Source organism: Rhinichthys klamathensis, unplaced genomic scaffold (assembly GCF_029890125.1).
Source record: "Rhinichthys klamathensis goyatoka isolate OS25496 unplaced genomic scaffold, OSU_Roscu_1.1 h1tg000021l_1, whole genome shotgun sequence".
In the NCBI taxonomy this organism is placed as follows: Eukaryota; Metazoa; Chordata; class Actinopteri; order Cypriniformes; family Leuciscidae; genus Rhinichthys; species Rhinichthys klamathensis.
The window spans coordinates 4,367,019-4,439,107 of NW_026606572.1; positions in this window are offsets into that span (position 1 = coordinate 4,367,019).

Consider the following 72,089-nt stretch of genomic DNA (forward strand, 5'->3'; position numbering starts at 1 on the left):
AGAGAGAGAGATTTTAATGCAATGAAATAATCCCACAAACAGCTGTCAATATCAAACAAATATAATATATTTAATTTTAACAGTTTTTTTAATCACTGTATATAAAATGCATTGGCACAATCATCAGAGATGAGCCAGTCAAAAGTAGTTTATAACAATTGCATCCCTTATTGCATGTATATTTGTTTGTTTTTGTTGTGGGTCACTTGAGGGGCAAGAGAAACCCTAGGGACATGGTGATGGGAGGACAAATTTTAATAGTTTCGCATTCCCCCAAGACACATTGCATTCACTCTCAAAGATCTTTGCAAATTAACGCAAAGTTTATTGATGGAGAACGCAAAACTTTTGTGAGAGAACTAAATACATTATATAAATATATATAATTTTATTTTTCTCCCATTTCATATTTTTCCTTCACCATGTAATTTATATTTAAAGAAAATTGAAATTTGGAAATGTTTGTTTATGTTGTTTTCTTTCTCCTCAAATAAAAACACTTAAAAATGTGTATAAAATCATTATTTCAGTATGTGATACATTGTTTGACATGATTGAGAATCTCTATGTAAATACATTTAATCCACCTCTGTGTGACATAAAAAAAATCTATGTAAACACATGGTATATTGGCTGCTAAGCAGCTTCTATACAGTACCGTAGAAATCGCTCTAAACAGGCCAATTTTACCGTAACATAATTGGCTCATAACGCCGTGAGGGGGTGCTCCATTTATTTGGCAGCATTGAAACAACCACTAAAACAGGGCAAATATCATCATGAGAGGGTGCACCCTTGCCCCAGTGTAGATAATGACAAATTGCAACAAACAAGCTATTAGTCTTTAGAAGTTCAGAACATACCCCGTTGTCAAGTTATTGTATGAAGAGATAAAGTCTTAACCACAGATTTTAAAGAGCCAAGTGTGTATGTGAAAACAACATCAGGGTCGAGCATTACCACGCTGTCTGAGTGAGATGGAAGATACCGTATCATTTCATCAGAGCCATTAAATAGTGCAGAGAAATATAAGCCAAATCTGATCTTTATCTTAAGCAGATCTTAAGCGTGACGATAATATGGAAATTTCCCTTGGTAAAGACAAAAGGAGAGAGTAAGAATGTCACCTTCATGGTAACATGTGATCAAATATTTGCCTGTAGAAGAGAAGCACAGTCTGATCCACAGGAAACTTAAGAGACATTAGGACGAGAGGAGGTGTTCAGACCTCCCGACATTGTAGTCAGTGCTGATTTAGAAGATCTATTAGGACCTGACAGGCATGTAACTGCAAGTGCAGTCATTAATTTTCATTTAGACATCTGAATATACCCTCTCTGTTCATTTAATGATGAGAAACGATCCAGTTTTTCAAGGATTCTGGTTAATTTGGTTGATTTAATATTGATAAATTGTCACCATAGGCCACCCTCATACCTTTGTGGGCAATGAGAGACTATTTCCATTCCACTAGTTCTTTAGCAGATACACACAAAAGACTGCTTGAAAATAGAGACTGAATTAATTCAATTACACAATTTTAAACAGCCTGTAATTAGTTGAATGAAGACATTTATGTCATAATCTCTCCCTCCGCCGTTATGTTCTGCCATTTTGGAGTATTTGCTCGCGGTAGTCCTTTAGTGAGACTATCTAATTCCCTGTGTTTGCGTACCAAAACACAAATCCTTGACCATATTTTATTGATTTGCTTTGAAGGCCATACATTGTAGCAAAAAATAGCTAATGGGCACATCAACATATACTAATACATTTATGCTAATTCTAGTGAGAATAATTACAGTTTCTGTCATCTCTTGCCAAAGGCACTGTTCAATGCAACACATATAGTCTCCCCGTGGAGCCCAACCCCCCACCCCCACACATGCAACAGTTATTTTAGCACACAGACAAGTAAAAACAGAGATGCAGATTGCATTTATGTGAGAAAAAATGCAATACGGAACAGTAATGTTCAAAGACTTGCAGCTGATAATATACTCGTCCACAGTGCATTACATGAGGATAGCAGTGTGAGCCAGATGTATTTTGTCTTGTGATTCTTGTGATTCTATAATTATATTATAGTTGTATTTCAGCATATACAATTTCAAGCTCTGCAGATTTCTGCAGACCCCCATCATTCACAAAGTTCTACAGATGCCCCGCTCCTTCCATATTTGTATATTAAATAATTAAAATATATTATATAAAATATAAAAATACACAACTTTAAATTTTGTGTTCTTTTAAAGGGGTCATAAATTGAGAATTTTTTTCTTGATCTTTTGACATATAAAAGGTCATTGTACTATAAAAACATCCTGCATGTTTTCAGAACTCAAAACTACCTTGTTAAGGTCCTTGCACACTGAGTCCGAAATTTTCGTATGCGTTTTTTCGTATTTGTGATTCAGTGGCTCTGAATTGTCAAAAAACCATTCACACTGCTTGCTACGGATGCGAAAAACACAGAAAATCGAACCCGATCTGAATTTTTTAATGACGGACGAAAGTTTCGGAGGCAGTGTGCAAGCGTGAGGTCGTATTTATTTTTTAACGTGCGAAAATTTCGGACGTGAACTCAGTGTGCAAGGGCCTTTAGTCCGAAAACAACTTGTTTGGGATTTTGTCACATTATTATGTTATATTACGACGGAAGATGAAAACTAAGAGGTCATGCCGTGATAGTTTTGGCCACATGTCTTCAAATAATACAAATTTGCAGGTCAGAGTTCACGAAACTTAAACTTTGGAGCGTAGCAAAATGTGAAACGTTTTTGCATTAACTTGCATTTCCACTCACCCGCACTTGCATTCGTATGAATGGACGTCAATGGGAAGACAAATCCCCACATTAAAAAGCACATTCCCAAATTCTTCATTCAACATTTAAGCTATGTGTTTCTGTTCTATAATTTTAATTTATTATACTTTTTTAGGCAACATCATTGTTGTTGCTTTGCTCAGATTTGTTGCATTGTATGTAGCACTTAAAATTAAATATATACAAATATATTCTTATGATTTATATTGACAAATATAATTTTTCACTATTTTTTGGATTCATTTCCATGATTTTTTAGGTCTGAAAATCATAATTTTAAAATGAATTTCATAAAAGTTTAATAAGATAGTTAAGTTTTTTTTTTTAAAGAAACTACTTCACAAATGTTTAAAATGATATACATTTTACTGTACATGAGAAAGTATTCACTCATTCCAGCAGTCTAATAAAAGCTGATTTATTTTACATGAAGCGGTTTGCCTCATGGGGGCAGCCATGTTGAGATCACATGATCAGTTGAACTTGTCTACAGTACCTGCCTTATCTAGTAGGGGTGGGAGAAAAAATCGATCCATCGATGCATCGCGATTCTCTCTCCAACGATTCTGGATCGATTCTGAGAATTCCAGAATCGATTCTGAGCTTAGTTTTTAACCAGATGTGCGATGACGTTGAGTTTGCTTTAGAAACACCCGTATTCTGCTTGCTTCCAATTCCTCACACACATACACCACTCGAACCTTCCGTAAATAATCTTTCATAAAGTTCGGAAAGGTTGAAGCGAATTACAAGGACATTCACAGGCTTCATTGCACAGGATACGCTGTGAGAGACGCGCGCTTTCTTTGATGTTACACTTGAAGTGTGCTGTCTCGCCCGTCTGTATTTTCCTTACAAATGCTCTACGAAGTCATCATTTATGTGGTTTGGAATGCAGTGGACTTAGTATTTAAAATATGAACCTCACTAACAGAAGGCTGCTTTCAATTTCAAATGCTGACGCGCGCTTTGTTTGTGAGACTGCTCGCGCATGCGGCTGTGCGACTCCGCGACTCCGTGTAGTGGTTTAATGTAGCCTACTTGTGCAAAATTAACGTAAACACAGCCAGTTATGTCTTAAAATTCTTAACATACAACTGTTTGTAATTTGTAAATTTGTAATTATTTTTTAAAAAGTACTTAATTACTTATGTAAACTAATGAATTAATAAGGGGGGGGGGGGGGGGGCGGGGGGTTGGAGGTAGATAAAGAATCGTTCTGGAATCGGATCGTGACTCCCAGAATCGGAATCGGATCGGATCGTGAGGTGACCAAAGATTCCCACCCCTATTATCTAGGTAACCACAATGCCCTAAAGCCCATTTATCTTTTGCAATTCCCAGATTACATTTTTGCTAGCTGAGATTAGGCCCTTTCTAGACAAAAAAAAAAAAAGAAAAAAAAAAAGTGTATCACAAATAACAAGTATTTTATTATATACTGGTTTTTTTATTATTATTTAGGCCCTCCACTTACTTCACCAGTACTCTGTAATCCCGCTGATTGTCTCAACCTGGACAAGAGAGACATTTTAGAGGCTCTTTGCAGCACAGTGGTCACAGTAAAGAGCAGCAGTGGGTGACGAGCAGTGGTCAGAGATTAACTAGAAGTCAAGCAAGTCACTACAGTAAGAATCACAGAAATAAACACATCATTCTCCCAGCCGCACTATACATCACCCTATTCCCTATACATCTGAATTAAATCTCAACCCACAAACACTCAAAACATAAATCTACATCAGTAATAAAGAAATTCATCATTGTAGAGGCACTGTAAAATTAAGAAGCTCTCATTTCATAAACACAACTGATTCACACAGAAGTAGGTCAAACCATAATACTGACTCTTTAATAAATTGTGCTCTTAAATGTCAACTCCCATAGTGCATTAAGATGAAAATACTTCTTCAGCACACCATCAAATTGCCCACAGAGGGACCCACTTCCTCCTTTCCACATATGAATGTAGCATGTATGCTAGCAGCAGCTGTCCTCTAAACAGCAGGGGCTGGAATAGCACAACTCAGGCTAGAGTCATTAACTGAAGCACAGCGGTTAGCTAGGTCAGGGTGATGTGAAGGGCAAGGCCCTCATCCTAGAGAAGCCCAGCAATGTGTTGACTCCACACTTTCATTCAGTCAGTGGGTATAGGCACCCTATCAATAGCAGATGAGGCTAATACACCCACTGTAATATTTTAAAAGGCTTGATAAGTCCCACACTTAATGCAACGCTTGATTTCGCAGCCAAGAAGCCAAGGTTTATCCACACTGCAGATGTGGTTTCGCTGGCAGACTTAATAGCTTTAAGTGGCTTGGTATTATTCCCATTCAAAGTGCTGACTAAGCCACAGGCAGAATTCCTCAACTGTTCCAGGATCAACCCCTGCAGCAAAGCTTCTAATGTAATTAAAGGGTAAAAGCTTTTGAAAACAAATTCTACTCTGTCATGATTAGGAGTTGGCAAACCTGTTTACATTGAAATATTGTCTATCTTTAAGGCAGTGGAGAGACAAAACATTCCCATTAACTCATCCTTAAGCAAACGTTTTCCATTTGAGCAGCACTGGGAAAACGGAGCTAACAATCTCTCCATGACATCACCTCACTCATACAACCTCTCCTCAGAGACAACTTAAGCTTGCGGATCAATTGAAATAATGAATATGTATTTGTAGCAGATCAGTCACTGCCACTTGTACAGCTTGAATGAGAAAATTAAAAGTTGGTGGTGGGGGTGAGGGGAACAAATAGGCGAAAATGGCTTACTTGGACGTCGTTCAAATAATGTTACGGGTGATACTAGAGGAATACGCAGCAGAGGCTGGATTTTGGCAGCAGTGGCTGTAACAAAATCCTTTCTAAGTCTAATCACCTGAATAAATTAGATGGATATTGATTTGTTTATATTAGCATTTTGAGTCTCATAGGGTCATTGATTTGGCGGACAGAAAAAGGTTCTGAGGTCAGTTTCAATTAGCATATGGAAGTTGCTTGGTTATTCAGTGTTTATAACCCTCCAAAACAATACGCTGAGGACTTTATCAGGACTTCAAACATATGGCCTTTAGTTCAAATGAAATATGGAAAGGTTGGCTTGGATTTTGAGTACACAAAAGTACCAGCCACTTACTGTAATAACTTCTGAGAGTGAAACTATTTTAGCATGAGTAGTGCAAGTGACTTTAAGGATTCTGACCAGGCAAGTGGAACACAATATACTGCCATAAAACGTCCAATACAACATTTACATAAACAGAAAGGCACACATGATGTATATGCCTCGTTTCCTCCGAGCTGTATGGTACAGTACAGTTTTTGCCGTTTCCATTGTCAGAAGTTGTGAATGGTACCCTAATTCCGAACTGTACCGTACCACTTTTTGGGACCCGTTGGAGTACCTAGCACAGTAGTCCAGTACTAAAGGGTGGAGCTAGACTCACTGCAGAACGATGATTGGTTGACAGAATCGTTTTTGCTACAAGGGGAATAACAACACATGAGGGGGCCATTTTTTAAAACAGTTTACAGTAACACCATACCGTTTCTTCTTGTGACAAACAGCCACATGCCGAGAAGCAAATACAAGATCTTCTGTATGTCCTCCATTGTTGTTTACTGTGTTTTTTTCTTCTTCGTGCGAGAGTGACATTGATCGCTACTTTCCGGCATACACCACGCCCATCAAGGAAGGGTACTGTTGGCGGTGGAAACGCAATCCGGATTAGAGTTTACCGCCCCGAATCGTACTGAACTGTACTGTATTGTCCTGTACCGCTCGGTGGAAACGAGGCATAAATGTGAGTCTAAAGCAACTTTAATACACTATGTTGCTGCATCTGTAAGAGGTTCACTAGGTTTTGGAATGTATGGAAAGTATCTGGAAAGTATATTGCCCTGTTTAACTACCATATAAATGAATGGTGGGTAGCAACCAATCAAGATGGTTCTCTCAATAAATGATAAGGAGGAAGAAACATAAACTGGGTTGAGAAAGTGGATTTTCTCTATTCTTTCCTGAGGCTGAGGGAAAACTCATTCCTGAAATCCTTCAGGGACATTTCAAGCATGAGATATGCAATATCAATAGCCCTCATCTCTTAACTGAGAGCAATAAACCTCTTCCCATTATTGCTGTGTCAGCAAAAAAATCCAAGGAGAGACTCATTATGAAGTATTTATATGTATGATATTATTATTATTTCATTCATGGCATTAATATCCTTTGTGATTTCCCCAGCAGCTGTCTTTTTCCAGATAACCAACCCAATATCAGCAATAATATCCTTCAACTGGCTAAATCAAAACGTTTGGGCACATACAAAAGTTCCAAAAATGAAATTAAAACTTGCCAAGGGTTTGTAGATGAATTTCTTCCAACAAATTTCTCAAAAGAAGTAAAATGTACGGTGGCCGAGAGAGCTCAACGTGCTGCTTATTGCTCGTGAGCTTCCCTATGCTCTACTCCCTTCGAAGGGCAGATGGCAGAGCCCTTAAAGTGGGACTAGTATAAAATAGTGTGCCATTATGTAGCCGTGTGAAACGCACTTGATGAAGGTGCAACAAAAGACAATGTAATTTCCTCATTATTTTCACCTGGGATGTTCCCATGACAACGCAGCACGGTGTCCATCAGCTGAAGAGCTGTTCTTACTACAAAAATATAATGCTGTTAACATAACGGTTGCAAATAAATTTTTATTTTTACTTTACAAAAAAGCTTTTACAATATGCGTTATATATCTGTGTGTCTCAACTTTAAAACTTTGGACCCTACATTACCTAACATTTCATATAACTGTAACTGATGTAGGCCTATAGATAAATATATTTCCTTCATGTTCTTCTTCTCTGTCTTTTTTATTTATTTATTTTAGTTTTCAGCTCATTGTTCTTTTCTTATTTGTATTCTGATGACATTGAAAATATTGTTAATACATTTTGTACATTGTATACAAGTTGTATGTCATAAAATTTTTTATCTCTGTATGTATGCAAAAAAAAAAAAAAAAAAAAAAGTAGAATTTTAAACTGTAAGCACCAGCACGTCCGCACGTCCCAGCCGGGTTCGTCACTTATTTGGTTCCCCTGGAAACATTTCCGTTGTGGTCTGTGTTATTTGCAGCGCGTTTCTGTATTTGTGTTGTGAGCTTTTGCAGCGCGTTTCTGTATTTGGTGGTGTTGTGAGTATTTGGAGCACACGTGTGTTGTGAAACTGATGAAGATGTTTTCTTAATTCGCGGATGTTTTTTCTATTTGCATGTGGGGGTTTTTTTCTATTTGCATGCGTTTTTTTTTTTCTATTTGCATGTGTTTTCTTCAGTTGCAGCTCGTTGGGCTCTCTCGGCCACCGTAAAATTGTGACAAACTGAACCACAAATGAAACTGTGATTCAGGCTCACAGTAACATCTACACAAATGCACATAAAATAACACAAAACACATCTGTGGACACACACACCTAACGCAGCTCATCCTGTTAATGAACCAAATCAGAGAGAGGAGGAGGAGGCTACTAATTAAGCTGCAGAATTGTTTTCTAGAGACGCTTACATTAATTAAACTTACATGACATCAAAATCGGCATCTGTCATATATCATTGAAAAGCATGAGTTAACACTTATGTATGAAAATATAATTATCAGCTTTAACATGGGTAATATTAGCTACAGTATGCATTCATTTAAAAGATTTACTTTTTGTTTAGTATGTTAAAATGACAAAAGGTCAACTCAAAGCGACAAAAGCACTTAGATATTCTTTATTAATCACACAATACAAAAGGTCAGCAAAATGTCAATTCATTAAGATTGAGCCATCTTGATTTGAGAGCTCTCAAAAAAGAATGTCATTAACATTATACCACACTGTAATGGGTTTAAGATCCAATTAGAGACATCACTAGTGCACATTGGGAATCAAGATCCCAGTTTTTTGTTTTGTTAGACTTTTTATGTCATAACTATAAAATGTTTCTCATAATTCAGACTTTTTGATGTCATGATGAGACCAACGCATTTTTTTTTTCTCATTGTTTTTTCTTATGTGGCAAAAATGAGTTAGTACAGACCTGGGCAATGTACTGTTCTGCATCTGGAGCCAAATGCAAATGTTTACAAGCATGAATGTTAAATCTAGGCACATAAATACAGGTACTGATGCATAGACCGACCTTTTAGGAGTTGAGTGACTCATTGCTCCCTCACACCTAATAAACTGCTCTTCTTACTGTACTGCATGAGATTGTGTTGTCCTTGAGAAATGTGTTTTTCCCGTTGATGATAAAATAAGGAAAATCAAACGTTTTTTAAACATGCCCAGACTAAAACTAAGCCCCTACATAAAAATATTTTCATACAGGTGTAGTGTTATATGTAATTAAAAATCATTTTATTTATGAGAGATGGCAAAATATAGTGGCTAGAGTACCTGAATAAGACGTCAAAAATTAAAATTAGGCATCTATCAACCGAATGCACAGTCCATCGCAATGTGCGTTTCCAATGTAGACAGCGCTGTTGATTATAATGGCAACGGCGCGAGCTGCTCGAATGCGAGCACGACTTGTTTGAGTCACCAGCTCTAGTTAACACCTGTGTTTTAAAGAAATAATTCTCCCAAAAATGCTAATTCTGTCATCGTTGTCACCCTCATGATTTTCCTTTTTCTGCAGAACACAAAATGAGACATTCGAATCTAGATTATAATTATTATTTTTTAAGGGAAACAAAGGTACATAAATCCATTTTATTCAAGTCTTCTACCATCAAACCTCATTAGTTTATGCGTGTCAAGTTACAAAGTCATGGCGCCATGGCACGAGCACCAATGAGGTTTAATGTTATTGATGTCAGCATATTTATTGAGCATCATTTCCAGCCAAGCTGACAATGTGTCAAATTATTTGAAAGTGTTATATTATACGTAAAATGCTAGTTGTGAAATTAGTCTTAGTGTCAGTGTACACATAAAAAAAAAAAAAAACCTTCGAAGAATATGAAAAGAGTTTAATTTAAAAATTCTCAAGGCCAAAAGTGCCCATAGTTAAAGTAGGCATGAAATGAAAGTTGCACTACTTTTTTTCCTTCCCTTTTGTGCCCTATATCCGAGTGAAACGGGTTCTTGAACAAGAGAAAAATAGGGTGGGACTTGATTTTGTCCATTGGGAATTGATTGGATGGTTGTGGTTCGCTATTGTGATGTCATGTGAGTGACAGGTTGTCACGCCCTCATGGCATTAAACACATCAGAGAAGAGAAGAGATTTCGCTGCAAGAGGGAGGGGAAGTTATTTCAATCTTTGATTAAAGATCATGAGGGCACATGGATTTTAAAAATAGAATGATTTAAAATAATATAAGATTGCGCCTAAATAAAACAAATAATAAATGTTGATTTCATGGTGAATTTAAAGTCACCATGATATCAAAATGGACAATTCTTATTTTTTAAAAGAATGTTAGTGTTTTGTTTTTTTAATAAATGATTTATCTGTGCACATCATTCTTTAAAAAATACATGCTCTTTAATCAAAAACATTTTAGCCATGTTAGATTATATCATAATTACTTACTAACCAACAGAGGCATTTTAAGGTGATAAGAACTTAATCAAGACATTCCAAGCAGCACTTGTGAAGGATGCCCTTGCTACACAGCAGATGGTAAATACATGCATGACTTCACAGAAAATCTCCTGAACCTTAATGGATTGTAGCCTCAGATGATCTTAGTAAAAAATCTAATTCCACAACTGACCCAAAAGCAGCCAGATCATCTACATCTGTTTGCTGTCCTGTCATTTCCTCCCCCTTCATCTTCATCAACACACACCATCAGCGTCAATAAGTATCTTGGCTACTTAAGAAAAAGAAGCATTTATTCTCCAGATACACTGTTTGTACACTATCTCCAATGTGTGATTATGAAGATGTGATTTTAGATGGTAACAGCCTTTAGTCACAATTATTTTGTAGTGGAGAATGCATCATCAGAACCATAATTATTGAGAAAAGGAGGCAAGGCAAGCCTCTGAAAAGCACTCAGAGAGCACATTTATATGGAGATAAAACATCACCCCTGACATTCCTGAAAAGGGACATTTACAGTACATCACTGCTATATGAGTTCAACCCGTCACCTTGAACTGTGATCAACTGTGAGCGGCAACAAAGTCTCTTTCAGGCAGCACTTGCAATCTAACGACAATATTGAGAGTTTGCATGACGAAGAAGCAGTTGAAATTCAGTCTAAATCACATATCCCAAATAATTCAAGATGAATTAATGTATGATAGAATTAATATCTTAGAATTAGTGCTGGGAAACGATTAATCCAGATTAATCGCATCCAAAATAAAATGTTGTGTTTACACAATATGTGTGTACTGTGTATAATTATTTTGTATAAATACACACATATGCATACATATTTAAGAAATAGTACATATAAAGCACCATTCCTTCTGTGGCCTGTGAAGATTTCCAGTCACCTGGGGCCTCATTTATAACCGTTGTGTACGCACAAAACAGGCCCAGGCATACGCCACTTCCGACGCATAAGTTGTGATTTATAAAAACAAACTTGACTGGAAAATTTGCGCACCTGCACGCAAACTCTGACCCATGCGTATACGAACGTTTTGGAGATGCAGCAGTTTGGCGACACCGATGGTGAGCTGGAGATAAATGTCTTTTTGGTCACTTTTATACAGAAAATCTAAAGAAAATTATATATAGAAAGATAATACAAATATAATTTCACTCACCAATCACTTGAAGCAAATATCGGTAACACTTTACAATACGGGTGCACTAATATGCATTAATTCATGTTTAACTAATGCATAGATAATCATGAGTTAATGTATGACTCATGAAGAACTAAACCATTAATTAATGATTACTGCATCAGCAACTAATAAAGAGTCTATATGATTAATAGATTAAGTAATACATGAATTGCTATTAATTCAATGTGTCATTGTGTATTAATTCCTTAATAACATATTTTATTAACTAATAGTGTAAATTAATGTGTTAATTACCACAATTAGTCAACGCTATGCACTTCAACTTCCAGTTGCTTTAATTAATCATTAGCTAATGATTTGCAAAGGTATCATTATGTTATGACTTTACTTGTTGAGGCACATCATTAACTAGTCATTTAGTATTTGTAGTAATTTACACATGAATTTGCACTAACAATGAAGTAATTAATCATGTATTAATGCATATTAGTGTACCTGTATTATCTGGAAGTTGAAATACAAGGCTTTGGCTCATTCTGGTAATTAATATATTAATTAACACTATTAGTTAAACAAATTAGTTATTAGGGAATTAATTCACAATTACATATTTAATTAATAACAATTCATGTAATACATTAACCATACAGACTCTTAATTAGTTTCTAATGTGGTAATCATTAATTAATAGCTTAGATAATCATTAGTTACACATTAAATCAGTATTATCTGTGCATTAGTTAAGCATGAATTAATGCTTATTAGTGCGCCCGTATTGTAAAGTGTTACCCAAATATCCATCCCTTCTTAACTGTCCGCGCCAGCGAGCGCATTGGGCCGTTTAGTGAAATTGACGCATATAGCCTAACGGCAGATGAAGTAAAACCGTACATATTCATTATGAGTCCTAATCATAAATACAGTGCATGTTCACAATAACATTTTAAATAAATAAAAGAATGATTTAAACTATGTTTTACTTCTGATATAAACATTTAGATTAAATATGCCATGACGTCACTGAGAAGTTACAAAATTTATCACATTCAATAAATAGAAATATTTGTTGTGGATGCAATGCTTTTGAACACTTTTCCTCTGGCATGCTGTGTTTTAATGTTTTAACAACTACAGAGATAATTGCTTATGATAATAGCAGATTGTCTGAGGAAATAGTTTTGTGCAAATAATGCACAACAAGGTCTATGTTTCCATTAAAAATATAAATCAATTAAAAATACTATTTGGCCAGTGGAAAAGATTGAGAAAAACTTTCTCTGAAATGTATTTTACACTAGGCCTATTTGATTTATTTATTCAAAAACAAGGCAAGGATAGGCTACTAAACTATACTACCCGTATTTCATATTTTGCTAATGTCTTGTACCGTTAAAGGAACAATATGTAAGAATTTTGTAATAAAATATCCAAAAATCACTTGCACAGTGTGATATATTTCCTGCAGTTGTGTACTTACAATATCCCAAAAGTCTCCAAAGATTTTTTATTTTAGAGAAATTCCAATTTTAAATAAGTGGCCGTCCCGGAAAGAAATGTCGCCTGTCAATGACGCAATATCCGCGCTATCCTCGGTTTCCGTTCATACTGCCACAGCCATGACGTAACCATGGCGACAGACGTGGACAACTCATAGACAGTAAGGGACAACTGCGTAGTGCGTAACTTTTAGCGGCACGCAGTTCTTGTTTCTTTCAAACATAGACCATGGCAAGCAGACTTTGGGACAAACAAGGAGAACTAAAATGAGGATCAATATCAGCGTGGCGTTTTTGAGATGCCGAGAGCTCCACGTCCGCGACTAACTTGGACTTGACAGAGCTTCACGAGTCACGACTTGACAGCTTTATTAGACAGGTGAGCAAATGTACATAAAACAAATCAATGTTATTAACGTTAGCTCAACATGATGAAATGTGAGAATATGGTCAGTATATTATTCTAATGTTGATCTAGCTTACTGCTAGTTTCGTATAGCAAACGAACTAACACGTAGTATAACATTATAACTTTCAACACACATTTAAATGCCTTTTAGTGTGATAGTGTAACGTTAGACCAAGTGAAGCAGCGCTGCGTTAGCTCACAAGTTTAATTTGTGAGTAATCCAGCACTTGCGGGTATTTCGGTAGAATTAAATGTCCTTATTCCTTTATATCCGCGGGACTCGCGTGTGATATCTGTCTCTTTAGCAATCGCGACCTGCTTCATACCACTGTAATGTTAAAAAACATGAATGTTTGCACTCATCCATAAACATACATTATTAGATCCATCATTCAGCTCATCACTGCGTCATAAAACTACGCCTTTGTTATTGTTGGAAACTGCGCCCTCTTGTGGTGAAAAAAACCTACATATTGTGCCTTTAAACATGTTATCACATGGTTATTTATAAAGTGAATGCTGCGCAGGTTCTGTCTTACGCACGGTTTTATAAGTCTAAATGTTTTTTTTGTCTTGTTTTTTTGTTTGCGTAGCTACGCCATTATTGGCTTTCGGGCGCACGTACACTTTTAGTAAGGATCCTAGTACGCACAGTTTTATAAATGAGACCCCAGACCTCCATAACAAACGTTCTTTGACCTACTCCAAGAAAATCTCAAAATAATGAAAAATCTAATCAGTGCGGGGTTAGCATTTAACAATCTGGTTCGTACCCTTTGTCGGGCCTTGGTCAAAGTGCATTTTGCAGCGTGCAATCTGGTTATTCGAAAATGAAGAAAAGATAGCAAGGGAAAAAAGCTCTTGTCATCACCATTGCTCATCGTCTTATTGTCAGGGTGTAGAGCCAATTCCCGTCTGTGACCTTTAGCAGTGCAGGTGGCTTATGGCAGTCCTCCATGGAAGCGCTCAGCATGTTATTTAAAAGTAAACACAGCATAATCAAATTGATTGTTTGTTTTTTGCATTAGGTGCTGTGGGGTACATTAAGTATTAATGCTGAACAGACTTGCTCACAGCCCCCTGACAATAATGTGTAACATCAGCTTATGCTAATGTTTGAAAACCATTACACATGGACGCCAAGAAGTAATATCGTCTTTTAAAAAAAACTCCCATCAAACTACTAAAAATGTCGGCATCCCTCAGCTTTAGCTAGCGAATGTGGGTGTGTAGGAGCACAGGCAAACGGGCTGCAAATAACTTTTTAGTAAGCTGCTCTTGCCATGCCTGCATTGGTGGTGTCCATTGTTATGGCAGTATGTTTACAGTGATAGCTGCCCTGAGGGCTGCAGGAGTGGGCAGCTGCTGAGACCTGTCCACCAACAGCATGTCAAACCACCATCTGATACCTCCCCATGTCTGCTTGCTTCCCCACTGGGTAATTGAAATGCTCAGCCAACAGCACTCTTATTGGATTCTCCTCTGTCAAACATCTCACTCACTTTTCTGTAAGAAAGCCAGTGCCAAGGCTTGCTTTCTTGATTTATTTCCTTGCTGATCCTTTCCCCTTCACCTTGTTTTGGTTGCAGAGCCTTCAGCTTGGACATGATGAGCTCTGTGTGTGGTTCAGCAGCACTGGTATCCCAACAGACCCTCTCATTCCCTCTCCATGTCTTGCAAATGACATTACAATAATAATGAATGTAAACAACTTACAGAGCTCTAACTTGTACCACCTGATTGCTGCGGATCCATTTCGGTGTTCATATTGTTGACATAGAAACGCATAAATCCGAGTCTGAGGACCTAAACAGCTCCAGGTAGAACGTCACAGGTTGCCGTCTCTAAATTACGGTTACGACATGGTGTGAACCATAAGCAAGCAGCATAAGGGGCTGTTCACATATCACGTGTAAAAACGTGTGGAAAGCACTTTCTCCTTCTTTCCACAAGCTCTTGCGCTCCCGTAGCGTCTGTCGTTGCTATGCAGCAACCATGAACTGCGCTCTCCATGATGATGAGGAAGTATCAGCCAAGGATTAATTGATATCTAGCCCTTGCATTAGCTTTTCTACTAGATATATTTATGGAGATGAGAAATAAAAACCCACCCTGTACAGCTATGATCAGCTGTTCGGTCGAGCTTTCGATGTTGTTACGGAAAGGCCGAAGCTGATCGGTTGGTTTTTGTCACATGAACTGTGGTGCGCTAGCGGCATTCTGAAAAGTTGAGATGTTTTCATCTCGCAGCGGCATAGGCGCGCCTGGAAAAACGAGCGCGACGCGCATAGCTTGCATTATGAATGTGCTTGCCGCGCACCTACATTTGAAATAACGAACCTGAGCACAAAAGCCGCTATATGTGAACTAAACTTGTTGTTTTGGTTCAGGAGGAACTGTAAAAAGCGGCTGCTGTTTGTTTGCGGCGCTCTGTGTATACAACTCTACATAGGCTAGCCTGTAGAACTACTGAAGTGTGATGTCTGTGCGAGCAGGTAGAACTACTGAACATATTTCGCGAATAAATATGTTGACAGGCAAGTAGGACGAAAGCAATGATAGGCCTATTTCACAAAAATGGCCGCCGAGAAAGGAAGTAGGCTAAACTCTTTTCCGGTATGAGCGAGCTAGCAGTAGCAGTCGGAGAACAAATGCAGAGACTAAAAGTGGTCAGTCCTGTTGCGTACCTTTTTATGTTTCAACGAAAAAAAGAAACAACCCTATTTATCATTTCACAGCTTTCCTTGCGGCGAAATGTTGAAAAAGCGTTGGATTTGGGCTATACGAAGAGAAGAAGGGCACTTTTTTGTGTGCTAAGCACTTCACGGAGGATGAAGTCCGCGTACGAGAGTCCGGTCATAGATATCTTACATCGCAGGCCGTGTTTTGCAGGTTTTCATGGAACAAGTGGGGAGAAGTTAAATCATGCCAGACACAGACGGCAAAAAGACGTGTCTGTGGTGAAGGAGGAAGCAGATCGGGTGTGATGCCCTGACAAAACATGTTTATATTGCACTTGATTGTTATCTGATTTGCACGTCATGCACTTTTATTTATTATTATTTACTGTTGGCAAATTAAAATTGTTTGTAGAAGTTGTTTTCTGTAACTTTCTTTCCTTTTTTTCATTTTACCGCGGGGCCTTTGCCAGGCCTGCTGTTTGCTTGTGCAAGCAAGGGCAGCTGCAACATTTTTTTGTTTCCTAATGTACTCAAATGTGCTGTCTGGTAAAGTAATGCAATTTTATCCTTTATTGTGTACATATATTGCACATACATGTTCCCATTTAAATGTGAATATATGTAAGGTTGACGATTGGTCGAATACAATAAGACTATAATTATTATATTTTGAAAGTAATGGCTGCACTCCTCAGCACAGTGATAGTCTCTTGGCTAAATACTTTAGTACATGCAGGTGTGCTTGTGTTTTTGATAACTACTTTGAAAATATGAAACATTTATAATGTAAATAATAAGGAAATATATTACATTATATATTTCTCTATGTGTGTTTATGCTGCATGAGTAAATATATCTGCAATATATTTGACCTGCAACCATATCTGACCGCATATAGATAAAATTACATACATTATGATATATTAGTAAATATAGTGTCTCACATTTTTAAATATATGAAAAGTGGCAATTTCTTATGTATTATTCAATATATTGTAATATATTAACACAATATATTATTCTGTATATTTTCAAATATACTGTTAAACCACTTAATATATTAATCATTCATATACAGGCAAATATATTTTCTTTTCATAAGGGGACCCCAGACAGTAAAATGTGATTTTGTAACATCATGATTTTTTAAAACATGTAATATAACTCACTTCATTAATGTTTTTAGTCTAACCATTTTTTTAATTATTTGCCTTAATTTCACTATTAGCCCAACTAGCAACATTAGGTCAAATTCACTGTAAAGACATACAATTCTTAGTTTCATTCATGGTAGTAACATGAAAAATGAGCCGTAATCTAGTGGAAGATTGCTGCAATCTCCTGGACAACTAACTAACACTTAAAGGTGCTCTAAGCGATGTCACGCGTTTTTTAGGCCAAAACATTTTTTGTCACATACAGCAAACATCTCCTCACTATCCGCTGGCTGCCTGTCCCCTGAACACACTATAAAGAAACGTGATCTCTGTAGACAGCCCAGGCTCCACAAACAGCAACACAAACAAACTGCGGCGACCCGCTCCACGAAACATAACAAACTGTTCCAGCCAATGACCGACAAGAAGGGTTTGGGGGTGTGGTTTGGGGGGTTAGTGTGCAGATGAGGAGGAGGGAGGGTCTAGCTAGCCTCCGTTTGGTTTGACAATAGTTCGAACGTCAACAAGAAGTGACGTCACCCAGGATCGCTTAAAGAACCTTTAATAACATGAAATTTCAACAAAAGCCACTAGATTTCACACATAGCCTACAATCAGACATCATTTCAATTTTTTTATTTATTTTGTTTAGCTATAGTAAGTGTGAGCTTAGTCATCAAGCATTTTTTTTTTAATGTAAGCAAACTTTTTTCAATTTGTAACTTTTGTCCAATTTCGATCTTTTCACAGCTCCCTGAAACTATCAACAAAACGGACAACATCTGCTATTCAAATTAATGACTGAGAGAAAACAAGCTGTTCACAGTCCATTTTGAGAATAAATGGCGATCGTAGCGGGCGGCGGCGCAAATGGAAGTATCACTACCCTACTTCCGGTCTCGGTCGCCATTTTTGTGAAATAGGCCTGGACGAAATGTTTTTGGTCCTGAGACTTCCACAGATTATATGTATTTTAATACTTAGACCACTTCTATTGTTGATTGCAACCAGAATAACAAAAAGTGTTTATGAAAAAAATGGCTACCTTTAAAAGGACCTTCTTTTTTAGTGTGAAGTACATTTTTATAATCTGATTCACTTTTTTCGACTATAAAGAACATTTTGTGTAATGGAAAAGGATCCATGGATATTAAAGTTTCTGTTGTGTTTGTGGGTTGAATTGTGTTGGGACTACTATTTTGGAAGTGTTGTAAGGAAGTGTTGTGTAATGACATAATGTGTGGAGGACAGGAATGAAAGAGTGAAAAAGATGGATGCAGTTCGCTACTCTTGTCTTGTGTGCTTTATTGCTGCTTACTAACTCCTGACAGAGACCACAGGTTCGAACCATCAATGCCAATAAGGAGCCTTTATTTTTAAGAGTGGAATCAGGCCTTCAAATATTGTCAAGGACAATGCGGGGCCTTGGAGTCAAAAAGGTTTAGAACCACTGTAATATTGTACATGGCTATAAGAATGTGTGGACACCTCAACAACATCCAAATTTCAAAACAATCAGCATTGGGTTTTCAACTATAGATTTCACGACATGGATGCAGGGATTCTCTCCTATTCAGACACAAGAAAGAGCATCAGTGAGGTCAGGCAAGGACATTTAGAAAGGAGTCTAGCTTTGTAAAGGCGTTCAGTAGGTTTCAGGTCCGGTCTTCCACACCACACTCAGTAAACCATATATATGGACTACTCCTAAATAATAAAAAAAATATTAATTAGACTGATTATCCAACAAGTACAAGAATAAAGAAATATTCTTAATGAACAAATCTAAAATTACAGTGCAGTTGTGGGTGAAGCCGATACATGACTAAAAAAGATAGATAACATGATTTTGTCTCACTCCTTTCTCAAACATACTGTCTAAAAGGGGAAAGGAGCAGTGGCGGAGCCAGGAATTTTTCATAGGGGTGGCCGGGCAGGGGCCAGCATTTACTCTGGGGTGGCACAAAAAACATAATTTTGCCAACAAACATGGCACTCATCCAACCTTAAAATAATTTTTAAAGTATTGTAGGTGCTCAAAATCACAATGATGTATAATGTACAATAGCTAGCCTACAATGACATTTTTATTAAAGTTCAAATAACTGTGTCATAATTTTACTCACCCTCAAGTTATTTAATCAAATAAAACTTAGGAAATTCACTTTGAAAACAGAATACATATTCCCAATGTAAAAAAAAAAAAACAGTTTAAACAGGACCAGAAAATCATGTTCAAGATCACTTTATTTATTTTTTTATTTTTTATTTAGCACAATTACAACAGCCAAAAGGCTGACCAAACCTATTTAACAAATAGCAATCAATATCTTTATTAAAAAGATTATGTACATGTCAATTATGTATGTGCAAACTATGAAAACTCAGCAAACTTACAAGCTGTTTCCAAATTACATGACAGTACAAACAACCTACATTAGTTGGATTCTACGGTTATTGTGGTTTAAAGCAAAGTAATTCACAAATTCATCAAGGTTCAGAGACTTGGCTCTTGTGGACTCCACACTTAAGACACCTAGATTGCTCAGTCTATCATCATGCATGGTTGAGCGCAGGTAACTCTTTATGAGTTTGAGAGTAGAGAAGCTGCGTTCACATGCAGCTGTACTCACAGGAATGGCAACTGCAATTTTGCACAATCTAAAGAGCTCGTGGAATACCTCTTTAAATGGCTCAATGAGCACAGTCAACTCTACAACAGTAGTGGGCTTCTGTATGCCAGCTTGCACTTTCCTCTCCAGAATTCTTTTCATTTGGTGAAGTTCATGTCTTAGGTCATCTATGTTGCATGAGTAGATAGAGGCAAATGGAAAAAGTTCTTTCTCATGGCAAAATGTTGCACTAGTTGGGTTCAGAGCTTGGATTCCCATCATGATTTCACAGTTTGGTTTTGAGAATCGTCTGTTTAACTCACTCAGCATCTTGTCAAGCACGGGGTAGAATATACTGGTCCGAAAAGTGTCTTTAGTACTTTCAGAACGGCCAGCTAGTTGGGACATTGTAACATATCCATGGAGCTTTGAGCTCTGTTTAGTCTTTCTTTTTGGAGCTGGCTCTGTTTCAATGTTGCATTGTTCAGCAGTGTTTAAGACATCTTTCCAGAGTCCTTCAAAGTAGGATTCATCCCTGTAACAATTAAAACGATGCATAAGAGCTTGAATTAGATCCAGGGCTGAACCCAAATCAAGAGATGGTAATTGAAGAATATCAGAGAGACTTCTTGTGTCACCAAATAGCTCAGTGAAGGTCACTAAAAGACCAATGAATTCCAGGTCCATTTGAGCAAGAAGTCCACGTGCATCAACGGTTCTATCTCCACTGTTTTCTTCAGATATTTCCTCTAGCACACGAATTACAGCAGGTAATCGTTTGAGTACAGTATTGCAAGCCATATGTTGACAAGCCCACCTTGTGTCACTTAATTTTTTCAGCTCCCTGGGTGCACTATCATACATTTCTTTCTGTATGTTAAGCCATTTGATATGAACATAGGAGCCTGACATGAATGAATACAGTCTCTGCAAAATTGTAAAGAAACATTCAGCTTGGGGTACCGCTTTCACTGTGTCAACTAACACCAAATTAAGGCAATGGGCATTGCAATGTACATAAAATGCCTGCTTTGCCACCTCCTTAATACGAGACTGAACGCCAGAGTGCTTGCCACTCATTACGGAGGCACCATCATAGGCTTGCCCAACCAGGTTACTCCTGTAATCTAAGCCATATCTTTCAAGGATATGGATAATTTTTTCGGTCAGTCCTGCAGCATCAAGGCGCTCTGCAGCTTCAAAATGTAAGAAGCTTTCCTTAACTGCTCCTTGGTAGTAGTATCTTAGCACCAAAGAGATCTGTTCTTTTTTTTTGGTATCTTTAGTTTCATCAGCCATAATGGCAAACACCTCACTTTCCTTGACTTCATTTATGATGGAGACACGCACCATTTCTGCCAATGTGTCCAAAATTTCATTTTGAATATGATGACTTGTGTATTTTGCGTTTTGAGGCCCCGCCAATTTCTTCTTAACAGTTGGGTCATGGTTGCCAATAACATTTAATATTTCTAAAAAGTTTCCCTTGTTGTTAGCATCAGCTGTCTCCCTGTGACCCCTCTGGGATATATTCTGGGTTGCAGTTAACAGCAAGACTTCTGCTACAGTTTTTATGTATGTACGATTTTCCTCTATTTGCTTTTTGTGCTTTTTATTTAAAATAGTCATTAAAGAAGAATCAGTCTTTTTTCTTCTTTCAAATTCCTTCCAAGCCATCATTGCATTTATGTGTGCCTCAGACTTTGCATGCCCAGCAAATCCACCATCTCTAAATGTTGCCTTTTTCCAATTCTTATATCCCACAACAGATGTAAAGACTGAATCTGTGTTTAGAAGGCCAAAGTTTCTACAAGCGAAACAGTACACGGAGTCCTGGCACTGGGAGTATTCTATCCATGGATGTATATTGTACCATGAGGCTTGAAAGTTTCTTCGTCTGTCACCCTGGAGAGTCCTGGGAAATACTTTAAGGTGTGGCTGGACTGGACCATCCGCTCTTGATGTGGATATGTCTAGAACAATAAAGAAATGGTGACAGAACAAAAATTAGCTATATAAATAATTTTACAGGTGGAGGAGGAGGAGGGGAGGGGGAACAAGACAAAGAATTTTATTTATTTTTTACTGGTTTTTTTTTACACCATTTACACCTAACATTTGACTGAGCTTCTTTAATAAACCTGAAAATAAGACTTTCACACTTACAGATGAAACTCGAAAAATTAGAATATTGTGCAAAAGTTGTGTGTATTTCAGTAATTCAAATTAAAAAGTGAAACTAATATATTTAGTATATATAACTATACACATATGCATGATTATACTTTTCAGAGGGCCGACATTTCTGTATTTAAAATCCTTTTTTTATTGATTTCATGTAATATTATTCTAATTTTATGATATTTTGAATTTGGGGTTTTTATAAGCTGTAAGCCATAATCATCAAAATTATAATATTTGTACAATATTCAAATTTTTCGAGTTTCACCTGTATAATCAAGGTATGTGTGATAGGTACTGTAGTTTACCCGGAGGTCCTATTGGGCCAGCGTGGTTACTGGTAGTTGGCTCCTCTTCATTCTCAAAGTTTGTCTCCTGAACTGTCTGAGAAAGTGCTAGAATACAAAAATCAGTCTCAGTTGGTTTTCATACACTTTAAACAGTTTTATATATTATTGATTTCTATATCACTTGTTGTATTCAAACATATATACCAGTAGAGTCCTCAAGTGTGTGAGTGGAGGTATACCTAACATTTCTCTTGGGCTTGTGCTCTCTGGAGATTCTTCTCCCTCACTCTCTGGGTCAGTCTGTTCTTTCTCTCTTTCATCCTGCCTATTATTCTCCTGTGTCTTAGAGTCATTTGGCTGCTTCTTGCTACTCTTCCTGAAGAAGGATGCTATATCTGGTGCCTTTCTTTTCATTTTCCACACATTTCACTGACTGTCACATAAATACACCTGAGCAAAACATTTCAGCATTAACATCATGTTTGAAAAAAACAAAGATTAGAATGTTTTTGTTATACTGTATATAAAATCGACCTAAAACCTAGGCTAGTAATTATTATATTGGAATGTTGAATCACATTAAATGTCTCATGATAAAAACATAACTTAATAAATGTCCTTATATATATTCAGAGATAACATGGAAATAACGTTAGTTCTGAGCATTCAAGTCAAGTCAGCTAATATAAAGCCAACTGCTTCCTAACTGTTCACTTTGATACAACTTCACTGACACAAAGAGTTGAAAGGAACTAAAATAATAATTTATCTGATATTAATAACTCACCTGAATAGATGTGTTTGTGTGCTCAAACACGAGTTGATCCAGGCACCAAAACGAAGCTGCACCCCTCTCTTCACAGTCGAGTGTTGGAAACGCGCGCTACCGAAGCTCTCGCGATAGCACATTTGCCTCGCGATAGTTTAATGATTAAACTGTCGCGATAGTTTCGCAGTCCGAACGTAATAGTTTAGCCATGATCGATCGCGGTCCTTTTGATCAATTTCTACGAAATTAATATTATTATTATTTATAATATATCCTAATTACGATCGGGGTGGCCAGTGGGGTGGCCGCGATTATTTCCATGGTGGCCGTGGCCACCCCTGGCCACCCCCTAGCTCCGCCCCTGGAAAGGAGGGGCCAAGATTGACCAATAAGAGTGCAGGTATAGACCTTATGTAGCCCCCCAGAGCCGTCGCAATGGGGTAGGCAAGGTAGGCAGCTGCCTAGGGCCCCCAGCTGAAGGGGGCCCCCGATGGCCGCAAGGTCGTTTGGGTTGTATCTGCCCTCGTCAAACAGTATCAACCACTGTAAACAAACCACCACAGTGAGACAGCGCCAAGCCTGCCGCACAAGCCCTCAAAAGTGAAGCCAAAACGTCTCAATCGCCCCCCAGAGGCCGGTCCTAGTATAGGTCATAAACCCCGCCTCCCCGTGTTATTCAACGGGACGCAAGACCAACTAAACAATTAAATTACACTTCACATATCTTTTTTCTAAAGATGGTTTCTGTCATTTACTGTAGTTTCTATCACGTTGATGTAATTTCAAGTGTTTGTTTTTAAAATAAGTTTGTTTTTAGTTAGTTATTTGATGCTATAAAAACGGTGCTGTGACATCATGATTGACAGCTGTGATTGACAGGTTCTCTGTGCGAAGTAGTCACTGAAGCACCAACGGACTTTTTTTCATAATGTTGACTATGTGGTTAGTAGTTGTATTTACCTTATTTTAACGAGGTACTGCAATCAGCAGACATCATTAGAGAGGAACGGAGCAGAAAAAAGGCCACTTAAGAAAAGTGCAGGGGCGTGTGCTTGCGATTGATTCACCGAGAGTCAGGGCGGGGCCTTGATTTCGCGTCTTTACTTCCTGCTCACTACTGCGCATGACTGGTCCCGAAAACGCTACTGCGCAAACTCAAATTCCAATATGTCAGCGCCATATCGGGACACTGGCGGCTTCAGTTCTCTCCAATGGAAAAGAGCGAAGGGGCGTCGTCCATCTTTTTTTACAGTCTATACGCTGATTTCACGCTGCCGCCATTTTGAAATCGAAAGCGAGGCTCCGGTGGGAAGAACCCCGGAAGTACAGATAGACAACAATGCTTGGACTACCAACCTGAAGCTGCTGCCGCGATTTACACTATTGGATGTTAATATCCAATATAGGGTATGTATATAGTTCGTTCCTGCTTCTTTTTTTCCGTTCTGAATTATATATATAAAAAAATGTTTTATTTATAAATGAATTTCACTGTATATAGTCTAAAGTATGAAAGAAATGTATGTACATTTTTAGAATAACTAATTTCTACTTTAAACACAACAATACGCCATCGCATTCGCGACTCTCCTATGATTAAAAGCGACACTTCCGGTTTTCTTCCCACCGGAGCGATTTCAAAATGGCGGCTGCGTGAAATCAGTGTATGGACAGCGCTATCACTCTCCAGTACTGCTCCGTGAGTGAGAGGGGCCCCCGAAACTAAAGGGATTCCCCCTATGCAACGACAAACACTATGAGAGCCCTAATCACTACTGTAATGTTGAAGTGACATCCACCGTCGCGCACCCCCCATCAGGTCCCCCACTAGCTGTCAGTGGAAGAGAAACTGTCGTTCCCACACGCAGCGCTACGCGGGCATTACATTTAAAAATGCCATCATGATGAAGCGCTCATATCCTTCAGGATTTTCCAAAAGACAGAGAAAGAAAGAAGAAGAAGAGGAAAAACGCCAAAGACACAGCGATAAGTAAACCATTATTATCTCCAAATACCAATAGTATCCAGCTGCAGACCCGCAGCACCACCAGTTTCAGAACCCCAGCGCCAGAACCGGAAGTAAGGGGCGGAGCTTACGTTCTAACACCAGCGCCAGGACCGGAAGTGAGGGGCGGAGCTTACGTTCTAAACCGAGTAACGCCACCTAACGTTTTGGAGCGTAATTTGCTTAGACACGAAACGGCATTATTACACACGAAACGTCATACTTTATACGTATTATAATGATACATTAAGGTATAGTACAATAAGCATTTTAAAACATTGATTTTGTGTAATATAATTCTATATAGTTATCCGTTTCATTGTATTATGAGAGTTACTTCCTGATCATGATGGTGAAAAATAATGCTTGAAACTTATGGTCATTTTATATAAAATATACTTTATTTCACAAGAACATGTGCAGCATGCATTTTTTCTTTATGTAAAATAATGTTAAAAATCTAAAAAGAGAGAGAAAATCCGGCATTGTTTTAAAAGAAACCATAAAAATGTACCATACTTCAAATAATAGCCGAGTCCCAAATAGACGATTGTCTCTTTACACGCCTGGTGTGGCTGCAGGTCTGGGTAAATATAAGTCCGGTCTCAAATAGAGGTCGGCGTCTGTATTTTAGTTTCAGGTTGTATTAAATCTTCTAAAACCCGTCAGATCGTCCGCTTTTTGGCGGCCGCCAAAGCAAATTTTTGTCCCGCCAAAGCCTATTTTGATCGGTGAGTGATGTAGAATAGAATGACTGCTGCGCATGACAGGGCGCTTAACGAGCAGAGAGAGAGAGAGAGCCCTGGCCGCGCGCGCGCACTCTCACGTCTTCAAACAACACGAGCGCTGTCTTGCTCTTTATTTGTCACTCACATACCAGTTATAGTTCATACAACGAGCAGTGACTCACTGTGTAATAAAAACATACCCTAAATATTATTTAAAAGGTGCAACAATTTTAAATATTTTTAAATACTTGCAACCATGCTTGTGTCATTGTAAATAATTCCGCCCCTCCCTCACTTCCGGTTCTGGCGCTGGGGTTCTGGCACTGGGGTTCTGAAACTGGTGGTGCTGCGGGTCTGCAGCTGGATATATCTCCCAAATACAACTGTCTGACGTTTTTTCACATCTCTGCGAACATAAACCTTGACATCAGTGACCAAACACAACGGTAGATGTGAGCGTTGTTAGAGGGTGAAAAAGTTTATCTAATTAATAGTCATACACAACTTTGTTCTGTTTGCAGAATTTAAGCATAAAATACACACTAGACAGCTTCTCGCCCCTTCTCTGTTGTTGTAGCTACAGCGTTCGAAAACTTCCTTTGAGCTAAATCCTCTTGATGCATGCACGAGCCCAGATTACATCGCATGAGATTTTTTGCCATGCTAATGATAATAGAATAATAATATTATTATTAATAATTATACTTTTTTTTTACCTTGTTTTTGCCTTGTTGACAAAAATAAACATTAATCAATATGTGTCATTCCCATCAACAATGCCTCATTAAAGACACTGTGACCTTTATAGTGGCCACTTTGTGTAGCGTACTACAGAGTAATTCATGACTCTTAAAATGCACCAGAATACAAGAAATCCCATCTGAATTTAAAAAAAATTTCTTGAGGGAGGACTTGGGCCTCACTTCACTCTTTTGCCTAGGGCCCCCAAATATCTTGAAACGGCCCTCCCCGCCCCTTTTCAGCGCTGCGCTTGTTGTCTTTTGTCTTCCGGTTTGTATTTCCACAGCGATCTTAAGAATTTATGAATGAACTGCCCGTTTTCAAATCTTCCCGGTCTACTGACATGTTAAGACATCTGCTTTAAACATTACAATGCTTGTGATAACTTTCGTTAACTCTACAATAAGTAAATCCACTTCACCGGCTAATTACTCTTCCACAGCGATGCCATAGAAAAATACAGAGCTACCGCTAAAACGGAAGTTCAAAGACAATATTCTAAAGATGGCTGCGCACTTGTTTCTCTGGCGCATAAGGTCTATAGCAATGCAGTGGCCTGTAGAGATTGCTGTTGTGTTTTTATTTCAAATTATAAAACGCATATGGAAGCTATAAATTGAATAAATGGAATGGAAATTATAAATGAAATAGTTACATCTGAAAAAGGCTTTCTATTTAATTTTGACACACTAGCATTTTAAGCCCCACCCACATCCAGTTCTATCCGAATGCAGATAGAGAAACAGATCATTTTGTCATTGTGACAGATATACACACCTAACTGCCACGATTGAGCAAAAAGGTACATTCATACAATTTTGGTATGCCCCATTCTACTAAAAATATTTGTGTAAAGAAGTTGCATTACAGTATGCTTGATTATATGCACCTGATAGTTATGGATGGAGGTTAAACTGTTAATTTCCATAGATTTTTGGCCATGTAGTGGCTATGAATCAATAAATATTTGGTGTTACATACCTCAAAAATTATAAGCTGCAATGAAGTCGGTCAGTATGACCTGACAGAAGTGGATAAAATTTTGATCAAGTGAAATAGACATGGTAAACCATCTTTAAGCTTTACTTAGATTCGAAAAATGCTGCATGTTTTGAAAAATTTAACATTTCTGAAAATGTTAAATGCATTTTCAAAGGGAGCTGGTTTATCAGATCTCTAGAGGCTTCTATATACGCTGAGGCATTTTCTCACATTCACACAGAGTGAGAAGTAAAGGGATTTTACACTACAACTCCCTCCCCCCAATATGAATCCAGACGAACGGCATCCCAAAACGTCCTCGTCGCAATGGGATTCATTTTATCACTGTAGAAGATTATCATCTTTTCATTTCCTCTGTGAATGCAATTCTCGAACGCTGACAACTTATGATTGCCACAACACAAAGTGAAAGGTCAACACTGAACTGGTTAAGAGAGATGGATGATAATATTTCAGTGGAGGAATATTTCCATGTAATATAAATTCACATTTACCTGTTCGTGTTTCTTTGTGTGACACAGAGCTGGGTGGAAATGTTGAGTGCAACTTGAGAAATCCAGTTAGAGCAACAAAGTCAATAAATCACTATTATTGATCTCAAAAGAAGCCCCTTGGTCTGTGGTTATCACAAGGAGGGCAGCTCATTGATTTGTGTTGACTCTAAAATAAAATGTGTGCTACAAATATGTGACGTGTCGGCCATCATTTACAATTATGCAGAAATGAGACTATGCTAAAATGCAAGATAAAATACCTTCCAGACACATACATCATCAACATAGCCAGGTACTGCTAAATTCCCACAACTCTCCTTCAGTCAATAAACCCATAGTCAGGATTTTCTAATGGAATCTTAAAGGAATGTTCTGGGTTCGATAAGTTAAGCTCTATCGGCAACATGTGTGGTATAATGTTGATTTCCACATACTCAGTCCATTAGTTAAAAAATAAAATAAAATGTGTTTACAGTAATGCACTAAAATAATTGTTTCCATCTAAGTTGAAAAAAGAATTTGTGTTTCAAAATCATCACTTCCAGGGAAATTGATGCAAAATACAAATAATGTCGGATGGGTCTGAGAATTAAGGTGCGTTCATGGCATGTCGGAATTACTGTAATTATGAGATTCTGACTTTTAAAGTGTTCACGTCCTTGTAACTCATAATTACAGCTTGTAAACTATGAATTTTTGAAGAGCTCTGACTTGTACCAAGTGGCTGCTGCATCATCTGACCGAAGCAGATTAATTTTGCTCTTGATAGTGTTGCCATAGAAAGGCATAATTTCGAGGACGATAACAGCTCAGAATAGAAGGTTATTACGGTAATAACGAAATTGTGTGAACAGCATTGTAGACAATTATCTAAGTGTTATACTAGTATTATTTACATAAGATGTATTAACATTTTGAATTACTAACCTTCATTTTTATCATCAGTTTTAATCATTTTAATCATTTCAGCTTGTTTCAGTTTCTAGCAACATTTCTAATATTTGTTTGCTTTTAAAGTTGTATTACTTTTTCATAGTATATTTTATTTTATTTCAGCTTTATTTAAATTAGAAAAAAACAATTAAAAAAACATTTTAATAGCTTTAGTTTTAGATAACGCTGATTTGGTGATTTAGTATTTGTTAATCATTTTATTCAATTTATTCAGTCATTTTGTTAAGTAGAAAAAAATCCTTCATTTACCAAATCATAGAAAAAAAAGCATAAAATGTTTGTTTTTTTATATACATTTTAGAAATTATATTCACATCTTGGTGTGAGTTATTAATCTAAATTAATCATTTCTTTATGAGATATCCAAAAATTTCGCAATAATTCCTGTAGTAAACTGTGGTTTATAGATAATTGCAAAACATGCCTTTCTGGTTCTGGCTAGCATTGTCATGACAACAAAGTGGAAAGAGTGCATCTAACTTTACACAGACAGGGTCATCAAGCGGCAACATTCTAATCTGAAAAATGAAGCCTACCCGGAAGTGTGAAAAACTGCAATACATCGAAAATCCGCTAGAGGGAGGTCCCAAAAGGGAGCAAATATCTATAGACCCCATGTTAAAATGTCCGTTTTCACAGCATAATTTCATGTTTTTACAGGTTGGTCCCATGGACTTTTATTGTATTTTTCGATAGGTTCCGAGTGCCTGACAACTGTGAGGGGGGTGAATTTTTTTCTAACTCGTTAGTTTAGATCGTATTTAGATATAAAATGTATGACAAATAAGGGCGTGGTTAACTTTGATTGACAGCTTGATTGACAGCTGATAACGGGCTGCGCCGAGTGGAATTCCTGAAATTTGACGTCTCGGCCATCTGACACAACACATCATACCACCTCTGTATCCTTTCTGAACATTTGTATTGAAATATCGTACATAACATGGGTTGCTCTGCTATAAACTGCACTAACCGACACTGTGGGACTAGGAGTAGCCTACTTCGCTCCTTTTTTTCCGGTAAGTGACATTCCACTACTTTTTTTAACGTAGTTAGCACTATTTAGCATCAATGTTTGTGGACAGTGGCACTGCAACAGTTAGCATTAAATCGCCTTAGATAAGTTAGCGTCCGAGGTACTTTACCTATGGTTATAACTGACGTTTGAAACACTGTAAATGCGTCTGCCATATGAATAAATGTAACATAAGAATAGACTGATCTGCGAGCTAGTTGGTCGCACGTCAGAGGCGCCCGCGCCATTGGATGTGCAGTTGCCGCAGCACAGCCTATGAGCGAGCTGCAGCTCCAAATGCGTTTTACATATAGGCTTCAGTAAATCGAGGAAAAGGAGTTTCAACATAAGAATGATACTGACTGTAAAAAGTAGCCTAGTCTGCCAGTCGATCTTGTAACGGTAGATAGGCTGCTTGGCTGAGGCCGGCTCAGTCTCACACAAAGCCCGCCCTTTTACCCATATATGGATTGGCCAGAAGGTGGGCGGGGTTAGGATTTCCCAAGATTTTCCAAGATGGCGCCGCCCATACCCCCCATAAACGGCCTCAAACCGTTCTTCAGAAAGTCTATGGGTGACGTCACAGACGCTTTGTCCATATTTTTTACAGTCTATGAGTGTCATTAAGCAATTTTATCACACAAGTATCATGTTAATGCATATACTGTATTAGTCTTGTGTTTAAATGGTACATACTTTCAAATTAACTTCCATTGTAAGTGCCTTATTGTAACCACGATTCTTTTTAAAAAAGGCACAAGTGAAAATGATGTTCTGTTCCAATCAGCAATAATGTATGTTGCAAATTCAGCTTACGGACCTCAACTTGTTGTGAACCTTTAAGGTCAAACAGACAGGCTCCTGTAATTGTTAAATGATGTCTCGTAAAACTTACACAAGCCCATAAAATGGAGGGGTTTGGGACAGGAGTGACATGGAGGAGCTGCATAATGAGATTAGCATCCTCTTTGTGTTTGATGCAACTCAATCAAGCAGATCCTCAAGGTTTATGACTCTATTACAGCCTGTGACGTCGACAGAGGAGGGCCGGGGTCCTGTCCCTGCATCTCTGGCATCAGACGCTCAGCCTGTGATGAACTAGCCACTTTGGAGGACATCAGATAACAGAAGAGGACTGAAAGAGAGAATCACAGTGTACAACCTCGTGTTTAATGCTTTTATGTGACAGTGAGAAAAGAGCCGGACAGATGAATGGGCCTAGGGAGGTCACTATGGGTGAATGCTTGTGGGTTCAACTTTTCCGTTTTTATTTTGAGGGGGAACAAGGATGCTGTGAATTAAGTTTAAAATATAAACTCTAAAGGTATGGTTATATTAGCAAATTTGATAACACTTTACTTAAAGCCTTTATGTATAATGCATTGTAAAGGTATTCATGTATGTTACAATGCATTATATCTTTCCATAAATAATTGCAACCAGCGTTAAAATGCATAATAATTGCACCTTTCTAAAGGTGTAACATATTATTGGTGTGAATTATAAAGTATTATAACTGTGATTACAATTATTCATGACATCATACAGTGCATTAAAGGAATAATTCATGCATTAAAAATACTCTTATAATGTATTATATATAAAGGCTTTAAGTAAAGTGTTAACCAAAATTTTTGCACAGCTGAGCTCACACAAAAGTCACTTTCAAAACCAAGCAGCTTTCTGTTGGTCAACACAGTGAATTTGCATGACCAACATGAACCCGCAAAATCTGCATGGGGAAATCGTTTGTGTTTTGTGTGAAATTCTTGATCACATGTATTTCTATTTAAATGACTGGATTTCACCAGCAAAAATTCGCAGAACAATGGTAAACCTGAAAGTCAACATGAAACGGAAGTTGCAATAGTCTTTTTTTTTCTATGACGTACAGTATATCTAAGTGAAATGGCTTCTGGAATGAGAAAACGTAGAGCGGGATTTGATTTCATCCTTCGGGAATTGATTGGATCGATGGATAAATGGAGGCTGATCAAAATGTCTGTTTAGCACCACCGTCCACCGAGACATATGAATAGAAGAGACGTCGTTGCGAGGGGGAGTGGAGGTTAGCGTTTCTGGTTAAAGAATTGGGATATTCATTAAAAAAAATGGTGTGCATGGATAAATCATTTATAATAATCACTGCAACATTCTTTAAAAAATAGGAAATTTAGATTTTTATGGTGACATTAAGAGTGATATCTTTCTACATGATGAAGGATGGAAACATCTTGAAAGCCAATTACAATATATCTTTAAAGCACTTTCATAGTAAACATTATAGTCCTTCGCCAATAACGTTAAAAGGCGAGTGAGTCATATAGATGTAGATACAGTTATCATTCTTGGTATAGACAGGCCCTTACTGTGAACAGTCGTCACAGTTCATAAAGTTGTCTGGTGAAAAAATGTCACTTAGAGTAGTATGACAGAATATGACATACCATTACAGATTGCTGAAGTAGAAATGTCCATAGTTTTCTCATCAGAAATCTGGTAACCTTGTACATTCCATGCATAAAACGCAAAGTGTTTTGAGGTTTTCCACAAGGAAGCAATAGATTTGGCGTGACATTTCAGAAATCAGCTGTTTAACAATGTGAGAAAAAGCCATGTATAACCTTATCCATTCTGAAAATGTCCGTACATGTTAATGTTATGGTAAGTATATGGGCAAAAGAGCACCTAAACAAATGCACCTCCTTATGAATAATGACACAGAGCTTGTAAAGGTGTACTGTAATCTAACGGGAATAGCTAAGTGACTTTGTCCCCATGGTTCCAAACACGCAGAGCTGTTTCCTGGGTAGTTCATTCACAGCTACTGCAAAGATGATGAGCTCACAGTATGGGCTAAACAGCACTCTCACTTCAGCTGCCATCCTTTGAATTACATCATAAATCACTCATAAGTGGGGAACAAAAACGTTCCTGTGTTGCAAGCATAAAGCACTGCTGTTGGGTTGATGAGAGTTACTCCGCTCAAATGGGACTTTTTCACCTTGCAGAAAAGTCATTGTATGGGCAAAATAAGAGATTCTGAGCACAGTCTATTTACCGGACACCGAGAAACAGATGAGCAGTGCTGCGTAAGGAGCTTAGGTGGAAAAAAACTAAGAAGTCAGTGGTCTGTTGAGCAAAGCTCATCATAAACTTGGTCAGTTTTCCAACCCTCTCAAGACCCAGTGCCAAAGAACTGCTAGAGAGTTTAAGAGGCTTACCTTCTCATCAAACACACACACACAAATCTAGATGCATGAGTGCATATACTTCAGACCAGCATACAAATGTGTGATTTACATCGCCGTTTGTCAGTTTGAATTTTAAGGACAAAGTGATTAGAACCACTAAAGCACAACCCACACCAGAAGTGGCAATTATGAGGAAAACTAATTAGCAGATGTGTGCAGGTACACAGGATTGAGAATCTATGACTCACTCTCCTTCTAGCAAATGCACAGTTCAGATGCGATTACTGATGGACAAGTCTGCTTTGAATGTCTTGGGTTGAAGGATTAATGATGATTAAAGGGTTAACTTATTCACCCCCATTTTTAACCCTCTTAGTCCCAACAAAGAACTCACAAATAAATCACTGAACTGCTGCAAGTTAATCAATGAGTGCTAACTGTAAAAGGCATTTGCATTTCACATTATTCAGTGCAGTTTGTGTGGAAGGTTTGTGGTTACATTATTTGGGATATGGTGGAAATGTATATATGTAACGGAGTTTAAATAATGCTGTTAAATTCATGCATTAATTGGGAAAACTCGACATTGGCTGTTGCGTCACTTGCATTTGTGTGCGTGACATTGTGGGCGGAGCTACGTCACCACCAGTCTCATATCTCTCGCTGCTGGTAAGTCGCATCAATAAGCGCTGCGTCATAAAAACTGAGTTTAGATAGTTTTCAAGTGCAAGGTTGGACTTTTATATTACACACAAGTTTACTTCATTTGACTGTCAGTTACTAGTTCTGTCAGTCGAGTCAAATGTGTTATTTGCGATGATGAAATGTGATGAGTGTGTGTGTATGTTAACTTGCTTGTGAACTCCGAATCTCTGTTGATCTCATTTAAGATGTCTTGAGCAACGTTGATGCGTTGATGTAGCCTACACTAATCAGCGTTTGATCGTGTTTGTCCCAGGTATGTTTTATATTAAGATTTGTCATGTTCTGTGTAGAGTTATGTTAGCTAAATTGAGTGTTAGCCCTAACTCACGTGTCGGCACACGTGCTCGCACGTGCTGATCTGTGTAACTGCGCCATTTTAGGTGGCCGTTCTTCTCTTTCTGTATTCCATTTATACATAATGATGGTTACTTAAAGTTTATAGTTTCTCTGTATTTGTGAATTGATGAGAAATGAGAACAGAGGCAGTGATTTATACTTTATTTCTTTAATGTATGTTTTATTTTGAGTTTTATTCCACTATACGATCACTTTGTAAAATTTATATTGAGCAGAGTCTCATATCTCTCGCTGCTGATGTCTTGAGCAACGTTGATGCGTTGATGTAGCCTACACTAATCAGCGTTTGATCGTGTTTGTCCCAGTTTTGTCTGTCCCAGGCCCAGTAAAGTGAATTCTTGAGTGACCATCCACCTGCTTCCAGTGTGATTGCATCCGCACAAACACACACAGTCACATATAGAGGACAAATTACACAGTGAGAGTTTGAAAAGTGTTTTTAAAAGGTTTACGGTGCCAAAAGTGCCTAGAGTTGAAGAAACACTCGTACAGTATATGGAAATGTCTTTGCATTTATGATAATCTCTCAGTATGTGTGAAATTTTCTCTATCCCTTTCTGTTTGTGAAGGATGTCTCCAGTTAGGTATGGAAATCCCTAAATTACTTAACTTTCAAAGATGTGAAATCGCCATTGGAATTAATCTAATGATGAGTGGTGGGGAATTATCTGCAGAGAGAGGAGAAAATGCAATGCTGAGAATGAAGAGAGAGGGAGAGAAAGAAAGAGAGAGAGCCTCTATGCTAATCTGTCTTGACTTGCTGTGTGCATATCTGAGTTTCTTAACTACAAGGACATTTTTAACACTCTCAAACTATTTCCTTCTGTTGCTATAGAGACAAACACTTGGAAATGGCTTTATGAGGAAGCCTCTGTGAACTTATATACCTGACAATGAAACCACAGAAGGTGCATGATCTCTGAGCTATATACAAGCGATTGTACTCTGAGAGTGTGGTCATTGACCTTGTGATGAAAGCCCGCTTTTCCACAAGCCAGACTACAAAATGGCATGCTCGAAAAAAACAGCACTACTCGGCACTTCAGCCCAAAGCTATGACCTTACAGACACTACATACTAAATATATCTTAATTAAAGGTGAGGAAATAAGGACTTCTCAGAGTAATACAAGCGTAACATCCACTTAAAGTACAAACAAAAAAAAACTTTGTTACTGGCTCACACTTCCACTATGCATAGGAACATGAAAATAAATGATGCGCCAAATCGTCATTAGCTACATGCGATTTTGATAAACATCTCCAGTTTGTGTAGCTTGTTAAAGTAGAACAGCCATCGCTGGAGGATCTCAGCAAAGAAATTATGCAAAGTTGAAATGCCACAGGAAGCCTTAACCTACGTTTACCCCAAGGCTTTGAGCTGCAAACTGCATACTGAGCGTGAAAAAAAAAAAAAAAAAACCAAAATAACAGACATTTCTAGGCACTTTTTGTGTATGCATGCTTGCACATACTCACACACATAATGTGAGAGAGAAAGTGACAGAGAGAGTGTGAGAAAAGGTGGCGGTGTTAACCCCCCGGAGTAGAAATGAAAGTACTGCCTTGCCTCCTCCAATTCAACTGAAGATTAGATGGATGGCAATACATATCAGCACAAAAGACTCATATGAGATGCTTTTGAGACATTAAAGGGATAGTTCACTTTGAAATTAAGTTTTAGCTTACCTCAAGGGCATCCAAGATGTAGGTGTCTTTGTGTCCACAGTATTTTCAATTTTGATATTTTTAGGTCAAACCGTTCTTGTCTGTCAGTCATATAATGCAGGTCTATGGTCACTTCCTCAAAGAGTATGCACAGAGAAGTCCAAATTAAACATGATTTAATGACTCGTAAATGTAAGTACACATTGATGGCCTAAGACACGAAACGAGTGGTTTGTGTGAGAAAACGAACAGTATTTATATCGTTTTTACCTCTTGTAAACACAGCCAGGTCCAAGTGATCTGAGGTCGCCGGCGCTTCGGTCTTTTCCGGAAAGCGCCGGAAGTGAAACCTCGCGCGTGTACGTCATTCATTGTTTACACAGAGCAGAGATTGTAGGTAAGACAGCTAATTAAAAGGGTACTAATTTGCGCTTATCCGGGATGTTTAAACCGTCGTGAAAGAAAACAATTCCAAAAGAATAAAAAATAAAACAATTGTATGAGTGACGTACACGCGCGAGAGATCACTTCCGGTGCTTTCCGGAAAAGACCGAAGCGCCGGCGACCTCAGATCACTTGGACCTGGCTGTGTTTACAAGAGGTAAAAACGATATAAATACTGTTCGTTTTCTCACACAAACTGCTCGTTTCGTGTCTTAGGCCATCAATGAGTACTTACATTTACGAGTCATTAAATCATGTTTAATTTGGACTTCTCTGTGCATGCTCTTTGAGGTGGTGACCATAGACCTGCATTATATGACTGACAGACAAGAACGGTTTGACCTAAAAATATCAAAATTGAAAATACTGTGGACACAAAGACACCTACATCTTGGATGCCCTTGAGGTAAGCTAAAACATATCAAAAATTAATTTCAAAGTGAACTATCCCTTTAATTGCTTTTGGCATGTCCTTCTTAAATACAAGTTATGACAGAAATTACTCTTTTAAAAAATGCACTTACCGTTCAAAGGTTTGGGGTCGGTAAGGTTTTTTAAAATGTTTTTGAAAGAACTCTTTTATGCTTACCAATGCTGCATTATGGTCAAAAATGGAGTAAAAAAAGCAATATTGTGAAATATTACAATTTCAAATAACACTTGTATTTTAAAGTGCCCCTATTATGTTTTTTCGAATATTCCCTTTCATGCAGTGTGTAATTTAGCTGTTTGTGAATGTAAACATTCAAGACATTAAAAGTCGAAAGTGCTCGATAAATAAAGTTATTGGCTCCCAAAAGAAAGAATCAACTCAGAACCACCTATACAAGTCATTTGTAATTCAAACTGCATTACAATTCTTATTCACTAGAAAAGACATTTGCATAATGGTACAACAATGTTGTACGTTGTCTGCCCGCGAACAACTTGTCCAGTCCTCAAACGTCATTTTACTGACGACTGCTCCTTTAAATCTCAGAGTTCATCGCGGGATTTGCAAAACACTTGCTCTTGAAAGATGGGTCAATACCCAGTTTATTTGGACCAGCTTGCTCCTCAGAATCACAACCTGTAAGCATGAATAATTATTGATCAATATAATTTCTTCCGGGTGTTCAAAATATGTAGTCTTGTGTTTTAGATTGTGTAAGTTTCAGGCTAACTCACGTTATTACTGTCTTATTGAAATACTTCTGCTAAGCAGCTGTGGGCCACTATTATCTAAAACTGTGTCCATTAATGCAGATTGTCTGTCATTCTTACTACTTTGAGTAAAGATAAAGGATGAAGCAAGATTTGTTTTGCCAACTTAAATGTTACATCAGTCATTCACGTTAGTGCTCGGCTAACGTATGCACCGTTATTGATACAGTAGGGATGCGCTCCCTCATACTCATAAAAATGCTCCGATACAAAAAAACGATACCACGCAGTGTGTATACAGAGTTTGTGTCCAGACAAAGAAACACTGACAACAGAAAGTATAATGGGGATAAAAGAGAAGATTGTTTATGAAGTAAATGTAAATATTAAACAAAATATAGTAACGCCTATAGCAGTGGTCCGTGAGCTTATAAGAGGAAACCGCGCAGTGGATTGAGAGTGCAGCGGCAACAGAGGCGTGAGATTGTCGCGTGCATCCCTTTTTCACAGACATCAGTGGAAAGTTTGTAGTTCGGTTGGATATGGCAATGGTAAAGAAAGTAAAACGAGGCATGTAGCGCCGCTACAAATTTTGGGCCCTATGAAAGAATATGAGTAATACACGGCCCTGTCTATTACTAACGTTAACTGATGGGAGAGAGTTACATGCTCTTGACTGCTGATCGTTCACTCAGCAGCACACATGCATCATTTGGATTAAAACTAAATCGTAAATGTAAGCAATACATGAACTGTTACGTGATTTATGTATAATGAGTGGTTCCCTCCATTATTACAGGCCGTTTGCAGGTCAAGAAATTTCATGAACACAAAAATAAGCAGCGCGTTGCTCAGACTGAAAGCTGCCTCAGACTGCTAATTGAATTGAATTCTCTTTCACGTCTTCTCACAAAATGATGTAAGACGTCCGTCTTGGCGAGTATCCTAGTAAACATAGTCGGTTATATCTTAATGAACGTAAACAAAGAAAATGCATGAACAGTAGGGCAGGCTATATTGGATCCATCCATTCGGTCTTAAAGGGACAGCAGCCTAATAAACCTGCTGCTGTGTTTTCTGTGCTCCTGTTACTGTTAATCAAACTACAAAAGACAAAGACATCACTCACTGCTATTGACTGAATTACTTTTGTAACTTTATAAAGATCCATCTATATTTAATTTATACAGTGATGAATATGCAGTGTTATTCCACATTTGATTACTTTTTTCAAATTTCTGTACCTGAAAACTACTGTTAGACCTAGACTGAAAAACTCTAAAAACATTGTTTATTTCATGTATAGCCTTTCTCTGTTCTATTGTATTTATTTGTGCTATTTGTAATTTGATTATTTTGTTCTTTGTTTATTTGTTTTATTACTGACTGTAAACTTATTTACGTATTTAATAATGTTTTAAATTTACATTAATTAAGCAAGTAGTTTTTGCTGTAGTATCAAAATTGGAATAGAGAATTGTGATATTTCACTGGTATCTAAACATCTGAACCACTGACCCAATCCTTAGCACTGAGCCCTGCTGGAGCAGCTCTAAATATGCACTGTGCTATTGTTTGGTCTACTGCCGAGGTTGCTGTGGCCACTGACTGTGTACGAGGTTTCTTTGACAACAGTCGATAAGCTAGAAGCGTTAATAAGTTCATACATTAGGAAATGGTTGGGCGTTCCACGCTGCCTCAGCAGAGTGGGACTTTATAGTAAAGGAATATTGCAGCTGCCAGTCTCTGCTTTAACCGAGGAGTTTAAGTGCGCCAAGTTCAGACTGGAAATGACCTTAGTAGAGTCACGCGACAAATGTGTAAGGGAGGAAGCACCAGTGTTAAAAACTGGTAGAAAGTGGTCAGCAAAGAAATCTGTGGTAGAGGCAAAGGCTGCCCTTCAAATTGGTGATATCGTGGGACAGGTACAGCATGGAAGAGGGGGTTTTGGGCTCAGTTTAGCTCCTCCTAAATGGCACAAGGCAGGCCCAGCTCAAAGGAGGAAGCTGGTAGTCAACGAGGTGCGAAAGCAGGAGGAGAGGATGAGGTGTATAAAGGCCATTTCCCAGGCCAAGCAGGGAGAGTGGATGAGATGGGAGAGTGTGGAACAACGCAAGATGGGCTGGCAAGACCTTTGGTCAATAGAAGAGAGTAGGGTCAGTTTCCTTATCAGGTCAACATATGATGTTCTCCCATCACCACAGAACCTAAACCTCTGGGTAGGAGAGGATCCTTCTTGTCCTTTGTGTTCATCACCTGCCACATTAAGGCACATTTTGACAGGATGTAAGGTGGCTCTTAGCCAAGGTCGGTTTACTTGGCGCCATGACCAAGTACTGCGATGTTTGGCTTTAGCATTGGAAGGCAAGCGTAACATGACCAATAAGTTGCCACCTGTTCTAACAAAACATTACATACAGAAGACAATATTCCTCCGCCCAGGCGAGCAACCACCAAGAAAAGGTGTTAAAACCAATTCTCGCCCAGGACAACTGGAAGCTGCTAGGGACTGGAAAATGCTGGCTGATCTTGATCAACGGCTTATTTTTCCACCTGAGATTGCCACCACTAACCTACGACCAGATATTGTTTTGTGGTCTGGATCAGCACGCATTGTTCAACTGATAGAGTTAACAGTGCCATGGGAGGATGCTGTAGATGAGGCATATGAGAGGAAGAAACTGCGGTATGCTCATCTGGCCACTGAAGTAGAACAGCGAGGATGGAGAGTCCAGGTTTATCCAGTGAAAGTGGGTTGTCGAGGATTTGTGGCACACTCTACAACCCAGTTCCTCAGAGACGTCGGATTCAGTGGCCAAGAGTTGCGTCGCACAGTAAAGAACTTATCTGAAGCAGTAGAGAGGAGCAGCAACTGGCTGTGGTTGAGACGGAAAGATTCTAGCTGGCTGTGTATAGGCCGCCCGCAACGGTTTCGTAGAATTCTTGAAAAACTCGAAGAGTCTGTTGGTTTATTTGTATAGTTTGCATAGTAATTACAGTTATTACGTTCCTGTGTATATTGCGTGAATGAGGGTTTGTGTTTGGGCGGATATTGTGTTTTGCGGTAGGTAGTATGCCATACGGAACCGTTGCCACTGAACCTACTTTAACGAAGACAGTGGGGCTCGACAGCCTTAGTCAAACGGGTTGGCGCGTATGGTTGGGTTGCGGAGAGATTGTGGTTAGGTCACATGTGAACTACGAGGAAGGAGCAACCTCAGCAGCAGGAGGGATGTAAAGGTCAGTAAGCTGGGCTGAGTTGAGTGGGGGACGGAGGGGGGTGACTCTGGGACGCCAGAGTCACTGTCGAGCCCTCTTGAGGTGTCGTGGGCTAGTCGACGAAACACTGAGGATGGAAGGTGCCCACTTGAAGACCCTAGAGATGTCCCCTACTCGGCTCAATCCAGACGGTTGTCGTGCTGGCCCACTGGGGAGACCACAAGGTAGTTGCCAGTGTTGTGCAAGTTACTTCCAAACTGTAATACATTATATATTACTTGTTACTGTTATTTAAAAGTAATTCATTACCTTACAATATTACTGTCTCAGAATTGTAATGCGTTACATTACTCCTGTATTACTTTTGACTTACTTTCACCAAAATAACTATACAGAAGTAGAACTTAACATTCTAAAATGACTAGGGCTGTAACGATATGCGATATGAAACCGAAATCGCGACACTCAGATCCACGAACCTGCAGAATCGCGACACACCCCTTCCAACTCCCAGCGTTATCCATACCGTCCAGATCCAATGCTACCACATCTTTAAATTACTATTAGTATTATTTGAAGTTAACTTAACATTATAAAATACGTAGACCTACACCACAAAACTAGTTGAGGATAAATTATTTAAAATGTGGGAATTCCAGCGTTATGGACATGACATTTGCAGTCAAAACTTGAAATATAAATTCTCAGAAAATGCATTAATACCAAAATATTGAAACGTCTGTTTATCCATAGGCTCCTCCCTGAAAGGAGTCCAGACATTAGAAAAATATCAGTCTACACATGCGTTTTATATTTAGCCTAATATTAGGGAAATAGACAGTCATGCGTGACAAAAAAAATCTTTAACTTTTAGGAGGCAACGATTTTTTGTTGTTGTAGTTCTGTGAATTACACTGCGCAAATCGGATGAAGAAGGGTTGGCTCTCCACAGAACATAAAATATTAATTATTTTTTTTTTTTCGTGTTCGCATTTATGAGGAAAAAACAATGTTACAGACGTGACAGTTCTCCATTACGGACGCGACCGCTCTGAAGCGGCACTAAAAGACTGCTTTAAAACTTTCACAGAGACCTTACACAGAAGACACAAAAGCCTTTCTTTAAAGTGAATTTCGTTTTGTATTAATTGTATCTTAATTTTAATCAATGTTTCATCAACCAATTGCCTGGATTTAATAAATAAGAAGTAGGCTAAATATAGCAGACAATTATAGATAATCACGACACGGAGGTGAACTGGAGCGCGTCTCATAAATGAACCGAAACTCAGCGTATAAGGTAGCCTATTCACGGACCTGAAAAATATATCTATATTGAAATGTCTACTTGTAAACAGAACAATTCAAAACAAAAGAAAACAGACTGCTCTCTGCTTATGAAATGAAATGTGCATTTCTCTCTGGTGCATTCACTACTGCGAAGATCGCGAGTCAGCATCGTCAACTTCATCTTGACTTTATTAATAAACTATTAAAATGTCTCCTTGCTATATTTGACATATTCATAATCATTGCTTTTGCCGGTTCTTTGTGACAGCTTTTAGGTGCTTTATCGGCAGCGCCGCCGCCCTACATGAACGCGTCACCACCGCATCAAAAACATGATTGCGTGATGAAAACATGAAAAATACCACATAAACATAGCCTAACTGTTTAGAAAGGAAACACAGAACGAATAGCCTAATGCGATACGTCCATCTCGCGAATGTATCTTCTTCATGCCATCTTCACCATTAGCCGCTTTTGCTCGCGCCGCCAGTGGGCCAGCGCGAGCACAGAGGCCGAAATCATACTTCACGGCACTCCTGTAAAAAATAAATCGCTATACAAATATATCAGACGCTGCCATTTAGTCTTTATTTACAGACTTGGACACCACACGCGGCTATTGACTGACCACGAACAGGTCATTTAGCCTACTTGCATTTTTCATTCGTTAATGTCTCACGTTTTTTTTTTTTTTTTTTACAATTAAAACTAAAAGTCTGTTGTAACGCAAGCCTTACTGAACATGCACCGACTAAAATATTACTGAAAATTGATTAGTAATGCCTTACACTACTGCGTTACAGCAAAAAGTAATATGTTACTGTAATGCATTACTTTTGTAACGCGTTACTCCCAACACTGGTAGTTGCAGCCGTTGTGTGTGCTGACGCGCCAAGTACACTGCAGCCGTTAACGCCGGACAGAAGGAGATTCACATCACCATATGGAAAGAAGCGTAAATGGATAGAGAAGCATAGGTTACTGTAAATCTACGTCTTAGTTTGTGCTTATCTTGGCGAAAGCCGAGTACAAATCAGCATGAAGTTTTAACATCTACTCTCGTGTAATGGAAATCTTAAATGAAAGATAAAGAATGAAAGAGAAATAGAATGAACAGTGAAAGTAACAGAAGCTCATACAATACATTTTAACATGCTTAAGCATGAAAATAACTTAAGGAAATATATATTTACGAAACAAATGAAGCCAAATAATTTGGTTAATTCTTTTGGTTTCTCTACCCAATCTATTAAAAAATTACAAATTCAGTGAAAATACAGGTATCGGCAAGCACCAAAATTAAAGTATCGGTATCGGAAAAATGGTATCGGTGCATTCTAGAGTTCCCACATGTGCACTGCAATAAATTAGAAATATACACATCGGTTTGTTGATGGACATACACTTGTTAATGCTGATGGTGAGGAATTACTGTTGCAACATCTCATAATGTACCTCAAAATGAGTAGCGTATCACCAGAGCCGGACAGTAACGGAGTACATTTACTTGAGTACAGTACTTAAGTACAATTTTGAGGGATCTGTACTTTACTCGAGTATCATTTTTGGGGAGTACTCATGACTTTACTCAAGTACATTTGAGAGGCAAATATTGTACTCTTTACTCCAATACATTTCTATCCATAACCGTGAGTACACGAGTAAAAAAAAAAAATCTCGGAAACCCTCAATTTGTTGTTTCCCTCTCAAATGTGATTGGATTGTGCAGCCGCCACTGATTGGGACAGCCTATCAGCAATCACTTTCAGCACAGCCTATCAGCAATCACTTTCAGCTTTCCGCCAAAGTCAACTCCATGGTCAGATTTTATATTACACATTAATGTAAGCCAAACATTTGGTTTGATGTTCTTGAGTATGTGGTGCGTTTAACACAGTCAGGTTCAAATGTGGCAGTGGCGTAGCCACGAGGGATTTCTGTTCTCTTTCATAGGTTCACTCAACGCTGCGGAAAGCGCAGTGGGATATCCTCTGGATGTGCCGATTGTCTGAAGCCCTATAGAATCACGCCAATCCATTGGCTGATGGCGCTCGCGCAAAGCTGGCTCCGCCCCGACGCTCTTACGTCGTAGCATGATGTACGCGCGCGCGCCATCTTCTCCTCAGATTTCTCTGCCTTCACGAAGCGGTCACATCTCGCCCTTCGTGCGGTTTTTCTGAGCCCGAATTCTTCAATTCAACTTCAGCTTTCGTCTCGACACTTCAGCGACTGGTATAAGTGGAACTCTGTTCTCCTTACAGTGAAGTGTCATGGATTATCGACGCTGCTCTCCGCCATGCGTTCGTTTCATCTCGAACGACGACCCTCACAGTAAGTGTGTTAAATGTATGGGTTTTTCGCATGCGCGTGAGGCTGTATTAGGATTGTCGAAATGTAAATTTTGTGACAATCTCCTTCTCAAAACCCTCCGCTCTAGACTCGCGGTTTTTGAGAAGGAGACATTCGTTTCCCCCCGTCGCGCTCCCGAGACTGCTGAGGCCTCTCGTGGATCCGCGGCCTGGGGTTCGGATGTTGAGCTCGAGGATATTGAGTATGAGCAGACGGGCCTCGCCCTTTCTCTCCCTCCCTCTCCCGAGCACGCACGCGGCGCGGTTGAATTCGCGCATGATTATTTATGTCCCAGCCCGGGAGCCCGCGAATCGGTTTCTTTCGGTCTGGATGACGTTATTTACACTGCAGCCTCCGACTCCGAGGATTTCGGGCCTGCTCTGGCTGATGACGTTATCCCGCCTAGCGGCCAGGACGCGCGGCCTACTCCGGCCTACACTGAGCTTATTGAGGTGCTGTCGCGCGCTACAGAGAAGCTCTCTATTGACTGGCCTGATGAGCCCCGCGAGTCTCAATCGTCCAAACTCGACGAGAGGTTCCTACGTGGCCCTAATTCTAGGCCAGAGCGAAGAAAGCTGCCCTTTTTCAGCGATCTGCATCACGAGATCTCCAGATCCTGGAAGCAGCCATTCTCCGCACGCCTAACTAATGCGGCAGCCGCTGACTTCACCAACCTTGTTGGTTTTGTGGAGCAGGGTTATTCCGCTATTCCAGCGGTCGAGGACACGCTGGCTAACCACCTCGCCCCGTCGTCTGCACCGTCTTGGAAGGCGCGTCCCCTTCTTCCTTCCAAGGCTTGTAGGACTACTTCCTCCCTTATTGGGAAGTCTTACATGGCGGCTGGTCAGGCAGGCATGGCCCTGCATACCATGGCCATCCTTCAAGCCTACCAAGCGGACGTCTTGAAGGACATGGATGAAGGAGAGGGACTGACGCCCGAAGCTGTCAAAGAGCTTCGCAAAGCCACAGATCTGGCCCTAAGAGCCACCAAGCACACTGCTCGGGCTGTAGGTCGCTCTATGGCGGGCTCGGTTGCTGCAGAGCGCCACCTCTGGTTGAATCTCACGGAGATCCGAGACAAGGATAAGAGTTTCCTCCTGGATGCCCCTATCTCCCACTCAGGTCTTTTCGGGGAGGCGGTCAACACGGTGGTTGACAAGTTCCGCGCCGCTAAGTCTCAGTCGGCCGCGTTCAGGCAGTTTATGCCCAGGAGGGTCAGAGGGCCCAGTGACTCCAACCCTCCCCCTTCTCAAACCCGAGAACGCTCTGCTCATAGGGCTGAGTTCCCTACTAGCAGGAGTGACCCGGCTCGCCACCCACCAACTACTGTCTGGGGAGCCCGAGGTCGTCCATTTCCTCGCCAGCGCCCTCACAAGCGCCTTCAGCTGAAGCGGTCCAACAAATCGGCCGCTCCAGCCTCCTCGAGCCGTTCCTGACCCGCAGGGCAGGAAGAGGAGAGCCTCATCAGATCTACGAGGTTGGGACAGACCGCGCAAGCGTTTCTGCCCTCCTCCAGCCGGCTCTCCTCATCCAACCCTGTCACCTTCGCCACCCAGCGTGTTTCGAAGTGCAGGTCCTGTTTCACTCTCTTCACCCAGTCCGGCGCAGGAGGAAGGAGACGCATCTTGCTTTCTCCCCTCGCTCCCGGTGCACGTTACACCCGCCAATCGCTTCCTCAGAGGCACAGTTCTTTTTCCTCTGGAGCAGGCGGACCCAGTTACTTCTATCCAGGTGGTGGTACCCCCCAATACGTGTCAGGACGCCAAGCGCTCTCCTCCACGGTCAACCGCGCCTCCCCATGGAAACCAGCGCGACACCCTACCTCAGGTATGTCCCTTGCACTGCAACACTCCTCTGCCTCTATCACATTTCGTTCAAGAATGGGAGCGTTTACCAGGGGTATCGCCTTGGATCCTTCGCACAGTTCGGCTCGGCTACACGCTTCAGTTTTGTCGCAACCCCCCCTGCTTCAACGGGGTCTTTCCTACTGTAGTCGACAGCGCCGCTCAGGCTTCTGTACTACAGCAGGAGATTTCATCCCTTCTGCTGAAGGGGGCGATAGAAGAGATTCCTTCGGGGGAAGTCGAACAGGGCTTCTACAGCCGTTACTTCCTGGTCCCGAAGAAGGGGGGCGGCCTGCGGCCGATACTAGATCTTCGCCGGTTGAATTTCTCTCTTTACAAAGGAAAATTCAAAATGTTGACGCTGAAGGCCATCATATCTCATATCCGGCGGGGGGACTGGTTCGTGACGGTAGACCTCAAGGATGCTTATTTCCACATCCAGGTCGTACGGCGACACAGGAAGTTCCTCAGGTTCGCCTTTGGAGGGAAAGCGTACCAGTACAGGGTCCTCCCCTTTGGCCTCGCTCTAGCGCCAAGGACGTTCACAAAGTGTATGGATGCTGCTCTGGCCCCGCTGCGGCTCCAGGGCATCCATATACTCAACTACCTGGACGATTGGCTCCTTTTAGCCCACTCCAGAGAGTTGGTGACTCACCACAGGGACATTGTCCTCCGTCATATTCAGTCTCTCGGTTTGAGGCTGAATACGGAGAAGAGCGTTCTTACTCCAGCTCAGAACACGGTTTTCTTGGGGGTATGCATGGACTCCGTTCTTATGCAGGCCCGTTTGGCTCCTGCACGGATTTCCAGTCTGGTGACATGTCTGTCCCGTTTCGCACTAGGCCAGCATGTTTCCGTGAGCACCTGCCGCAGACTTCTGGGCCTTATGGCCGCGGCCTCCCCTGTGCTACCTCTGGGGCTGCTCCACATGAGACCTTTTCTGTGGTGGATGAAGCTCTCAGGGGCTCGGCCCACGGGGCCAGCCTTTCGCCTATTGAAGGTGTCGCGCAGTTGCTTTCGCGCCCTGTCAATCTGGCGGGACCCCCTCTTCCTTCAGAAAGGAGTCGGTATGGGTGCGGTATTCCGTCGCCAGATGGTTACGACGGATGCCTCTCTGACCGGCTGGGGAGCGGTTTTCGAGGGCAGGCCAGCGTGTGGGGTTTGGACTGGCGAGACCCTCTCGTGGCACATAAACAGCTTGGAGCTGAGGGCTGTCTTCCTGGCTCTTTGCCACTTTCTCCCTTTCCTCGAAGGACACCATGTCATTGTCAGAACGGACAATATGGCAGTAGTGTCCCATGTAAACAGACAGGGGGGTTCACGATCGCGCACCCTAGACAGGCATGCGCGTCACCTTCTCCTGTGGTCCCAGGACAAGTTCCTCTCTCTGAGAGCAGTTCATGTCCCAGGGATTCTGAACCTCGCAGCAGATTTTCTGTCGAGGCAGAAGCTCAGGTCTGGGGAATGGATGTTGAACCGCCAGTCGGTGGCCCTGATCTGGGAGGTGTTCGGAAAAGCGGAAGTGGACCTCTTTGCATCTCAGGAGTCGTCCCAATGCCCGCTTTGGTTCTCTCTGAGCCCTCCAGCTCCATTGGGGATAGATGCGTTCGCCCACCCTTGGCCGATGCAGAAACTCTATGCCTTCCCGCCCATCAAGCTGATCCAGGCGGTTCTGTCCAGAGTGAGGGAGAGCGGAGTCCGCCTCCTTCTGGTAGCCCCATTCTGGCCGTCCCAGCCATGGTTTTCGGAGCTGATCCCTCTGTTGGAATCCTCCCCCTGGGAGATACCGGTCAGGGAGGACCTGCTTTCCCAGCTTCAGGGCAGGATATGGCATCCTCGCCCCGACATTTGGAAGCTGTACGTTTGGCCTATCAGAGGCCGTTAGCTTTAAGCTTTGATCTCCCAACCGACGTTCAGGAGACTATTGCGAATGCTAGAGCCCCTTCGACGAGGAGGCTATATTCCTCCAAGTGGAGGGTGTTCGAGGCGTGGTGCTTAGCACATGATAGGAACCCAGTTAGCTGCCCAGTAGGCTCAGTGCTGGAATTCCTGCAGGAAAAGTTTGCTTCCGGAGCGGCCGCTACCACTCTCAGAGTGTATGTCGCAGCTATTGCTGCTCATAGAGAATCGGATGAGATTCCCTTGGGGAAACTGAGGTTAGTTTCGGCCTTCATGCGTGGGGTTAGGCGCCTGAAACCGGCTCGCCCCCCTAGTGTTCCCTCGTGGGACCTGTCAGTCGTCCTGGAGGGTTTGACAGAGGCTCCCTTCGAGCCCTTGGAGTCAGCTCCTGAGCGGATTCTGACTCTTAAGGTTGCTCTTTTGTTAGCTTTATCTTCACTGAAGCGGATAGGGGATTTGCAGGCTCTCTCTATTAGTGAGTCATGCTTGGACTTCGCTCCTGGCCTGGTTAGGGTTACCTTGAGGCCGAGGTCGGGGTATGTACCCAAGGTTCTTTCCACGGCGTTCCGCTCTCAGGTTGTTAACCTTAATGCTTTCCACCCTCCTCCTTTTGCCTCTGAGGAAGAAAGGAAACTTAACTTGCTCTGCCCGGTCCGTTCTTTGAAGTTGTATGTAGATCGCTCAAGCGGTTGGAGGAAATCAAACCAGCTCTTGGTATGTTTTGGTGCTGGCCGCCGCGGGCTTGCAGCATCAAAGCAGAGGATTTCCCACTGGGTAACGGACGCTATTTCGCTGGCTTATGAGGTGCGTGGTTTGCCTTCACCTCTTAGCATCAGAGCGCATTCCACCAGAAGTGTGGCTTCCTCTCAAGCTCTCTTTAGAGGGGCCCTCTTGGAAGACATTTGTGTGGCGGCAGGTTGGTCCTCTCCGCACACCTTTGTGAGGTTCTATAATTTGGATCTTGACATGACTCCAGGTTCCCAGGTTCTATCTGCTTGAACCTATCATGGTTGTTATTATTTGGTCTGGTACCGGTTATGGCAGCGCTTAGCTTGGCGAGTTTGGTATTTCGTTCCCACTGCGCTTTCCGCAGCGTTGAGTGAACCTATGAAAGAGAACGTCTCTGGTTACTTACGTAACCTATGTTCTCTGAATAGGGAACGAGACGCTGCGTTCGCTGCCAAGCTCCTCGCGCTGCCGACAGTTTTTCTTTTCGGCAGAGAAATCTGAGGAGAAGATGGCGCGCGCGCGTACATCATGCTACGACGTAAGAGCGTCGGGGCGGAGCCAGCTTTGCGCGAGCGCCATCAGCCAATGGATTGGCGTGATTCTATAGGGCTTCAGACAATCGGCACATCCAGAGGATATCCCACTGCGCTTTCCGCAGCGTCTCGTTCCCTATTCAGAGAACATAGGTTACGTAAGTAACCAGAGACGATTTCTTAAAAAAAAAACTTTAGGAGGCAAAATATATTTTTACTGATTATGTGAATTACACTGCGCAAACCAAAGTAGGCTACTACCCAGCGAATGAAGAAGGGTTGGCGCTCAGTCTCCAGAGTACATAAAATATTCATTTTGTTTTATTTTATTTTTCCGGTTTGCATTTATGAGGAAAAAACAATGTTATGGACGTGTTCTCCGTTACGGACGTGAGCGCTCTGAAAGCGGCATAAAAAATGCTTTAAAACTTTCACAGAGACATCAAACAGAAAACACAAAACCTTTCTTTAACCTGAATTTCGTTTTGCATTAATTGTATCTTAATTTTAATCAATGTTTCATCAACCAATTGCATGGGTTTAATAAATAAGAAGTAAATAGCAGACGATAGATAAGAAACGGAGGCGCCGGCCTGTGAACTGGATCTCGTCTCATAAATGAACCGAAACTGAGTGTATAAGGTAGCCTACTTGCCTCTCACAGACATGTCTACTTTTAAACAGAAAAAATCAAAACGAAAGAAAACAGACTACAGACTGTTCTCTGCTTATGTAATCCGTATGAAATGTGCATTTCTCTCTGGCGCGTTCACTACTAAAGATCGCGAGTCAGCATCGTCAACTTCATCTAGCCGACACTGACAAAGAAAACACTTGTTTAATACAAGTGTTTATTAATAAACAATTAAAATATCTCCTTGCTATATTTTACATATTCATAATCATTCCTTTTGCCGGTTCTTTGTGACAGCTTTTAGGTGCTTTATTGGCAGCGCCACCCTTACATGTGGTGTGTGTGTGTGTGTGTGTGTGTGTGTGTTGTCCCGGCATTTAAAGATGGGACCCCCCAAAAATGTAATTAAATTAAATAAAGCAACATGGTAAAAAGATGAAAATGACTTGATTTTACTTTCAATTCCTTGTACATTCTCCAAGGTATTAACATTAACATTTTTCATAACTCCATGTAGGACGTTTCTGTGCATAAATGTAAGCACTGAGGCAGTAGATTAGTAATGCAATATTTAGAAAATCTACTCTTGTACTCTTGATACTCAAGTACTTTTAAAAACAAGTACTTTAGTACTTTTACTTAAGTAGACATCTGAATGTAGTACTTTTACTTGTACTTGAGTAAAATTTAGCAAGGGGTATCTGTACTTTTACTCAAGTAACAAAGCTCTGTACTCTGTCCGCCTCTGCGTATCACTAAAAAAAACTTCCAGCTCAAGTCGTCCTTGCAATGGAGGTTCGGGTTGAATAACTAGTTCTTAAAATGTTTCACCATCGGACTCGCACTCGGATTGATATGGTGAAATCAACGTCTTCGTTACTGTCTTAACAGTGTGTACAATCGCTGAGGACTGAGGAAGCCTCCGGAGCTGAACTTCAGTTATGGTAATGGACATTTAGCTTCCGACAAGCGCTGTAAGCGGTAGACCAATCACAACAGACTGGGCAATCTGGCCAATCAGAGCATAGCAGGCTCACGGAAAAGAGGGATTTAGAGAGACTGATTCATCCATCGAGTCGTTTGAGAATCATTGAAAAATGTGGCGATGTTCAATGTATATTATGAGAAAATTGAGAAAATTTGATGCATGAAAACATGTTCCCTTTCGAAGGGAACTCAACAATACGTCATCGACGTTATGGGGAACGCCTCAGGCGTGACAGGTGTCTGAAATCACAATCAAATCACGGCAATCACATTGACCGGCGACAGCCCGTGAATCATTAGTATGAATGATTAACGTGCGACCTGGTAGTATAAAAGGGAGCCTTGCAAACATGACAAATCATCTTTTCGTCTTCAGGGACTGTCTGTTTGTAATCGAACTTCAAGGAAACGGTAAGAGATTTAAAATGAAACGTACAGCGAAGGCCGATTGCTTTCGGAAGTGTGCCGATCCGTGCCCAAGGTTTTTGACGCCGGGTGACACACACGGGCTGTGCGTTTTTTGTCTGGGTGAAGAGCACGCACGGGAGGTTCTCGAGGGAACCCTCTGTGCGAACTGTGAGCGTTTCTCTTTAAAAACGCTCCGTTCTCGTCTGGCCCTCTTCTCGAGTGAAGAGGGCTCAGCATCTGGACCTCGTGGTTCAGGTCCCGCTCGTGCAGAGGCAGAGCGGCGGCTTGCATCATGGGGCTCCCAGATGGAGCTCGTCGATCATCTCGAGAGGGCTGTAATCCTCTCGGATGATCCGACGTCTGATGAGGGCGATCTGCAGGTCGATGATGAAGATGATTTCTCGCCGACTGTTCCTGCAGATAGTGCTCTTCAGGACGAGCAGGAGATGGTTGAGGAGGTTGATAATCAGTTAGATCCTGAACCCCCTCAGCCACCCTGCCCCGTGTACGCGGAGCTGGTGGATGTTATGGAGCGCGCCGCTGACAGGCTGCAGCTGCCATGGCAACGCGCGAGAGGAGAGACCGCTCGCGGCAGGCTTGATGATCGGTTTCTCCCCGGCCATAGACCACCAGCTCAGGTGAGCCTTCCATTTCTTCCTGACCTTCATGCTGAGGTCAGGAAGGCATGGAAGAACCCATTCTCCGCTCGTATCCACCAACATCAGCGGGCTAGTTTCGCTGATGTTGAGGGGATCGAAGAGCATGGGTATGTGTCGATGCCGCCCATTGACGAGACGTTTGCGAACTATCTCGTGTCTGGGCGGGCGTCGACACTGAGAGCTCCAACCCTGCCATCCAAACCGCTGAAGACTTCGGCGCGTCTGAATGGCAGAGCGTACACGGCAGCAGGTCAGGCCGGTGCTGCCCTGCACACCATGGCGGTTCTGCAGGCATACCAGGCCGACCTGCTGGGGGATCTCGATCAGGGGGCAGGAATATCCCCTGATGCGGTGGCTGAGCTGCGCCGTACCACAGATCTTGCTCTCCGGGCCACCAAGCAAACAGCTGCCGCGATCGGTCGGTCGATGGCAGCGATGGTGGCCACGGAGAGACATCTGTGGCTAAACCTGGCCGACATCGGGGACAAAGAGAAGGCCTTTCTCCTCGATTCGCCGGTTTCGCCCTCTGAACTCTTCGGCACCTCCGTAGAGGCGGTGGTGGGGAAGTTCAGGGAGGCGAAGGCGCGCTCAGCAGCTTTTAAGACCTGTATACCGCTGAGATCCGGTTCCGCGCCCAGACAGGCGGGAGGACCTGGCCCTTCACGGTCTGAGGACTACAGGCAGGGCCAGCGAGCCAGCGTCACCTCTCGTGCGCCCCCTCCCCGGAGGAGCAGGGCGCAGAAAAGGCGTGACTCCCGCCACAGGAGAGATTTGAGGGAGGTTATCCAGAACAAACGCTCACAGCGTCGGTAGTGGATAACCTCCCCGGAGGGTCATGAAATCTGCCCTCTTCTCTCTTCCGACTCCCCAGCGTTCATTACATCAGGCCTGGGGCTGGGCCTATGATGAGAACAATGTTCTGATGGCCCGCCTAGGCCTGATTGGTGAGAGCGCCTCTTTCAGGCATGTAAGGTGGTGGACCCCAGGTTCGTATAGAACTATCTGGCGAGTATTCACTCCGCACGCCGCAGGTGAGCTGTCTGGTCTTGTTAAGAGTATTTTTCTGTATTTAAAAATTCTGAAATGTATCTCGTTACAGACCTCGTTCCCTGTACAGAGCTATGGGGTCATGTAAGGTAAGAGTGTTTCTAAATGGATTATTAGGGCCCTGAAGTTCCCTGTTAGGTGGCCAGAATGATAACTATGTTAACCTTCGGGCTGTTGGCCACCCCAGGTTAGAGTAGTTGGTCTCTCTCATAAAATGTTTTCTTTTACTTGGAGTGGTGACTGACGCTAGAGCTTCAGATAGATCTTATGTCCGGCCCACGGGTCCGTCTGACATCTTTCCTGAGTACATCGCCCCTTTTGAGCTCTGTTTGGGTTTTCAGAGGGCTGAGCGATTCTGCAGCCCCTCGTACGAAATAATAATAACTATTTTTATAGTAGGCTGTGGCTCCTCAGAGCCCTCAGGTAGATCTATGCTTGCAGGCTGGCCCTCACCAGGGCCGCCTCTGTAGCTGGCCTAGGCTGTGCCAGGGATATTAGAGGCGTTCTGCTAAAATTAGCATTTCTTCCTCTGACCCTTCACTTGTGAGTGTAGGTTTCTAGCATCCCTGTATAACAGCCTCCTCCCTTGGGAGTCGTTAGGTCAAGGCCCGCCCCCTTCTCTGCATTCGGGGGTTATTTGAGTAATGCAGCGTGGTGCAGAGGATGGGTTTTAAGGACATGGTAGGCCTCAACAGGCCTCCGTGGTATATATGTCTTTATTTGAGCAGAGTTAGGCCGTCTTTCGCTTCACGAAGAAGACTGGATCTCCTGCCCGACCCTGCCGTGCAGAACTGGCCTACGGTTTTAGGCCGCCAGTATAGGCTTTACTCACCTCGCTGAGCTACTGCTCGAGCGCTGGGTTGAGGTGGTTGGCTTTCATTCAAGCCCCACTCCCCTAGGTTGGGCACAGATACATTTTTGTCACCCCGAGCCGCTGGCAGGCCCGCAGCTGGTAACCTCAGGGTGAGGTGTGAGTATTCCCCTGGGTACAGGGTAGGTTTGAGTACTTCACTCCCAGTTCTGTTATATCCTACCTCGCACCACTATGGCTCGGGTCGAGTATGAAGTAAACCTTCACTTCTTCTTTGGTCGAAGGATGCTCCCCTGAAGCCAGAGCATTGCCCTGTGCTGACGCCCATGCATAGATGGTAGGCCCCTGACTAACTGGGGCCTCCGTTGAGGCAGAGTGGCGTATGTTGTACTCCCCTTGTTTAAGGGTGCTAAGCTCTCTTGCTGAGTACACTGCCATGGGCAATGTGATTAGGCACCAGGATGCTGTAGGCGCTGTGTAAACAGCTTATCTGCCAACGAAGGCTGCGCCATCAGGTAGTAGGCCTCAGCAGGCCTCCTTGTACGGGCAGCCCCCGAGAGGGCGCTGTAGGCCAGCTTACTTCTCGTGGTTGGCCTTGGTGGTTCGGGCAGTTGACTCACCGAGGTGTAGTAGGCCTTAAACAGGCCTCCTCGGAGGTGAGTCCCAACATTGTGGGACATACTCTGTAGCCGCTACCAGGTAGTTAGCCGTATTAGGCCTCCTGTGGGTGGGCCCAATAGTTATGTTGGTGTAGTGTGCTTCCCAACAGTGTTCCTTTGTAGCAGAATTGACTTGCTATCAGCTAGTAGGCCCAACCAGGCCTCCCTGAAAGGCGAGTCCCCAGCTGGTTGGCCTTAGCAGGCCGCCTTGGAACTGTCACCCGAACTCAGCTACCAGTTGCTATCAGGTAGTAGGCCACTCAGGCCTCCCTGAAGGTGAATTCCCACTTAAGATGGTTATCAGGTAGTAGGCCTCACCGGCCTCCTTGAAATACGAATCCTCACCGACATTGGCTATCAGGTAGTAGGCCTCACCAGGCCTCCCTGGAGACAAGCCCAAGGACAGACAACTGGACAGCTAGCCTGACTTTCTATCGGGTAGCAGGAAAAGCTCCCAGATATTATGGCTGTCAGGTAGTAGGCCTCACCAGGCCTCCCTGAAGACGAGTTCCCACATGCTGTGATTATCAGGTAGTAGGCCTCACCAGGCCTCCCTGAGGGTGAGTTCTGCACGTACTATCATTATCGGGTAGTAGGCCTCTCTAGGCCTCCCTGTAGGTGACCACATACTGTTGTTATCAGGTAGTAGGCCTCACCAGGCCTCCTTGTGAGTGGTTCCCTAGCGGTGCTGGGTTCAGGAAGCTAGTGGCCTCTTGCTATCATTTCAGCTGGCCTTATCAGGCAGCTGCTGAAGGCAAGCTTGCGCCCTGGCTCGACTGAAGTGTTCATTCTCTGCTGCTGGTTCCCTCTCGGAACCTCTTTCCTGCCTACAGCCTGGTTTTGCCTACCAGGGGGACCATATGCTCCCCTCATTGAGGGTCACTATGAGCACGCGGACTCCTGAGTCTGGTCAGACGGTCGTAGGCCTCTCGTGAGGCCTCCCAGTTAGATCAGTCCTTAGGCCTTTACAGGCCTCCTCAGTGTTTTGAAACACAGACACTGGGTTGATCCGTGGATCGAGTAGAGAAACTCCCCTCGCTAGCAAGGGTTGGAAAGCACTATGCTGAGTCATACTCTCCGGGATATCCCGTCTCTGAGATCCGGGCCGAGTGGTTCACTGCCAGCTTCGCAGTCCCTCGGGTTGGATGTCTTACTTAAGGCAAGTGTCCAGAGGCTCTGTCTTCGGACAGACAGGAAGTGGCAGACTAAGTGTCTATGCTCTGACACCAGGTCAGGCCGTCCTGGTGGCACTTCGGGGTGAGTACGTTCCCCTGAGTAGTGACTGGCTGGGGTTCCTTCGGGTTCCCTAGCCACATTCCCTAGAAGGGACCCCTTCTAATTGAAGTTGTGGTCCTAGGCCTTTGAGCAGGCCCAGGTAGGCCTTTCTTTTAACTATGTTTATGGAGGTTTTCCTGTTAGGCTTATAGCTTAGGCTATGACCGTAGGGAATGCTGTCACTGACAGCCCAGTATGACCTGACGGTGAGTGGTTCTAGCGTTTCATTTGAAATTGCTGGTTCTGGCAGTTGTCACTGCCTGAGGGCATGCACTCCCCTCAGCATGGCGGCGTGGGTATATCGTTCCCCATAACGTCGATGACGTATTGTTGAGTTCCCTTCGAAAGGGAACGTCTCAGGTTACAAATGTAACCTTTGTTCCCTGAGAACAGGGAACGAGACAATACGTCTCCCTGCCATGCCTCAGGGCCTGCCTACCGAACAGTCCCTTCAGACGATAAGGTGATTTGTCATGTTTGCAAGGCTCCCTTTTATACTACCAGGTCGCACGTTAATCATTCACACTAATGATTCACGGGCTGTCGCCGGTCAATGTGATTGCCGTGATTTGATTGTGATTTCAGACACCTGTCACGCCTGAGGCGTTCCCCATAACGTCGATGACGTATTGTCTCGTTCCCTGTTCTCAGGGAACAAAGGTTACATTTGTAACCTGAGACGTTTTACACTGTAAAAAAAATCCTAATTTTACAGAAAATAACTGATTTTTTGACGATCATTTTCTTTAATTTTAAATTGTACTCAAAACACTGTAAAATTAAAATTTAATTGTATTTTTCATACAGTATTTTTTTCTGTTTTCTTAAATTACATTAACTGTTTTGTAATTTTACATACATTTTTAATGATAAAACTGTTAAATGACTGGTAGCCCCCCAAAAAACTGTAACATTAAAGTAAAACATCCTAAATTAAATAAACTGAAAAACACTGTTATTTTACAGGCATTTCCTGAATTATCACGATCATATACCTTCATTGTAAAAAAAAAATGTAAAAAAAAAGGTCAAATGACTGGCAGCTACGGCTGCCAAACAAAAACCATAAAATTAAAGTAAAATATTCTACTTTAAATAAACTGAAAAAACACTGTTATTTCACAGGTATTTCCTGCATTATTATGGTCAAATACCTTAATTGTAAAAAAAAATTGTAAAAAAAAGGGTCAAATGACTGGCAGCCAAACAAAAACCATAAAATTAAAGTAAAATATGCTAATTTAAATAAAGTGCAAAAAAACTTTTACAGAAATTAGATGTCACCATTATTGAGATCAGTGTTTGCTTTAGTTGGGCTCATGACCCTTGAGATTTTAACATTAGTTTATCTCTGGCTGCTTTAACTGTGTTTTTGATACACATTTGTTATGGCAATAAATGCAGGAGAAAATCTCATCAGATGATGTTGGTCACTTATTGGTGATGTTATAGTCATCATATAGTGATCTGATTCACTAATATGACAGTCAATTCTCCAAATAAATTAGCTGAGATTACATTGTATAAATCTAAAGTCCATCTATATATAAAGTCTATGATTAATGTCATAATTTTTCACATGACCCTTGAAATTTTGTGGCATCAGTATTATAACAATCTGAAATTTAAAAATTATATATTATAAAGAAAATGTTTTGAGCTGGTTTATTTTTTTAGGAGTATAGAGACATCAAGAATCAACATATGAATCTCAACAATGGTGACAATCAACAAAGCCTTTATGTGACTTTAGTAGTTCAGAGTTGATCAGAATTTTTTTCATTGTCACCATTGTTGCGATTCATACGCTGATTCTTGATGTCTGTGTGAGTCTGTATAATCCTGTCAAAACCTTTTCTGTATAATGACTTCATAAAATCTGAGCATCACAGCACTGCATGATCTTCTATAGAAGTATTGACATGCAAAATTAGCAACTAATATTTAACGACTTAATCAGATATTACACTTCAGGTGGTATCAATAAAGCAAGCAACTGCATGATGACTATTATCACTAAAAAATGACCAACATCGTCTGATCCGAGTTTCTCTTGGATGCCTACAAAAACAAATATGTATCAGGCTGTTAAAGCAGCCAGAGAAAAAGTAATGTTATAAACTAAAGGGTCAAGAGCACAACAAAAGCAAACACTGATCTCCATCATGGTGACATCAAACTTTTTTATTTTCAATAAAATATCAACTTCTAAACCTCTGTTAATTCTCAATAAGAATGTTAGTATGAGAGAAATAAAGTCTGTAATAAGTGAGGATGCAGAGATCTTGAGAGATCTGTTAGTGTTTAATGTTCTGTTGGGATGTAAAGTGTTTCTGTATGGTCTGTTTTGTGTGTCACCATTGTGTTGAAGTGTAGAGCCTGTGCTTCAGTCCAGGATGAGCAGAGAAACACTGATGAAATGCTGTGTGTTGCTTTATTTAACAGACAGTAACTGTGTAGTTGCTGATGCAGTGACGTATAGTCACAGTAAATCATGCATGTAGTTTACTGCATGTTTTTTAGTAAAAAAAATCAGTAAATATGAAATAACTGTGTTTCTGTAATAGTCTTTTGCACTTATTTAAATTAGGATATTTTACATTCATTTTATGTTTTTTGTACGGCAGCCATTGCTGACAGTCATTGACTGTTTTTTTTATGGGATTTTTTTACAGTTAGGGTGTTTGATTGTAATAATTCAGATAATAGCTGTAAAATAAAAATGTTTTTCTGTAAAACATTTAAGGAAAATTTCTGTAAAAAGCTTTTTGCACTTCATTTAAATTAGGATATTTTACTTTATGTTTACGGTTTTTGTTTGGCAGCCGTAGCTGACAGTCATTGGCCGTTTTTTTAAGATTTTATTTTTTACAGTGTAGGAGACCTCCAAAACAAAATTAGGAAACTTTAAAATAGCATTAGGGGGCACTTTAATATATTTTGAAACTGTGATGGTAAAGCTGAATGTTCAGCATCATTGCAGTCTTCAGTCACATGATCCTTCAGAAATCATTTAATATTTGGTTCTCAAGAAACCTTTATTATTATCATAACAGATTAAAACAACAATTGCTTTTTAAAAAAATCATATATATACACTCACCGGCCACTTTATTAGGTACACCTGTCCAACTGCTCGTTAACACTTAATTTCTAAGCAGCCAATCACATGGTGGCAACTCAGTGCATTTAGGCATGTAGACATGGTCAAGACAATCTCCTGCAGTTCAAACCGAGCATCAGTATGGGGAAGAAAGGTGATTTGAGTGACTTTGAACGTGGCATGATTGTTGGTGCCAGAAGGGCTGGTCTGAGTATTTCAGAAACTGCTAATCTACTGGGATTTTCACGCACAACCATCTCTAGGGTTTACAGAGAATGGTCCGAAAAAGAAAAAACATCCAGTGAGCGGCAGTTCTGTGGGCAGAAATGCCTTGTTGATGCCAGAGGTCAGAGGAGAATGGCCAGACTGGTTCGAGCTGATAGAAGGGCAACAGTGACTGAAATAACCACTCGTTACAACCGAGGTATGCAGCAAAGCATTTGTGAAGCCACAACACGCACAACCTTGAGGCGGATGGGCTACAACAGCAGAAGACTCCACCGGGTACCACTCATCTCCACTACAAATAGGAAAAAGAGGCTACAATTTGCAAGAGCTCACCAAAATTGAACAGTTGAAGACTGGAAAAATGTTGCCTGGTCTGATGAGTCTCGATTTCTGTTGAGACATTCAGATGTTAGAGTCAGAATTTGGCGTAAACAGAATGAGAACATGGAACCATCATGCCTTGTTACCACTGTGCAGGCTGGTGGTGGTGGTGTAATGGTGTGGGGGATGTTTTCCTGGCACACTTTAGGCCCCTTAGTGCCAATTGGGCATCGTTTAAATGCCACGGCCTACCTGAGCATTGTTTCTGACCATGTCCATCCCTTTATGGCCACCATGTACCCAGCCTCTGATGGCTACTTCCACCATGTCACAAAGCTCTAATCATTTCAAATTGGTTTCTTGAACATGACAATGAGTTCACTGTACTAAAATGGCCTCCACAGTCACCAGATCTCAACCCAATAGAGCATCTTTGGGATGTGGTGGAACGGGAGATTCGCATCATGGATGTGCAGCCGACAAATCTGCGGCAACTGTGTGATGCCATCATGTCAATATGGACCAAACTCCCTGAGGAATGCTTCCAGCACCTTGTTGAATCTATGCCACGAAGAATTGAGGCAGTTCTGAAGGCAAAAGGGGGTCCAACCCGTTACTAGCATGGGGTACCTAATAAAGTGGCCGGTGAGTGTATATGCTTTTATTAAGGTATAAAATGGATCTATTTTGAGACTATATGTCTGATATTCTTTCTACTCAGCTAATTGGAAATGTCAGAGGTCAGTGATGTGAAAGTTATCAATCCTCATCTATTTTGATTATAGACCACAAACATTCAGCATAAGATGCAGTTTGAATTTAGAACTTAATTCTCCATGGCAACATCTACCTCATAGTCTCACGACTTACAGAGCTATAAAGAGAAACCAATAAACTTTTCATTGTTATTTCTCAGTGTTCACATTTTACTTCTTTAAAAGCTTTGCTGATGCCTCTCAGCAGATTTAGCACAAGGGCAGGATGTGCACAACAAGTTAATAACTAATATGTTTAATGGAAAATTTGATAGAAAGTGTCCAGATGGGATTTGAGCTTGTACCTTGCAGTAGTTACACCTACAAAATAAGGTGCAATGTACGAAGGAGTAGAGGAGCGAGCGTATCACAACGATAAGCATTAAACATAAGTCATTATACCAGCTACACAACAAGGGCACTTCTACCATTCCCGAGAATTATAGTGGCTCTGTGAGCTCAGGGAAGACGCTGTCTGTTTGCCATACATCATTTAGGTCTCCTGAATGATTGTATTTTGTTCTGTTTTGACCATTTTCTACCTTTGTACCCACACAGACGCAGGGACAGATAAGAGCTAAATGCGCAGCTCCAATCAGAAGTATCTTGTCGTGCCTCACACGCAGTGACCTGGCCTGTGGAGATGTCTTTCACTTATCAGGAAGGAGAAAGCAGAAATCTCTTTCTCTCTCTCAATCTCTACCTGCCGAGGCCTGACAGAATACAGAGGTGTATGGGAAGTCGGTCTCTGCTGATAACAGCCCAACTTCACATGTCGGCAAATAGGTTTCCATTTCGTTTTTGTAGTTCATTGGTGCTTATCCACACAAACACGCCATCAGCTCATGTAGGTAAGAAATGTAAAGAAAGAGAGAGAAGGATGTAAAGAAAGAGACTAGAGGTAAAAATTAGGGCTGAGGTCTCTCACAGTTCTTGTGAGACGTCTCATCTGAAGCAAGAAAAATGATGGTTAACAATGCACTAAAATGCAGTTTTAGCCTCTCTTCAAATCTCTCACAAGTGACAGGCTTGAAACTGCACATTCTGATGGCACACTTACACTGACAGCTTCCAGGTCTGGCTTAGAGTGTGACTACACTCTCCCAGAAAGGAAGGCCATCTCAAATCCATGTTTGGCTCCATTTGGCGAGACCACCATGCAGGGGAAAAGGTAAGGACTGACTTTGCATGGATTTCAAACCAGTTATAAAACTCATTAGAACTTCTGCTTTCAAATATTTTTAGGAATCTTAAACATGTTGTGATGTCAAAGAAATTAATAGAAAATATTTGCTTTACCTTTGACATGAGTCAGTAGTTCCCTTTCGTATGGGAACTCCTACGTCTCGTCGGAGGAGTTTCCAACGAATTGGGATCACGCTAGGGAGACCAATTGCCTTCGAGTGAATTAAAACGAGCCAATGAATATTGGCATGCAGGACTTGCATTCTGCATCCCGCCTACTAGTGTGGGTATAAAGCGGAAGCGAGCGCACACACATTTGCTTTTAGCTTCGGAGCCGACCGGTGGTGTCGTCTGAGTGGATGAGCTTCAAGATTAATAATTTATCTTCACGCTCAACGAGTCTGCTGTTTTCTCCGAGACCTCTCTGTGTTGGTGTGACGGCGCTTCAGCGCTCTTCGCGATCTCCCGGGTACCAGCTGCTGCTTCACGCGATCTGCTGTTTTTTCAAAGAGCTGTTGTCACAGCTGGTATTCGGTTGAGTGCGCACAGCGGGCTTGCAGTTTCCCCGCTGTGTTGCCGCGTTTATCCCTGTGTGCTTCAGCGCAATAAGAGAGCGTTTTCTGTGAAAAGAGCAACACTGGTGAAGATCGCATCCTTTTCAGGATGACGTTTCACCCGTGTGTTTCTGGATGCGGTCGTTTCCTGTCCTCATTTGACGGCCACGATCACTGTTTCACGTGCCTGGGCTTAAGCATGATGAGACTGCGTTCGTGGGTGGTTTATGTTCTCTCGTGAGAGCTTGACCACGTCGGCACGTTGTTCGTCTCCCCTTTCTCGTAAAGGCTTGAGCCGCTCTGCGTGCCGTGTGCCGTCGAGCTGCCGGCTGACAGCGCGGGTTGTCACGGCAACCCAGCGCGCGTCATTCGGCGCTCTAGATGCACGCCTTTGACTGTTCCCCGATCTAGTTCCTCTTCTGGTGGCCAACGGTGGAGGGCTATTTTGGCTAATAGCATTGGTGATTAGAGGATTACAGTGAGTGTTCTCTGACGAGACCACCTCCTCGGAACCCTCACTCCTCTAGCGCATCGCAAACATGCTGAGACTGTGTTCGTGGGTGGTTTATGCTCTCTTACGAGAGCATGACCACGTCGGCACGTTGTTCGTCTGGCCTTTCAGACGAACAACGGGGTTGAGCGCTCAGCATGCCGTGTGCCATCAGGTATGGCCACGTTCATTGTTTTGCATGCCTGGCAGCTTTCGGGTGGAATCTCTGGTCCTTCTCATGAGGGACCAGCTATTTCATTCAGGGCTCCAGGGGAGGATCAGATGTCGATCGCTGCATCGGAGAGAGGGCTGTTACACTCTGGAAATGATGACGCTGAGTTCCCACTGTAATGGTGTGTTTGCTCATGCTGAATCGGATTCAGACTTGACAGCCACACTTCCTGGGCTACTCTGGGGCGCAGTGCAACGCGTAATCGCCTTGCCCCGCCCCCGTGCCTGCCCGGATGCGTGTGAAAAAGCTTTTAGCAGTATGGAAGCATGTTGGTGCTGTGGAAAGCTAAACGTGCCAAAATCTGCAGAAAGTTTTTTCCTCTCTCACTACCCTTAGTGGTTGGGTGGCTTTGACTACACAAAGGTAGTTCTAAGTCGGGGTTGAGCTGTGCAAGTTATAGCACTAGCCCTCGGTCAGACGATGTCCACACTGGTGGTCCAGAAGCATCCCTCGGCTAGGCCTTGTGGGGTACGAGACATCGCCAAAGTTCGCTTTCTCGGTGCTCCTATCTCACAGGGTTTGCCGTTTTCGGCGACACTGTTGGAGACTGTGCCCAGCGGCTCTCCACAGTTCAGAAGCAGGTTGAGGAGACTCACTCCTGGTTTCTCCTCGGTCTGTTTGTCGCCAAGGGTGTCAGCCCCCTGTGAAAAAGATGTCAGCCAGCTTTATGGTGACGTCTAGCTTTCGCAGGAGGACAGCGCCACCTGTCTCAGCAGCCCTGAGACGGGTGACACAGGGTTGGAGGAAGTTGCTCTCAGGGAGATGGTGTCCTCACCTCTCCCACCCCCGGAGGAGGGCCGGGTGGAGAATTTGTTCAGTTCCTGTTCCGCTGCTGGCTCCCTGAGTCCAGTGGTACCCACATTTTCAATAGAGCAATTTCTTCCATCTCTGGGTCACAAGAGGTGCGGACTGAAGTGAGTGACGCTCCCATGCCTCGCCACTCCTTTCCCCCTCTTCCAGCGCTCAGATGGCAGTGACGCCGCTACGGCCTCGTCACTCTCGTCTGTCACTGGCCAAGGAGGCGCGGAAGCCAGGACTCGACGCCCCCGGGCCTCACTCCTCGTTTCCCCTCCTAGAGGGTGAGAATGACAGTGCGCGCCGCCACGTTGCCTCGCCGCTCTCATTCCCCTCGCCCCAGCGCTCAGATGGCAGTGACGCCGCTACGGCCTCGTCGCTCTCGTCTGTCGCTGGCCAAAGCGCTCAGATGCCAGTGTCGCCGCTACGGCCTGGTCATTTTCATCTGTCGCTGGGCAAGGAGGCGCGGAAGCCAGGACTCGACGCCTCCCAGTCTCGCTCCTCGTTTCCCCTCCTACCTTCGCCTCGGGACAGTCAGCAATCGAACGCTCTAGAGAAAGATGGGCCTTCCCTGCTTCTTGCCCCCCGGTGGAAGCAGGTAAGTGTTGCACCACACACCCAGACCCCTCCTTCGGCCGCAGTAATGCCTCCGGAGGCGGGTCTCTGCCTTCCACCTCGGTACGCCGGTGGTCCGGGTGGGCTCGTTGGTACGGTCTCTCGAAGCCTGGCTAGCGCTTCCGAGGCCGTCCGGGTGGCTCATCCGCGCCATCCGGTTCGGCTATGCGATTCAGTTTGCCTGCCGGCCTCCCAGGTTCAGGGGCGTCCTATTCACCCAAGTGCGAAGTGGCGACGCCCCCTGTCTTGAGAAAAGAGATTGTTGCCCTGCTGGCGAAGGGCGCGATCGAGCCGGTCCCTCCAGCCGAGATGAGGTCTGGGTTCTACAGCCCTTACTTCATTGTACCCAAGAAAGGCGGTGGGTTACGACCAATCCTGGATCTGCGTGTTTTGAATCGGGCCCTTCAGAAGCTCCCGTTCAAAATGCTTACGCAGAAGCGCATCTTCGAGTGCATCCGTCCCCATGATTGGTTTGCAGCGATCGACCTGAAGGATGCGTACTTTCATGTCTCAATTCTGCCTCGACACAGACCGTTTCTTCGGTTTGCGTTCGAGGGTCGGGCATATCAGCCTGGCATGTCGGCCTGGCCCTGTCGCCCCGCGTCTTTACAAAGGTCGTGGAGAGGGCCCTTGTTCCCATGAGAGAACATGGCGTTCGCATTCTCAACTATCTCGACGACTGGCTGATAATGGCTCACTCGCGAGATCTGTTGTGCGATCACAGGGACCTGGTGCTCCGGTACCTCAGCCGTTTGGGGCTTCAGGTCAACCGGGACAAGAGCAAACTTTGTCCTGCGCAGAGGATCTCTTATCTCGGTATGGAGCTGGACTCGGTCAACCAGACTGCGTGCCTCACGAGGAGCGCGTCCAGTCAGTGCTCAACTGCCTCAGGTCCTTTCGAGGCAGGTCAGTGGTCCCACTGAAGCAATTTCAGAGGCTCCTGGGGCATATGGCAGCCGCAGCCGCAGTAACGCCGCTCGGCCTGTTACATATGAGACCGCTTCAGCGCTGGCTTCACGATCGAGTCCCGAGATGGGCGTGGCAGAGCGGCACGTTCCGGGTCAAAGTCACCCCGCACTGTCGCCAAACCTTCATCCCTTGGTCGGACCCTGCGTTTCTACGGGCCGGAGTGCCCCTAGTCCAGGTGTCCAGGCATGCTGTAGTCTCCACGAATGCCTCAGCCATCGGATGGGGGGCCACGTACAACGGGCATGCAGTCTCAGGTCTGTGGACGGGGCCTCAGCTGCATTGGCACATCAACTGTCTAGAGCAAGCCGTACGCTTAGCCTTGTGCCACCTCAAAGGGTTGCTTTGTCACAAGCACGTACTGGTCCGTTCGGACAGCACTGCGGCCGTTGCGTACATCAATCATCAAGGTGGTCTACGCTCCCGCCGTATGTCGCGACTCGCCCGCCATCTCCTCCTATGGAGTCAGAAATTTCTGAGGTCGCTTCGTGCTGTTCACATCCCGGGTGCGCTCAACCGTGTGGCAGACGAGCTCTCACGGCAACCACCCCTTCCGGGAGAATGGCGACTCCATCCCCAGGCGGTCCAGCTGATATGGCGAATCTTCGGAGCCACTCAGATAGATCTGTTTGCCTCTCCGGACACGACCCATTGCCAGTTGTTTTATTCCCTGACCGGAGGGTCCCTCGGCATGGATGCACTGGCACACAGCTGACCCCGGGGCCCACGCAAGTATACGTTTCCCCCAGTGAGCCTTCTCGCACAGACACTGTGCAAAGTCAGGGAGGACGAGGAGCAGGTCGTGCTAGTTGCGCCGTACTGGCCCAACCGGACCTGGTTCCCGGAACTCATGCTCCTCGCGACAGCACCTCCTTGGCCCATTCCTCTGAGGAAGGACCTGCTTTCTCAGAGCCGGGGCACTCTTTGGCACCCGCGTCCAGACCTGTGGAGACTTCATGTCTGGTCCCTGGACGGGACGCGGAGGTTGTAGGTGGCCTACCACAGGCTGTGGTAGATACCATCGCTTCCACTAGAGCCCCCTCTACGAGGCACCTCTATGCGTTGTAGTGGAACCTGTTCGTCGCTTGGTGCTCTTCCCACCGGGAAGACCCCCGAACTTGCCCGATCAGTGTCGTGCTTTCCTTTTTACAAGACGGGTTGGAGCGAAGGCTGTCTCCCTCCACCCTCAAAGTATATGTGGCCACAATAGCTGCCCATCATGATGTGATCGACGGGAAGTCGTTAGGGAAGCACGACCTGATCATCAGATTCCTTAGGGTGCTAGGAGGTTAAATCCCCCTCGAAATTTTCACCCTGTACCCTCTTGGGACTTAGCCCTGGTGCTGAGAGCGCTTCAAATGCCCCCATTTGAGCCCTTAAATGATATAGAGCTAAAAGTTTTGTCTGAAAAAACTGCTCTTCTATTGGCTCTAGCTTCCTTCAAGAGGGTCGGGGATCTGCAGGCTTTTTCGGTCGACGAATCGTGCCTAGAGTTCGGACCGGGCCTTTCTCACGTGGTTCTGAGACCCCGGTTCGGATATGTGCCCAAGGTTCCTACCACTCCATTTGTAGATCAGGTAGTGAACCTGCAAGCGCTGCCCGTGGAGGAGGCAGACCCAGCCCTGGCTTTTCTCTGTCCCGTACGTGCACTACGTTGTTATGTGGACAGAACGCAAAGCTTCAGGACCTGAGAGCAGCTCTTCGGAGGCCAGCAGAAGGGAAGGCTGTCTCCAAGCAGAGGTTAGCCCACTGGCTAGTGGATGCTTTCATCCGGGCTTATGAATCCCAGGACGTACCTTGCCCACCCAGGTTGACGGCTCACTCCACTAGGAGTGTCGCTTCCTCTTGGGCTTTGGCGCAAGGTGCCTAACTGACAGATATCTGCAGAGCTGTGGGCTGGGCGACACCTAACACGTTTGCCAGGTTTTATAGCGTACGTGTTGAACCGGTTTCCTCCCGTTTACTCGCTACGGTCAGTGGCGCGAGGGAATAGGTTCTGTCGGCTTGCTGCGCCATTCCGCCTTACGAGCTGGATCTGTGCGCCTTTTTGCTCCTTGGTTTCCCAAACAAACGGCTAACCTTCTGAGCTCCTCCATCACCCCTCGGCATCAGGCGTGGCGGACCGCCTGACGCTAGGTCTATTACCTCTCTTAAGAAGTTGCTAGTAGACTGGGTGACCTTCACGATGACTTCCTCGTGATCATTTTTCCACGTTCCTGCTACCCTACGGGCTAGCTCCGTGTCTTCCCCTCGACAGACTCACTCTGTCGTCCTTGCTGAGTATGCTTCCCACCCTACGGGCTGGGACTACCTCGAGGACTCCCATATGTTTTACTACCCTACGGGCTAGTTCATATGTGTATTCAGTGCCTCCCTTCGGGCTGGCCGGTGGCTCCGCAACGTTCCCACATGGGCACGTTTCCCCAGTGTTATCCAAATCCACTGAGCGGGTCTTGCGGAACAGCAGTGTGATTTCTTCCTAGCTAGCCCCCGCCCTAATGAAACTAAGAAACTGCTTGGCGGGGAGCTCAGCTGGGCGCTGGAAGGAGCCAGCACCATGGCGTTTTATTTGGGATCCCAATTCGTTGGAAACTCCTCCGACGAGACGTAGGAGTTCCCATACGAAAGGGAACGTCTCGGTTACGTATGGTAACCCTCGTTCCCTGAGTAGGGAACGGAAACGTCTCGTCCCGTCGCTATGCTTGCTGTACCTTCGCGGAGGACTGGACACCGTCCGGCTCCTCAGCGTAAAGCAAATGTGTGTGCGCTTGCTTCCGCTTTATACCCGCACTAGTAGGCGGGATGCGGAATGCAAGTCCTGCATGCCAATATTCATTGGCTCGTTTTAAATCACTCGAAGGCAATTGGTCTCCCTAGCGTGATCCCAATTCGTTGGAAACTCCTCCGACGAGACGTTTCCGTTCCCTACTCAGGGAATGAGGGTTACCATACGTAACCGAGACGTTTTCAATGAGGAAAACTCAGTTTTGAATATGAAAGATTGAAAGCTTTTTGAAATGAAGTGTATGTTCACTACAGTTCAAAATAATGGGTAACACTTTAGAATAATGGTCTGCATTAGGTAACTACCACTAGTTCTTGAATATTGTCTTTTTTGCTCAGAACATGGTCATAAATTGCATCATAATTACTGTTTTGCGTAGTCACTCTGCAGGAAGTACTAGTTATCTGAACTTTTTTTTTATTATTATTTTTTACTTTCAAACAATGGTCCAGATTACAGCAGTTAGTACAGTGTCTAGGTAACACTTGAGTAATTGATGCATTTTATAACCATGTTAAACATAAACAAGACAGTTGATTGTGTCTGAAACAAACGTTAATGTTGTGATTAGTAATTAATTGGTAATTCTTTATAATTTGATATAGTTAATAATTGAATGAAGGAATTAAGCATTCACATAGCGCTTTACTATGTACTACGGTACACCCAAAGTGCTTTACAATCTCTCCTCAAATTCTCCTCATTCAGTAATCATTGATTACCTAATAAGGAACTATCTTTCTCCTAAATTTGCTTTTACTTACTGATTAGTTAAGCTTGTTTCCATATTGTTAATAGTAGTAGCTGAAGTGTTAATGTAGTACTATTGTCCTGCATTAGTTCATCATAGTTAACTATAATGACAGCATTATATTCTTAAGTGTTACCAAATATTGTTACAAAACATTATGTTTCAAATAAATGCTGTACTTTTGAACTTTCTATTCATTAAAGATTCTGAAGAAAATGTATCATGGTTTCACACAAAAGTAATCAGCACAACTGTTTTCAACATTGATAATAATAAGAAATGTTTCCTGGGCAACAAATCAGCATATTAGAATTATTTGATCAATTGACATAGAATGACATAGAGTGAAGGATCATAAAGACTGGTGAAAACTTTGGCTTTGCCACCACATGAATAAATTACATTTGAAAATATGTTAAAGTAGAAAACTCAACTTAAATTGTATTCATATTTCACAATATTGCTGCTATTACGGTATTTTTGATCAAATAAATGCAGCCTTGGTGAGCAGAAAAAAAGCCCTTTTCAAAAAAACAAAAACTCTGCTCGTACACTAAATTGAATCTACTAAAACCAGTTGCTTAAAAGTAATTGCAACATGGCTTGATATTTTGTTATCTATCATAAAATGAAATTCATAGATGCTTGCGTGTCCAAAAACTTTTTGGGCCACTTTATGCAAGAAGTCAAATTTTCATTCATTTGCACAAACAATAAGAAGTTAGGAGAATGATGGTTCTCTTAAAAATCACATCGTGCCACAAACATATCCCCAAATCGATTCAGTAGTTAAACATAAATGAAAAACAAAAGACATATCACCAAATGCATTAGATCTCTTCAATAATCTATTCATTTCTAACCTCTGTGGAATGAGCTTAAAAATCAAAGCGTGCGTCTTGGCATGCACTTATTTGACGAGGAGGCTTGGTTGCTGCAGCAACGACAATTATAATAGCCATCGTACGAGGGATGCTTATGTTTTTCTGTCTTCAACTTGAGCAGCTGTACACGTTCTGCATACATTCTCTGTAATTTCACACCGCGTTTCAATGTAGCATCATCTAGCTGAGTATATTTCTCAATCATTTTAAGATAATTAAGTGGTCAGCCTGCCAGTAAGCCATTAAGAAAATCACAAAAGCATCAATACTCTAATTCTCAGCCTTAAGGCAAGCGGGCATCGATTCTGTCACTTCCAATGGGTTGGTGCTCTATACGGAGGCCACGAGCCTGACTTCTATTGAAACGGATCTTGCCTAAAGTTTTCTCTTTGTGGCAAGGTTTGCAAAAGGCAATTGTGTTTGTGATGTAGAAAATAAAAGCAATCTGCTTTGGATCATAGAGTTTGACCTGAATTTGATTCCCAAAGCTTGCTGTAGACGCTTCTGTTTGAAACTCGGCTCAACTTCAAACTGTCAAAATACCCCAGCACTTGAGGAGCTGGAGATTGTGCTGTATTATTTCTAAATCCGTATCCAGGAGAGAGCAGATGATCCACTTTTTTTGCAGGAAATGCCCAATGTGTTTAAAATGCAAGACATTAAGACACAAATAGAGCAGAACCGTAAACACTGTGAACATTGAAATGTCATCTTAATCTCTTTAAGCTTCAGTTCTCTAAACAAATACTCAACCCTCAAAAGGAATTTACCCTGATTTTGCGTGTGATGTTCGAGGAGGTGGTTTATTTTTTATGAGTTGATGCCGTGGGAGTGCAGACGACCTCAATGAAATGGAAACGAGCCCAAACTGCATCTGGAGGTTTGGCGGATTCTAGTGTGAGGCTTCAATCTGGAATGAAAGTCTTAGACAAATGTTTAATGCATTTATTATGATTTGGGGTGACTGTCTCCATCACCTTTCCCTTGCTCTTCTCTCGACGACGGCTCTTCAATCATTCAGCCAATTGTGAAATACAACATGACTTTAATATGCTTAAAATATGGAGTGTGCATGCAAAATAAATTCCAGCCAAACTGTTATCTGATCTCTCTCAATGATGGGGCAATGCTTCAGAGGACTCTTTCATCGTTTTTAAAATGTGTCTGACAGTTGAAAAACCTAATTGCTCAGGTCCCTCGTCATCTCATTAAGAAGCATATAGGTGCATCTTAGAAAAAAGTTAAATGCATTATTAGACGGGCTGGCAGGAGATAGAGTGTAAGCAGTATCACAGAGGGCTTGGTACCCGCTTCACACTCGCATCGAATGAGTCTCTCTCTTCAATCAAGGAACAATAAATTTGAACAAGGCTGACTACCCAGACAGCCTGACAGACAACTGCCATCATCTAATTGGTGGCAGAGGTCTATTATTCAGAGTGAGAGGGTATAAATCACTCTCTCACAATAAAAGAAAATGCTCTGGAGAAATTTAAGGTGGGAAATGAATCCTGAGTGGAATCAAATGGCCATTGAGAAATGACTGTTTGCTTCAGACGATTATTGTCCTCGCCGTTTCAGCACATATGCCCGGCCATCCACTTCAACCTCTCTGCAGCTTTTGAAGGGCGGAGGAAAAGAAAGAAAAATAGATGGACAACGATTGAAAGGGAACTTAAGAAGAAGGGTTACATTTCGTCTCCCTTTCACCTGAAGAGCAGGTTAGTGTGTTCAAGTGGGGAATTGAAGACCCCTGACATCAGCAAACACAGATATGACTAAAGTGCAGAAATTGCTGACTCAGGACCAGTGAGTGACATCTTTTAAGTGCACAGAGGATGCTTTTAGAGACAGCGCGGCTTGAGAGGACAGAACGGGTTGTGACTCTTACTACACATTGACCGTTGGGTTGGCTGGGGGGGGATATTTTGTTCTGTGACGCACATATAGAAAACCTATTGCCGAGGCGCTGAAGGGAAGAGCTATCCATCTTTCTAAGGGTCAAATTTAGGGTTGCCAACTTCAGCAGAGGAAAATAAGTGTCACTGCTAGTCATTTTTTAGGAAAATAAGCTCTTTAATATAACATATGGCTTTAGAGATTTAAGTAAACCATTGGTGGCAGGAGACAATTGATGAATGAAATGAAAAAATAAATGCCTACAGTATATGTCTATAAAAATGTGCTCGACTGAATTAGGTGCTAAAATACATTTGAGATGCAATCACTTTGATTTTGGCTCACTGACACATGTCAACCTGAACTGTCACGCATCATTGCATACATGTCAGTTTGGCTTCTACCTTTGCTAGTGCAAATAATAACACTAGAGAATTTTGACTGTACACATATTCCGACTTATTTCATTATTGTTTTAAGGTATTTCTACATAACATTTTCAAATTTTTTGTTCAGATATATACATTGAAACATTCAGAAAATATTGGCATAATGGCAT